Source organism: Chrysemys picta, chromosome 6 (assembly GCF_011386835.1).
Source record: "Chrysemys picta bellii isolate R12L10 chromosome 6, ASM1138683v2, whole genome shotgun sequence".
Taxonomy (NCBI): domain Eukaryota; kingdom Metazoa; phylum Chordata; order Testudines; family Emydidae; genus Chrysemys; species Chrysemys picta.
Window position 1 is genome coordinate 99,436,889 of NC_088796.1, and position 72,089 is coordinate 99,508,977.

Below are 72,089 nucleotides of genomic sequence, written 5' to 3' on the forward strand. Positions count from 1 at the left end.
GTAATTTTTCATTTCAGTTGGAAGAGCAGGTATTAAAAAAAAAAAAAAGAGAGCGAGAGAAAGAGAGATTTCCCCAGTGTCTTATTCACTCCCAGGTCTACAACCTAACAAGAGTGTAGAGAACTAGGTAGTTTCTTCTCATTCCATTAAGTGAGATCTAATTGTGTCTGTTCTGTCTGTTGGCAGATGCGGTTTCTACATAACAACAGCCCAGAGACAGAGCTGCTTGATTAATGCCTCCAGCTGTCATATGCCCCATTATCTGTGCATTTGCATAACTTAATGGTTTAGGACAGGGGAGAGAGGATGCTTAATTTAATGTTTAGCAAGCCCTTGATAGCTGAATAATTTAAGAACTGTCAAGGGAGGTCAGTCCTACAGCGATTCAGCAAGACAGCTATGATTTCTGCATATCGTTAAAATTCTTACATAGGATATATATATATATATATATTTTAAAAGAACAACAGTGCCTGAAAGGAAACATTGCTTTTCTGTTAACCATTCCTTCCCTGAGGACTACCAGAGAGGCTTTGGGAGAGTATCTAAACATATGTAACAGGCCAAGAGGGAAAGAGTTAATCATTCTTTCTCTTTCCCTTCTCTCCCACCCCCTTCACATAGCTGAAGGGGGCAAAGGCAGAATTTACTTAAATTCAACTAACAGCCCAACATGCTTTGAACAGGAAACAATCTCAGTTTCATTAGATACTAATGAATATTATTAAGCTAATCTGCCATTTGTTTTCTAATTATGAGTCACAAGGCACCACAGTGGCAGCTGAGGCAACTGCCAGGGTGCATTTATTTATCAATCCTGTGTTTACTGAGTGAGTATGGCAGGGAGTGATTAGGATGAGTTGGAAAGGGGTAAAACTATTCTCTCGATAGATATTTTCTTTCAGGTTGGTTAACATTTTCTAGTAGCAACAACTTTGGAATTACATTTGGCTATAAAATGGAAATAACAATACAGCCTCACAGGGAGGCTTTAATGTGTGTAAAATGCAGTGGCTCTTTACTCATGTACAGTGCTGACCCTGGTTAACTTTATATCCAAAGCAAGGTCTCATGCTGTTTTTCTTAAGATCATGAAAGAGTCACAATACCATGATCCATTATTTCCATTGCACTTATTGTAGTCCACCAGCCCTGGAAGCACCATAATCATTAAAGCAGGACTGATGTGCTTCCTGAAATCTGGGATTTTGGAGACAGAGTGGTTACTATTTCAGCAGTTTCAAAAATGCACCTGGCTGATGTTTGGCATGCACAGTGAAAATGCTGTTAGCTCAGATGTCTCTTGTGTGTGTACGTGCATGGATGCACACACACACATGCACACATGTGTCCATCTTGGCCTGAGCAGTTGAGCCTGGTGGGTTGTTTCCATTAGGGGAAGAAATTGATGCTATGGGTCAGGTATTTCTTTGGTGCAATCCTGTTTATTTACAAAGGATGTACACAATGTCCTCTGTCCCTGAACACAGTGGAAACAAACATGAGTAGGCAGTTTCCTTACTTGTAGTTTCCAAGCCTGCCTTTCCAGTCAGCATTTTGCTCAAATGATTCTTGCTGTCATGGCATCTTCTCAGAGCCAGACTACTTGTCCTTCTCTGGTTTTCTCCTGGCTTTTCTGACTGCTTTCCTCTTCTGACACACACAGCTGCAATCCAATCAGTTGCCAGAGAAAACCCTCTTAGTCTCTCTGAGTTGGTTCTTTGCTCATGTATATAACTATATATTTATGTGCTTGTGTGTGTCTCTAAAGGTTGAAACTGATGTTTTTTTCTGGATGTTCTGCACCTGCAGATTGAAACAGCACCTGGCACTAGGGCATCAAGGTTTCATCAAAGGTAAGGGTCTGGGGAGACTCCAGGATCAGACTGGAGTAGTAGGCTAGGGTGGGAGAAAAGAGAGGATCAGGCTAAAGGACAGTAAACTGTAATTTCAAAAAAGGATCTGGTCTAAATAGCGAGGAAGGGTAGCAACATGAAAAAGACAGGAGAGGGATTAGTTGGAGGATGGAGAAGAGGTTTTCCATGCATGAATACCAAGGCATGGGTAGGTTGAAAAAGCCATTTACAATATATTTAATTTCTTATCTAAATGGACTAAAGCCTTTACAAAGTGTTTCCAATAGATAGGAAGGCTGTGGTTTGGGTAAACTCATGGTTTTTTCCTAGTTTGTGCCTCCGTGATAATTACTGAATTTGGTACACATGCACGTATGTAAAATGATGCACAATTCAAACTGATAAGATATTTGTTTTTCAATTTATTTTTTGCAGTATAGTCAATGTTTCTTAAGAAGAGCAGAAACAGGCACTATTGGTGTAGCATTAAACTGTAAATAATAGGGTTGAAATCCTGCCCCATTGAAGTCAATGAGAATTTTGCCCTTTATTTCAATGGGATCAGGATTTTACTCTAGATATTTTCACTAGTTTGCAGTAGCATTACATTAGATATATAAACAAAAAGACAGACCAAATTAATAATGCCTTCAGTTTTGGATGGAGAACCCATGTAGAGAATTATTCTGACTAACTCACTGGCCACTGCATATGGCATAGAAAGAAGGTAGTCTTAATTATCATAATAGAAAAAAATTCTGTTTGTATGTGTTATTAACGTAGGGCCAAATTCTCAGAAAGGTGTATGCTAAAATCTGATCTGTGATTGGCCAGCTCCCAATTTAGACAACGTAAATATACATGTGCATTTTTGTATACACGCTTCTGAAAAGCCCAGATTGGGCCCACACTCTTATGTCTGCAAACTCTGGGAAAATCACACATGGGTGTTAGTGTCCATGTCCTACTGATTTTTCAATGGGAGGTGCCATATTGCTTATGGGCCTTAGAAAATCTCCCTCTATGTCAGGTCTTGCTTCAAATTTTATACATACAGAAATGTGGTAATTGTCACTGGAACCAGTCATTCAAATGTGATAGTCTGTAAATAATGGCAAGGAGCCCTGATCTTGCAATCAGGGCCGGCTTTAGCAAGAGCGGGGCCCGATTCCTGGGGGCGGGGCTTGCTGCAAGCCCCGCCCCCAGGAATCGAGCCGGGCTCCGGCCGGGGTTGCCGGGCTTGGGTCCGACCCGAGCCGCGCCGCGGGGGCCGTGCCGGAGGTGCGGGGGGGACACGAGCCGCGCCGTGGGGGCCGAGCCGAGCCGGAGCCGGGCCCCGCCGCGGGGGCCGGGCTGGAGCCAAGCCGGGCCGGTGTATCAGCACACAAGGTAAGCTGGGGCCTGCGGGAAGGGGCCGCGCCTCCCCGAGCCCTTCTCGCGCCCTCGCCACCCCAGCTTACCTTGTGTGCTGATACACCGGCCCGCCCCTGCTTCTTTTCAGACTTCCCGCGAATCTCTGATTCGCGGGAAGCAGGGGAGGGGGCGGAGCGTTCAGGGGAGGGGCCGGGGAAGTGAGCTGGGGGCGGGGTGGAGAGCTGCAGTGCGGAGCCCTCTTGGCGCGGGGCCCAATTCAGCTGAATCAGCTGAATCGGCCTAAAGCCGGCCCTGCTTGCAATTCTTACACTTCAGTGGGAGTTTGGCCTGTACAAGGACTCCAAGGGTAGATCCTGCAAAAATATTTTATTAATTTTGTAAATTTTTAAAAGGAAAATATCTGCAGCTCTTTTCATCCATTTCATCTTGTATCCCTTTTTATCACCTTCCTCCAAAGCAAATTTTTACCAGGATAGGATGCTGGATTAGATGGAACATTATATTCAGAACCAACCCATGCTAACAAATTCTTGGATAACACTAGCTCATATTTTCAAGGAATGGAAAGGTGACACCATTCACATCAGTGGGCTTTTCTGTTGTCATGCTTCATAGATATTTCATAGTTATAGATTTCTTGTTTTCAGTTTCTGACAGAAGTTAAGTGTGTTTTTGGGGATTTATTTATTTTTTTAGAAAAGGGGAAAAGAGAGAGACAAATGTGCTGTGGTAAAGCCCAGTTCTGAGAACTAGATTTACAACATGCCCGTTCTTGGCCATCAGCCTTTTGCTGCTTCCTGGTGTGAAATTGATTAGGATTGGTGTGGAGCTCACGTGAAGCCAAAGTAGAAAATGGACTCTGTAATTTGGCAGTAAACAAATATTTCCAAGTTGTAGACCTCCCTTTCATTTTGCCAGGTGCTTACTAGTGACTATTACTTTAAGTTAAAAATAGGAAACCCGTAAAGACAGGATTTTCTCTCTTTATGTTTCTGCTAACACAACAAAGATAGGCAACAAAAAAGGAAGGGAAAAGCCCAAAACTTTATACAGTCTAACATAAATCAGTCCAATTGTTCCAATCAGCACATATGGTACGGTAATGTTGCCCACTGCTTTGAGACCCTCTAATGGAAGACCATATGTGCTGCTGCAATATCAAGACACAGTGGGCCTGTGTTTAGGACTCCACAGCGGCCTTTGTTTTAGAACTTCCTCGCTTTTATTGGTTTGTGTGTCTGTGTCAACATTATTTCTTCCAACATGGTGTTTTTTCTTTCATTTCTTTGTATTAGTGGGAATTTCTTGTACACAGATAATTAAAAACATTTGCCTGAGCTTTTTGCATTTTATGCTGTTGTCTTGCAGACATTTTAGACATTTCAAGGTGCCAGAAAATGGTAAGAGTGCATTATTAACTGAGTCACCAGGTCAGAGTCAGTTTGTAAAGAGAGAAAAAAATTCTTTCTTTGACACGTTTTTGAAACACATCAGTTATTACGGAATCACAGAAATTAAGGCCCCATTTTGAGAATACTGAGTACCCACAGATCCAGCTGGAGTTACCTTGGGCACCTCACAGAAGGCACTCCATACCCATAGAACTGGGTTCTTTTTATGGAATTGACTATGCATTCTACATATTTTAAAAGGTGTCTTTAAATGCTTGTATTGCAAAATGTTAATATAACTGGGACACTGGATTATTATTTTTGGTAATAGAAATAGAGGTATGACCACTGCTGGCACAGTGGAAGTGCCTTGTACTTAGAGATTGTCTCAAAGAAACTCTCTGGATCTAAACACTCCCTTGTGCAGGTGAATATTTTAACAACTAATGCAACTCTCCCTGGATAGATATTCTTCTTTCTCCCTGCCTCCCTTTGCTTCCCCCCCTCTTCTCCTCAAAAAAAATCTACTAATTTACCATATTTTCCATTCTCTCACATTCCTCAGTCTCGCATTGTGTCAGTCAGCACTGCAGGTGACCTGTGTGGTCAATGACTGTGCAATATGTAGTTGGGCAGGGAGAAAATCCCATTATTATTGTGCCTAAGGGTCCCAGTCAGGGATCAAGGCACCATGGTGCTTGGCACTCTACACACACATAACAAAAAGATGGTCTCTGCCCTGAAGAGCTTACAGTCTGTGTATAAGATTGGAGACAACAGGTGCATACAGAAAACAGATGGGGAGAAGCGCATGATATCAATAAGATGATTATGAACAGGGTGAGAGAGAGTGGTCACTCTGTAGCAGTGTGCTGGGTGGTCTTTTGGGGAATGTTCTTGAAGTTTCCTCTGACTACTGGATGTCTTCCCTAGTTGGCATGAGTGTGTGTGGGGAAAGTGAGAGTACATGTTCTCAGGCTGGTGAGTGGGAAACAGAGCTCCAGGCTCCCCCAGGTGCTAGCACTTCAGAACTCAGATGGTGGTTGGGCCCATCTTTACTTGCATATTACACTGGTTTGAGAGGGTACCCAGGGGACTGCAGCTTCACATGGCAATGGATGTAGCCAGAAGAACAGAGAGTCTGGTTGTTTATATGGATCTTAAAGACAGCATACAGTACGAATAACAGATGTCATTTGATATTGTCTAACTTCACATAAATGATTGCCGTGAAGCAGAAACACTGAACTTTATTTTTCAACTTCCATTGTGCAAAGAATTATGCTGGGAAGGCAAACTCTTAGTACAGTGGTTTCAAACTTTTTTTATTTGCTGACCCCTAAACATTTTTGAATGGAGGTGCGGACCCCTTTGGAAATCTTAGACATAGTCCGTGGACTCCCCCGGGGTCCAAGTACCACAGATTGAAAACCATGGTCGTAGTATGACCTTATTCTTTTCAGTCCTTGTGAACAGTACACTTACACAAGTTTAGCATTAAAACACACCATAATTTCTACACTCTGTAACTATTACATAACAACATGTATTTTTAATGTGTCTATTTGTGCTATCAGTAATTTATCATAAGTGGGGGTTTATCATGTTGCATGAGTGTGAGGTGCCTTGTATTATTTGGTACTATTGTTCAACAATACAACAGGAAGCAAGTGAGTATTGTACAGGGCCCTGGGGCCTCTTAATTACTTTTTTAAGTGAGAAAAGGGCAGGAAGGGGTATTTTTGCTACATTCTCTTGATGACCCCAAAACTTTACTATTCACAAGAATGTCATGCTCTTTTCTTCCGACTAGAACTGCTGCCTCCAAATCCATGTTACCTCTGTCAGTTTAACCAAACACAAAGATGTATTTTCACATTTGGGTTTTAAGGTTTGATTCAGATCAGATAAACACTGAAGCTATTTGAAGTTCTTGGTTCTGAAAATCCAGGCAGAAATTCTGTGAGAACTGGTTTTCTTGCAAATTGTTTAGTATTTCCTACTTTAGGCCAGGCTTCTTCTAGAAGAACATGTATACGTTGCCACTTCTGCCAACACTGACAGAATGAGAAAATGGAAGGATGCAGGGAAATGATTCCCCCCACGCTCCTTAATATATTTAGATCTATATAGATATAAAAGCTGAAGCTTTTCAAATCTCAACAGTGTTTTGGTTTGGTTTTGGGGAAAGAGTCTAGTCAGTTTTTGTTCTTCCAAATCAGTTTGTGCATCCCTAATTCCTATAAAAAACTGACCGCATATATACATACTCATATAGTCAGAAACACTTCTCTGTTTCTGTCTCTCTCACATACACAGAAAACATAGATAAGTTATTCAGTCTCGATTCGCACACTCTCTCCCACTCAGACACTTGGTGAGAAACAATATAAATGCTCTTTTGCTGCACTAGATGTCACCTCATTGGAAATTAAGAATAAAATATCTTCTTCCCTCTGTTTCTAGAGGCGATTAGGATGACAAGTTAATCAAGACTTCATCATAGCCCTGCATATTTCCATTCATCATATCACAGCACTTCTAATGTAGCTGTCCAGTTCATTCAAAGCAGGATTTTAAAAAGTGCTGGGTATATTACAGCCTTATGTTATTGAAAAGTCTTTATGTTACTGAAAAGTCCTTTAGTGTCCTTACTTTTTCCTTAACTAGTCACATGTGAATAAATACAGATATACTACCTTCAAAAAATAGATGTTTACAGTGATATACTAGTAGGGTAGGAAAGTCTAGCAGAAAGAGCACTGGATTGGGACTGAGGAGTGCTGAGTTTAGTCACTGGCTAAGCCACAGACTTCCTGTGTGACCTTGGGCAACCCACTGAATCTTCCCTGTGCCTAAATTCCCTATTGGTAAACAGGGAAATACTTCTGTACCTCACATGAGCTTTGTGCAGATAAAATCCATTAATGATAGCTTGGTGCTCAGATTTTAAAATTTTATTAAGATGATGTTAAAAAAAATTGTGAACAGAGTTTGAGCATAGAAGTTTCTGGTTATCAGGGAATAACATACAGATTATCGAGGGTGCAAAGTTTGGCTTAAGATCAGGTGGCATGAGGAATACATAATCTGCAATATCCCAGATTGGGGGTAAAAGGTTGATGGGTCAAAGTACAGACATTGAGATATGAGGGTATGAAGTTCATAGAGTGATTGTGTTCGGGTGTGGAGTATAATGAGTGGATATGATGATGAGGATGGATTGACCCTCATTTGGTGAGATTTAATGTTTAGGGAGTTTATGGTTCCAGTTCATATGATCCAACGGAGAAGGTCACTTGGTCCCTTTCTCGTAGTGGGAAAATGATGTCACTCTGGCTCATGCCTCCTGGTACTGTCAGTGGCCGGTGATGTGCTCAATGTAGATGTCCCTGGACCATCGGATGGCATCTGAGACCATGAGGCGCTGCATGAGACGTGCGTAGCGTCGACCGATCCCGCAGGTCCGCAGCACACGCTCATTGCAGGGGTCCCAGGCGCCCAGGGCTCCGACAATCAAGTGTTGAAAGTCAAATAAATACCTAGCTAGATAGTGTGGTAGTCTATTATCACCTTCTTAGCTTCTTGAGGTTGGCATGTGTAGGGGATAATATTTTCCTATAGTATCTACCCTATTGCATATCACTTCAATGGAGTTTATTCAATGTTTAAATACATGCCCAAAGAGCCATACAGGTACATTTCAGGCCAGACATCCACTTCACATCCATATCCTGATGTGGTTAAGGATAATCTGCAAGAAATATGCATAACCATTTTCAAAGCCCTAGAAATTTGAAAGCTACCCATGAGTTTGGAGGGGAGGATGGTTTAGCACCCTCCAGGTACCTCTTAGCCATGTCCTTGAAAGCTCATAATTTGAGTGCAAAGACATGGGTGTTATTAAGTATATTGTTTCTGTCCTTCCGTGGTCATGATTAGGTAGCTGTATGTGAAAGGGGCATCCATTTAAAAGTGCAAGGTTCCTCTTCTATAATGTTCATGAGAAACACATTGAATATGATGAATTTCAGCTGTTTGCTCTGTGAAGTTTCAGCTTTTAAATGGATGAGAGTGAGGACTGTAATATCTGACCCTGTTTTACACTCCCCTCCCCACACCCCAGCATTAGTGTTATGATGGAGCATGTCTCCTTTCTCAGACATCAAAATAAGGAAAACCTGTCTACAGACATTTTCTAAGATGCTCTATCTAGAGTCTTTCTCTTAGAAATGATAAATTAAAGGGACACTGTCAAGGCTATTAGGCTAAAATGAAAGCTACTACTCAAGCTTGATCTGAACTGCAGGTACCTGTGTGGAAGTCACAGTTTCTCCACATTCAGATTTGTGGGTAAAGGCCAGGCAGGAGTGTAATTATACCTTAAATATTGTGGCAACCATTGCGAATGATAGCTTTTCAGTGCTCAAGAGGACAGAATAACTGAAAATATTCTTCTTTTAATGCAAGTATGATTTTGGGTCTATTAAAGTCTTCCTTCAAGGGACATTTGCAGGGAACCTAGGAAAAATAAAACTGGAGTCCAGGAAAATCAGTGTTCAAAATCAGGGGCAGATCTGTGAAAGGACCTGACATCTATGTGTCAATCAACAATAGTCTGGTTCAAGGGTTATCAGGAATGGAATTGTTTGGTCTTTTGCTCTCTGTGCAGCATATGGAATTTGAAAGAACCAGATAGGTACAGTGGGATCCAAATAACTGTGTTACTAACCAGCAAGTCCTACAGTGTTGCTCTGGCAAGGTGCTGATGGGTTTTAAAAAGGTGCAAATTATTTCCTTATGAGTATCCATGTAGGCTTGAACACTATTTAATTTAATGGTCCATGTGACATGAGCTGATGGTCTCAGAGCAGTTGCAATCAGATATACATTCATATCACAAAAGTAGCACTATCAGAGTTGGGAAAAATCAGCAATATTGTTGGTAGTCTGATCAGAGCAGCCAAGGTTTGAATGAACATAGACAATGAAGTTTCCTTTTGTTCCTAGAGTTACTCCTTCTGGGTCCAGTTGGTGTAGCTGGCACACTGACGAAGTGTAGGAAGGGTTGAACTTTTGCTATCTGTATAGTGTCTGTTCAGTGAATAAAGAGAACAGTGTCTTGGGTGATGTCAAGCCAGCACCTTTCACAAGCACTAAATTCAGAAGGAACTGGAAGTTAAAGAGAAGCCAGTACTAAATGGCTTCTGTGATATTTCACTTGTCTCTTAAGAAGAACGTGTTACATGTTAATTATTCTGGAAACCTGGGGATCCTGTTTTTCAGTTGTGGATGTTTGTTTATCATGTGTGCTTTTACTGAATTTTAGAGACATAGCACAATAAAGAATGAAATAGTCACCCTGTCACCTCTAGCAATAGAGCATTCTGTCAGCTGTTCAAGTTCTGGCTCTAAAGACTCAAAGAAGTATTATTGGAGGCAGCAGAGCTCTTCTTGCTGAGTGAAGCAAAATGTTCCTCCATTTACCTGCCATTGAAATTAGGACTGTGAAAGTACATTTGGTAAAAGGTGGAAAAATGCTTGGTTTATGCGAACTAATTAGAATTGTTTGAAAAGTTCTGGTACTCAATTGTCCAGCCTGGTGCAGCAGCGAAGGATTACTAAATAATTTAATGTTACCAAATAAAGAGCAAAATCTTGAACTGGTATGACACTCTCCAGCACCCCTTCACACACTCACAACCCAAGCACATGGGAATAAGGAGCACTGCACCCCCTGCTTCTGTCTGCAGAAAAAGGAAGTTGTCAGCATTGTAAATGTAGCTAATATTCCAAAAAAGAGCATACCTGGTGTCATCTCCCTGAAAATGCCCACAGCAAGGCAGAGTGCATCACTTTAACTAATTAGGCTGTTGTCAATATTGGGGCTTTGTTGTGCTAGGAGATGAAATGAGAAAAGTACAGGCTAGGAGACAATCTCTCCTCCAAAGAGCTTACAGACTCATTTAAGACAAGATGCAACAAGTGAGAGTACAAAGAAGGGAGAGTGGTGGACAATGGTCGGAGTGGTAGGAATACTTGATCTCACAGTTGTTCAATGGAGATACTCCTGGCAGTTCACATTGCAGAAAAATGTGTGCCTAGTTAGGAGGTTTTAAGTTAATATTTTTCTTTTAATATAAAGGTAAACAGGAATAGTAATGAAATCAGTAGTCTTTGGTGGTCACAGACCTGGCTGTTAGTAGCTTGCAATTTATCATAGGCATCATAATGATATGAAAGAGGACCAGGCAGTATTTTTTACTGACTAGTTCTAGGAGGAACACCACATGCAAAAGGTGACATGGAAGAAAGCACAAAGATGATTGTGGGAGTAGCAGAAAAACATATGATGGAGGCTGGCATGGTTGGAAGAGGTCATTATAAGTTCCACTCATTTCATAAAGGTCCATGAAAGAGGCAGATCAGAACTCAGTAAGTGGGTGGAAGAAAAAAGGAGGATGCAGCAACCAGCTGCCTGGGATCCTGTTCCTGTTTTCTGACTTTATGAGAATAGGGTGTGTGTTTGTGTGTGTGTGTGTATGTGCACACGTGCTGGGCCTGCACAATGTTTCAGTGGGGATATTCCTGGCAGTTAACACTGCAGACAAATGCTCTGTCAGCCTGTTTCCAACGCGCCATGGTGTGCCTGCCACCTCTGTCCCCCTGGTGTATGTGGTGTTTTTAAGGAAAGGAAGGGAAAAGCCACCCTGTTTGTGCCCCAAAACAAATGAAAAATCTCCATCTCACTCTTGTGAAAAGAAATGTAAATGCTTTTATTTATGTTATTTATCTTCTAAAATGGTCAAATGTTTATAATTTAGGGACTGATCCAAAATCCATTAAAATCAATGGAAAAACACGCATGTACTTCAATGGGCTTTAGATCAGGTTCTTAGTCCGAGTAACACTTCAATAGATCTCAGGCTTGTAGCCTCCTTGGCAGGCTGGATCCCTTGGTGATTATCTTTGGCTTGCTTACTTTAGGGATTCCCTTGTCTTGATTTTTAAGACTTGAACAGAAGCTACCCTGACATATGTGCGTACAGCCCCATTGAATACAATGGCCTTTCACAGGTTGTGAATCAATGCTGAATCTGACCCTCTGATGCTAGTCTCTCTCTCTCCTTTTCTGATCTTAGGTTCGCTCTCATGCTGGCTTGCCTTTTTTTCCCCTTCTTCCAATGTCCTTCCTCTTTTTATTTCCCTGTGTCCAGAGAACTGTCTGTGTCTCTATTGCTCAGCTGCTAAATCTCTTCCTCTCTCTCTGTTTTGGGCTGCCTTTTCCCTTTCAGCTGCCAGGTCTTTCTCTGCTCCATGCAATCTTCTCTCTCTCCTCAAGCACCATAGTATCCACATCAAGTATCAGGGGGTAGCCATGTTAGTCTGTATCTACAAAAACAACAAGGAGTCTGGTGGCACCTTAAAGACTAACAGATTTATTTGGGCATAAGCTTTCGTGAGTAAAAACCATCTGAAGAAGTGAGGTTTTTACCCACGAAAGCTTATGCCCAAATAAATCTGTTAGCCTTTAAGGTGCCACCAGACTCCTTGTTGTTTTTATAGTATCCACACTGCTATTTAATTACATATATGCAGGATGGGTGCACTAACACTCACACGCTGTCTCCCAATCATCCTTAAATAGATAGCATGATAAATGCAACCCAAATATGAGCACTTTCCTCTGAGAAATCTGAAACTCATAACAGAGTGTCTTACAATTCTCCAAAATAGCTAGGGCCAGATGCTCAGCTGATACAAACTGGCAAAACTCAGTTGATGTCAATGAATTTACTCTGACTTACACTATCTGCGTTATAACCCATAGTACAAATGGAGACTGTGATTCACATATATTGTAAGAGCGTAAGTTGGTGTATGGCAAATTAAATAGCTGATGTCAAATTACTGTAAGCATTGGAATTAGTGCTGCTTAATATCAAATCTTAAATTTGTACCTGATGTCAAATTAAAATTACTATTATTGCTAAAGGAAATAGCTCTGTGGTATATCTTTGGTGACAAGCCACTAATGTCTCCATTGTGCTGTGTAAGTCCAGCTAAAAGTACATATCTCTGGCAGCAAAAACTCACATTCTAAAGAAGACTATTTGAGTACTGCTATGTATGGGACAGATCTCTCAGATGAGAGACTCCTACCAGCTATACTTTAAATGTACAAAAGTCACATATACAGTACAAGTCAATGTATGCTTTTTAAATTTAAACTTTATTTGCATTTACTGATTTTCATGGGCTGTTCCATACAGCTATTTGTAACGAAATATAACTTATAAATTGAATGTCACTTATTTAAAAAAAACAAATAGCAAAAATGAATTTAAAATGATTTTAAATTTTACAGTGTTCTTTCTAGGAGCACCCACATAGAAATCTGTTCCATTGACAGGTGATGGCAGAAACACTCTCTTGGGAAGACTAAAATGTTAATTTAATAACAAAATGGCTACACTGAGACTGGGGCAATTTAGAACAGGAAGGGTAAAACCACAAAGAAAGGAAAGGGGTGAAACATATATTACATGGGCTGCGTATTTATATGGGCGGAGGTGTGAGGATGACTCTTCAGATATATTCCAGATGGATTTAATCACCATGACTACAAATGATTAATTCTGGCTGTCCCTTAAAGCTGTTTTTCCAGTGAGAAGAATTGAAGGGTTTGTAAGGTTTATGTGAGGCAGGCCTGTCTTGGTAGTGAGACTGGCTGGCAGTAATGTATCCAGGTATGTAATCAAGTATTATACAAGTTTCCTCCTTATAATGAATCACTGAATACATCAAAGCTTATGCTTGATAATGAAATAGAAAATGAAAGAACAAAATGAGCAATAATAATATGAACATTTCCAAGCTTTATCATAAAACTACTGAACCATCAAAGTGGCTAAGAACATAAGAATGGCCATATTGGATCAGACCAATGGTCCATTTAGTCCAGTATCCTATCTTCTGACAGTGTGCAGTTGTAAGTCATCATTTTTGTGGATGGGTTTTGCTTGATCACAGTCCATCATGCTATATCTTCTCTGCATGAACAAGAATCAGGCTATGAAAACTTGATGCCTGGTTTGAGAACTGTAAATTTTGGCTCAGCCCAGTGTTTCTACATCCCTGTGCCTGTAGTGACAATTCACTGGCACCTCTAATATTACTGTGGTATAGATGGGAAGCAGGTGCATGCTGGTGAGGAGGTGGGGATACGGCAGTAATGAAGAATGATTGTGAAAGGCTGTCAAGGTGGGAAATTAGAAAGTATCATCAAATGTTCACAGGTGATCCTAATCTGGTTGGAAAGAATCATGTGTTTACATCAGAATCACTGGGTCAGATTCTGTCATCTTTGATTATAGTGAGTACTACCTTACCTAGTGAGTGAGTAGTCTCAGTGAACTTGTTATCAGTATAAACCCTAATTCCAGAGAACCCTTGAGATGGACAAAGCTGATGGGTGTAATGAAACCTGTTTGTCTTCACCTCACTCCAGGATTTTGGTCTGTGTGGGGATGGGAGGGGGTTGGGGGTGGGGGCGGAGCAACTGAGTTTTAAAAGAATGTTTCTCTTCTTCTGGATCTGAAAGAAATTCTTCAAAGATAGAAAAATTTACATGTATTGTCTTGCAAAGCTCCAGGGAACCTGAGAAGCCACAAAGTAGATAAATCATCATCTTTTATGCAAATAAACTCTTTCACCCTTTCACCTCCTCAGTACCATGAATCTTGCAAGACAAAAACAATACTTTGAATTTACATAGCACCTTTTACCCAAAGATGACAAAGCATGTTTACAAAGGTTAATAAATTAAGCTTCACATTCTCCCATGAATATTTGATATTTAATTTATTATAGAAGAGTAGATTGAAGCAAAAAAGGAAAAGTGACTTCCCCAAAGTCATAGAGGAAGTACGTGGCATAGAGGAACAGAATCCAGCTGTCAGGGCCCGGCCATAGGCAGCAGGTGTGCACTGGTCAGTTATCAAGTTGAGGTCAGGAGATATGTAGCAAAGTCAGGGTTGAGCTGAGTCAGCATACTAGGGAGTCAGGGTCTGGCACTGAGTTACAGGCAGGAGACAGTAGCAGAGTTGGGATTGAGCTGGGTCAGAATACCAGGAAGTCAGGGTCAGGCACCAGGTTACAGAGCGGAGGCAAGTAGCAGAGCTGGGGACAAACTGGGGTCAGGAGATGGAGTCCAAGGTTCACAGGAAGGCAAAATCTGGATCAGAAGCAAGCAGGTAGTCTACATCATTGCTCAGACAGCTCCCTGTAATGGCTTTCTGGTTTATGTACTGGCATTTGCCAATCAGTGAGCTGCAGGGGGCTGTCACGCAGGGCCTGCCTGGTGATACTTCCTGCAGTGTCTAGCTTCACAGGTCTCCAGTAGAAACCTGGCTTGGGCTCCTAGTGGTGATGTGGAAGCATCAGGATCCCATTACTTCCATTGTCACAGGTTCTAGTCTACCAGGTACTTACTCTAACCGCAAGACCCATTTCCTTTAAGCCAGGTAAAGCAGAATTAAAATAGTGTATGGGCCTGATCCAATTGCAATTGAAGTAAATGAAAAGACTCCTATTGGCTGCAACTGGAATTGGATCCAGCTGAGAACCAGAATCAGTATCTTTCATTTGGGAGAATCCTATTAATCTCCAAGCTGTGGGACAAATTTCAGATGACTATGCAGAACATGTGCAGGGCTGGTAGGGGTTTCCACAGGTATTTTTAATTAAATTAAACTGGTAGAGTAAGGAATAATCGCTAAATACAGTACGTAGGTTTATACTGTAGATATTAGAAATGGTGATTTAGTCCATCCTTCCACCTATGCACAGTGTTCTGCTAATATATATTTACTAATGCGTTGTCCTATCTGACTTTAGTTGTCCCAAGTGATAAGGTTTGCATTGTTTCCTTTGGGAGACTATTTCACAGCCTAATCAATTTCATGTTCAGAATGTTTTTCCTAGTATTCAATCTAAATTCGTTCTCGGTTCTATCTCAGTACTCCCAGTTATACCTTGTGCACTACTCTGATAATTTCTTCTTCCTCTTTTTTACATCCTTCAGATATTTGCAGTCTGTTATTATGTCTCCCCACCACACACTTAATCATCACAGCCAAAGCTATTCATGGAGTATTTAGCTCTTTTAATCTTGCCTCATTATCCACCTCTGGACCCCTAACCTTTTCTTGTTGTTGTTGCTCTTCTCTAAACTCCCTCCAATTTCTCAGTATCTTTCTAGTATTGATGTACCCAGAACTGAAAACAATATGCCAGGTGTGGTCACAGCAGAGTTGCACAAAGAAAGACTATTATATCCTAGCTCTTTTACATGATACCTTAACCCAAAATGCTTTCCTTATTTAGCGGCTCTATCAAACTGCAAACTCATATCTAGTATGTCCATCATCACCTCTAGGTTTCCTTCAGCATTGCTGCTTGCCATGCTTTCTCCCTCTGATTGAATGTATTTCTGAACATTTCCCCCCAAATATATTATTCCAAGTCGAATCATATTTTACTTTTTCTGTCCGTGTTTCCAATCTCTCTTGGTGCCTTTGTATTGTTTCTTTCTCTGTGCTAGTGTTCACATTGCCTAATTTACTACCATCAGCACATTTCATTAACAAATGCTCTCTCCCACCACACTCTTTCACTGTTGCACTGCAGTACAATTTGACTGTTTCAGAACTATTTTATACATATCACGCCATCCCTCCACCATTTCTTCCTTTCTGTCTGTCCTATATAGATTGTAATCATCTGTACTGACATTCCAATTATAGGAAGTATCTCACCAGGTTACATTTATGCCCACTAAATCACAATCTCCATTAGGAACAACCAATTTTTCTTGGAGAAATCCACTCGCAATCTGCATGGCACTCCATATGTTGTGGGAAGATTTGCTCCCATTTTCGTAGGACTTTGGCTATGAATCCAGTGTGTGTGTGTGAGGTGGGACTCCCTGTTGGTTCTTTCAAATACACTGTTCAGTTTTCCCTTAAGACCATTCTATTTTCTGTACCGTGAAACTGCACCGTGTAGCAGGGGAAAAAAACCCATGAAGTGTCAGCCAAAATCCAACATTGTCATCTAGTTAATTATGGAGTGAATGGAGGGAGCTCTGTATCACAGAGTGAAAGTCTCTTGTTTACATCAGGATTGAAGAGTGCCTCGACTTAGATCTATCATAGACCTGAATGATCACAGGAACCTGCTCTGAGTCAAATTCAGCTAATTATCTCACTAGAATTTTTTAAAAAAGGGAAAGAAAAAAGAGTTGGGGATGAGAAGGGCGGCTACATAGGGACCACATTTTCCATAACTCTTAGAGAGGCATTTAACGGTCTACTTCATGGCCTCATTAAATGAACAATGTCAGAGCTTTAAAAAAAGCCCTTTGCGATTCTTGCATTTGTCTGATATTATATGTCACAACAAGTATATATAAAAAAACCAAAAGAGCATAGAAAATATACTATGTGATTGAACCCCAAAGGAAAGAACTAGAACATTTCTTCTTTCACCCTTTACTCTGAAGCCTTGCAATAATTAGCCAAAGTAAAATGAATATTAGCTTATGCTTAACTGCCTTTCCAGCATGTTACCCTGCATTGACCCAGTAGTGCTAAACCAATTATTTTTTGAACTTTATGGCTTTAAATAATCTTCTGCTCTAAAACTCCCTCTACCCCTCAGCTACTTAACCGCAGGCCCGACTGCCCTAAATCCTTTTCTTATATTTTGTAGCTTTTTAAGCAAGCCCCCTCTTTAAGTAGACATAATCCCTTCTCTGTAGAAAACATGAAAGACCTTGAACAAATCAAGATTTCTCCATGGAGAATTCAGTTAATCCTGTGCTTAGCTCCTAACAAGGAAATCCATCTCTCCACCAAGCACCCCATTACTAGAACTAATGCCTGACTTGAATAACAAGCAAATTATTGTGCTTTAATTGTAGCGCTCCTCTGTCACATGGAGAACTTGAGAGAGGAATGTGACTAGGCTCTTCCAGGAAAGACAGGTCACGCCTTTTCGTTGTTGTTAAGGTTGTTATGATTTAAAAACAGACTAACTATGAATATGGACTGTGCATGCTTCAGATTAGATGAAGCAGCAACAGTACGTCTCTGCAGTTCATGTTATTTTAGGATGATTATTATAAGGCATTACCTTTCTTTTACATTGCCTTTTGTATATTGCCAAATTTATATTCTGGGCATTGGGGAAGAGGCATAGTCACACACTTAAAATTAGTGGGGCTGTCATCCATTTGGGCACAGAAAAACATGTAAGTGTAAACATGGTTCACAGAGTAGCCCACAAAGGCAAGTACACGAATGGTGCTATATCATTCCCCAGAAAAATGCTCAAAACAGCATGCATTGTTTAATGCTAGGATGGACTCAGCAGGACCAAACAGACTCAGGGAGACGGTCCAAGTGCTGTCATAAAAACTGGCCAAAACATGGTAGAAAGGGAAAAGAGGGTTATAAAGAAGCCACCAGTTGATATGTGGCTGTACCACAGAGAACCAACACATGAGGTTCTGACCTTTAGGTAGTGGCAATAGCATACTGGATAGATGAGTCTGGGTGGATCTGTTAGCCATGCACTGAACACACTTGACACGGGCATTGGGATAGATATGTTAGATGACATTACACTTCTTCCTTCTTGTTGTTGCACATACTCCCCAGGGTCCTGCCAGTCTGACATTCAGCTGAAAGTTGCATGTGCATGGCAGTATGGGAAATATTGATGTGAGCATTATTCTGTGCAACTTACTAGCATTTTTAATGGATGGTGCATGGTTTACACTTTTCCCAGCTTGCACTGGTTGGGTCACTGGTGTGCATCAAATTCCAACATCAGAAGTAGATGTAGAAATATTGAGAAGAGTAGCTGTGTGAATAATGGGTGGACTCCGACATGAAAATACCTCTCTTGATTGATTTGTTCAAGCAAAGTCATACTGTCTCTGATCTAGTCCCTTGATCAACTGCATCTGGCTGATCAAAATACTGTATGGTCATTCTGCTGATTCATTAGTCAGCTTCTGAAGTGCCATTGGATGACCCAATATGTTGTGATACTACAGCTGGTTCCCCCAGCTCATTTGGATTAAGAAGAGAAAGTTTATTAGGAGAGGTGTGGATGGAGGGGTTGGAATAATTGAAGGGAGTATATTTGAGAGAGGGAGTTTGGCAGCATAGTTAATCATCTGTGGGGGTAATAGCCTGAAACTGGCAGTGTGACACAATAATATTTCCATGCATGGTGAAGGCATGCAGGTGTTCTAACTGTAGGGAGTTGGGGAGAGAATGCAAGGGGCAACGGTGTCTCTCATACTATGATGAAAAATAAGGATGAAATCCCTTTTATTCAGGCTTTATTTATTGTCCAGGGTGGAGTACCTAGGATACATTTCTATTCCCTTGTCCACCCTTTGCTTTGCTAACCAATAATTTCCTCTGCTTATAACACAGGTTAGCTGCTGCTGCTGTAGTCATGTTTCTAGATCCTGAAAAATAATATTAGGAGGTGGGAGCAGGGAGACAAGCAGCAGCATTACATAGATTTAATGTGACATTAGGCAAATATTGAACAAGATTTTAATTACAGAGGTTATGGCAAATTCTCCTGCTCTGGTAGATGTCAAAAATCCTCCTATTTTTAGTAATCTGAATACAAGGACCTCATTGCCTATTCTTTCCATCTCTGGCTGCATGCAAAGAGCATATTAGTTGAGAGAATTAATGGGTTGTAGTTTTACGAGAGTTCCACTAGATGATGGTATAAATCTTCATAATGAGCAAGCCCAAAATGGGCAGCTTAAACAGGAGTCCAGGAGAAGCAAAAGGCCACATAACCTTAGGCACGGACATCCCAAGCCTAAAACTTCCCTCATGTCATTAGAATGACACTACAGAGAATTATACTGGTCGTGCATATGTAAGCAACATTCAGTAACATTATAAACTATTACAGAATTACTCTGGGAAAATGAACCAAGCAGCTGATTTACTTGATTTAAAATCAAGTAACAATTTGCTTAATTTATTTTGCAAATTAGAATGGGCTAACATCAATTCATTTTTTTAACTGATACTATAAATGAGAGTAATTGTGTAATTAGTAGTGAATTAATTACAGGGTAACACATCCATTTACATGAAACTGAATTGAAAAATTTAAACTGGGTCTTACATTCCCCAGGCTGGCAGGTGCTGTGAATGCAGAAGTCTCAGCTTTCCCTGCAGGAAGGGACAACGAAGTGCATCCTGTATCACTGTGTAGCAACTTCTATGGCTGATTCAAGGACGGTACCGAAGAGCTACAAAGGGAGTCCCATGGAGACCTTCTCAGCCAGCAGGGAAGTTGTTCTGGGATATCAGTTAGGAGGTAAGGGCCTGTGGCGGGAATGATCTCCTGTAGAAAACCCCTGGGGGAGGAAAAAAAAAACCCTTAGAATGTATCATTAATTTAGAGTTTTCTTGTCTTCCTAACTCCCACAGAATACATTAAAGGATATGTCACATTTTGCTATTTATTTATTTGTATTATGGTAGCCTCTAGAGGCCCAGCCCATTGTGCTAGGCCCTGGACAAACCTATAACAGAGATGATCCCTGCCCTAAAGAGCTTACAGTCTCAATATCTCTTCGTGTTATTTATTGGGTTTTACACTTTTACACCCATTCTCTAAATAATCCTGCAAATGAGGCAGCAGGTGGCTGGGGTGTTAGCACATCACAAACCTTGGGAAAATGTGTATAATGGCACTATGGGTAAATGATGAATGTTTATAAAGATTGGAGGGATGTAAGAATGAGGAATAGTAATTTATGCATTCAAAGCCAAATCCTAGGCCCATTGAATTACAAAATTCACATTGACTTTTATGGGATGAGACTTTAGCCCTCCTACAGTAGCATGTTATTCAAATTTGACTTTTCCTCAGATCAATTTCTCGTTCAATTTTGATTTATTGCATTAAGAAGGTGCTAATGCTCTATACGACTGAGAAGCTTTGAAAACATAAATTAGGCCTCACAAAACAGCCAGGCAACTATTATTATATAAATTTTGTAAAGAAGTAAATAAGGCAGAAAGGGATTATATGACTTGCTCATCATCACAGAACAGGTGAGTGATGGAACTGGCAACAGAACTCATGAGTCCTGATTTACAAGTTCCTGGTCTAACCACTAGAAAGAAAATTCACTGTGCTCAAAACCCCCTCTAAATCCCATAGAATAGAATAGCAAGTAGTACCTTGTTTCAAAAAGAAAAGGGAAATTCAGTTTCCTACAATGCAAGGTCTGAAATGTCCACCCCAGATAAAGTCCAGGCATGTATTGCTGTCCAAATGTAAGGTTATATTACAGGAGTAATCTGAATGGGAATATATCGGTTATTCCACACATCTATGAAGTAGTAAATATAAGTTTAAACATTTTATTGCAGATTGTTGCAAATCAGAGATGTTTTTTATGCAGACCAGTTCGAGTCAAGAATCCTTTTTGGCAACAGCTGGGAGAAAAGGGCCATGTTTAGCAAAGGTACAAAAACTCTGTATACCACACTTCATCTGCTAAATCTTCCATTTCAGCTGCAAGCATTTGTGATAACAATGTCTTGACTGTTGCTTTTACCAGGAATTGTGCATAGATGCAATGCAATAGTCTCAATCCATCCCCTCATGGGCATGTTCATAAAATCTGTGATTCTGTAAGCCCTTGTGCAATGTGCATAGGGAGCGAAAGTTTGTGTGTGAGCAAAGGCTATGAGGAAGCACAAATAAAATCAAGCATTAGGCTTGGCCCCTTCTTTCTAAGCCCAAGTAAGTCAAACTCATATTGTGCCTGCTCTCTGAGACTCAAGAGAAGCAGAGCAAAAAGGATCAGGCTGGTGAGAACAGGGGTGTCTAAGGAGACATAGATTCAATCCCTGTCACTGCCGCCCTAATGAGGTATTGAGCTGTGCACTGCTGTCTTTGGCCTTATTCTGCTACTAGGCACGAGTAATTTAGTCACCACAACTGCAGTGCTCTCATTAGTGTAGGATCATGTACCTTTGTACTCACTGACCTGCTCAGCACTTTTTATTTTGCACTTCTGTGTTTAGCACTCTGCATCTGTGCCGTGCAGAATCAAGCCCAAAGTTTGTGTGTAAGTGTAGGGGAGAGGATTGTAATTTGACCTCAGTGAATATAAAACCAGAACTGAAAGCTTTTCACACATCTTTCGCTGGCTAATGGACCTTCATTTTCCTCTCCCCCAACACCAATCATCTTTCTAATATTTCCACAATGGGCACATTATGATAATTTCTGTGGTTTTTCCATCCCCCATTTACTGTAGGATAGTAAAATCAGTGCCAGGAGTTTGCTGTGTATGGGGTTTTAATGCTTAGTTCATAGATTTTTTTTTTACAAGCCCTGGCAGCGGCTAAAATAAAGAGAGGAAATCTCACAACTTGACATCTGAAATGTTCCCAGGCTTCAAAGAAGTTTCAGCTGGTCAGGCGGCTTCATTTCAATAACTCAGAAAGAAGGTGTTAGGAAACCAGGGAGTGAATGAGTTCCCATCAGGGACAAAACAGTGCAGAGCATGAAAGAGGAGCAATCCCTTCTGGTAGCCCTGAGGTTGAAGTGTCAAGGATCTGGAGTGCTAGAGGGGACAATGTGAACTTTAGACTGAGCCAACTCTGAAATATTAAAGCAACAGTTGGAGTTGGGAGATAAGAAGGAATAACCTTTTGAAACTGCTGAGGATGTTGCTGATGTTTTTTCTTTTCTTTTCTTTTCTTTTCTTTTCTTTTCTTTTCTTTTCTTTTGGTAGACCCATTTATTACTTACAAATCTGCCAAAAGAAGAGGTTTTCATTGTCTCTACTTGATGAGAAGGACAGCAGCTCCCTTCTGGGTGGAAAGGAATCGTGTTTGAACCTCAGGTCCTTGAAAGAATTTGACAGTTCAGCGCAGGATGGGAGTGAGCCTGGTTTGGCGCACACACTAGTGAGCAGTGCAGCTTGCCCTTCTCCTTGTAGGGATAGCTACTACCTATACTACATGTGTGTCTGAAAGCACAAGCATGACAAAGGATGATACAGAGAGAGGCAAAATGTTGGGTCTCTCATTGTTACCTTTTGCAGGGCAAGATAGGTCTGTTTTCATATATCAGAGAAATATATGTTAGAGTGCTCAGTGTCTAATTCTCATGCTTGTTAATACAAATATTTAATACATTACAGCACAGTATTGTGATGCTGGACAACTATGTGGCTTATTGATTCCAGTATGAGAGAATCTCACAATTACTGTATGAATCCTACAAAATAAACTATATGGAGTTTATTACCATAGGTTAAATACACCGAGTTAAACGTTTTTCCCCTCAAGAGTGAACCTATAGAACACCACATTGGGGGACTCTTCCATAAAAATGAGAAATTTGTTAGGAACAAAAAGGGGAATCATAGAAGAATATGTAGTGGGGGGAAAATAAAAGATGGTTAAACCAATCTTAGAGGAGTGTGAAAATTTCAAGATCAGGAAAATACCGTCAAGGGAATAAGAAGCAAACAGGGACATTCACAACATCACTATGTTATATAGCAAAACATAAATGATAATAACTTTTGAGAGCTTGAGAGCAGTCAATTATGTCAGTTTTGTAATTTTCTCTCATAGTTGGGTTTTCAGTACATGTGCCTTTTACTGGTGCTAATGCAGTTAACCCCTTTATACTAAAACTGATTAGAACTCCAGCTGTATTTTCTCAAATTCATTCAGTAGCTCAAGGTCATCTGAAAATTAGGGATTTGGGATTTATAAATATCTCTGATGAAACTGCACATCTTTACAATAGAAGGTTAAGACATCAAACCCCAGGAGGGATTCAGTCCTTTGGAATGACATGTGGCTCCTAGATCTGCTTGAATTTCTTTCCAGTAACAACTGAGGGATTTAACTACAGTATCTTTTTTATAACATTTTGAACAGGCACAGATTGCTTTATTTCCTTGCATAAATAAGAAAGATCTCCTGTACATTTCTGGTTTCTTCCTTTAAGCTACAAGAATTGCAGCAGATCTGAGATTTGAGTATGTATACTTGATATAAATGTGTATTGTACATTGGGAATAATAAGGACTAACTTTTTATAGACCTCTCGCATTAAAAGTCACCTTCAGAAACACTACTCTTCTCTGCTTATAATCAAATGACACCTCATAACCACCTAACCATTTTTAATATCCCCTAGACTCCATTGTATTATGCCAAGGCTCAGACACTGTCTAGCTAGTCAGGGAAAAGAGTATACCATCATATTTAAAAGCAGTTATTGGGACAGGTTTTACAGGCAGTGGGCTAAGACAATTCAGAAACAATTGCTTATGTGATAGTTTGAGGATTTGTCCCTGTCAAACAGTTAATATTGCTTTAATACATGAAGTAGGCTGTATAAGACGGCAATAATGAAAAATGTCAGGAAAGACAATATCAATTGTTATTCAACATCCACATCAAAGATTACTTTTTTGTCAGTAGCTTTCAGAAAATGTATTTTCCATCAGATCTGATTGCGTTCCTCTTTGAAGTGCTCCATCCTCCCGGTAGATTTAATGTGACATCTAGGCACTTTTTAGTCCCTGGGCCTCCGAGGCGATTCAAAGAGGCACAACAAGCCATCACAGGTTTATCCTCAAAGGCCGACACTGTCTATCTGATTTATTGTAACTTTAAGAATCATCTCCAGCAAAGCATGAGCCTTCCTACCCATCCGCAGCTTCAGACTTTTATCAATTCATTTGTATGCAGCCTGTACTTTCTGGAACTGAGAGCCCTATAGCCACTCATGGAAAATGCATTACCTGCTACTAATCCTTTTTATCTTTAAAGTCTGTATTTTTTATGTATAAGTCATTTTGGGTTATCATAAAATATACATAATTCTTGCCCCAAAAAAGACAAAATGAAAAGAGAATATATAATAAGTTATGAGCTTGTGGTGTCCTTATCACCAAGGATTCTAAATAAACAGCTCTCTTTATGTAAACACAGAGGGATATAGAGCTCTGATTACTTTCAATAGGAAATAGGAATGCTTCCATTTTTTGTTCCTCATTTCAAAGTGAAATAGTGAAATGAATCATTCTAAACATATTTGGGAGCACTTTTGTTTTCCACTTCATTGGTTTGGGTACCTGACAGTTGTAGGGTTAAGTTGCCTGTCAAACTTCTTCTATCATATATTACAAAGCTCCGGAAGCATCTTAAAGTTTCACATTCAGTCAACGTTTTGCTTCCAATCTGTGATCAACTTTAAGTTAATAGCATCTCTTTTTGTGTTCACAGAGGATGTATTCGAAGCATCTGCATGGCAGGTGGTATAATAGAATGATACAACTGGGAAGATGATACACTTCTTCACAAGGTTTCCAGTACCATTACAAGTCTGAAATCTGCTTGCCACAAATATTCTGCATTCTTTGCTTTCAATTTGCTGTTTCTGTGAATATTTCTGTCAGTAACCTCTCTTGATGACTTTTTCAAATATTCGCCATTTTAGATGCAATGTTAATCCTGAGTGGAACCCATTGAAAATGAAACTTTAACTTTATCTGTTCATTTCAGCCTTGTGTCTCCCATGTGTGTCATAAATCTTAGTTCAAGATTTTGAAAAATAGGGAGCCCAAAGTTAGGCACATAAATCTATATTTAGGAACCTATATATAAAAAAGGGTCTGGTTTCCAGTGGTGCTGAGTCAATGCAGCTCCAATTGACTTCAATGGAAATTTTGGGTGCTCAGTGCGTGTCCCTCTATACTCCTGATTCATAGAGGAGCTGAGTCTCTTACAGTTCTTGGGTGAGGTGCCTGTCTCCTTAGCTCAAGCTGTAGATACCTTTGTTCTGATGATCACATGGTTCAATCCCTGCCATCAGTCAGTATCAGGCTACTTTTATTTAGCTGCCTAATTTTGTGTGCCAAATTTGAAAATTTTGATCTTCTGCCTCTTTCTTAGGGTGACCAGACAGCAAGTGTGAAAAATTGGGATGGGGGTAAGGGGTAATAGGAGCCTATATAAAAAAAGACCCCAAAATTGGGACTGTCCCTATAAAATCGGGACATCTGGTCACCCTACTCTTTTTCCTCTCATGTGAATATAAACATGAACATTATATTTAACATACATTATATCCATTGACATTAATAAAATTATACCCAGGTAAAATTGGTATTACTGTGGTGAGGACAAGGCCTCTTTGTTTGAAGGTACATAGAAAGCAAACACAATAGGAGTGTGGACTCAGATCTAATTTGTTTATAACTCTCTGAAAAAATACTCATGGACAACTTTGATCAATATTTATCCAGATATAGTGGGCAGTTTACTAAATTATTAAAGGAATAAGAAAGGACAGCACTTACAAAAGGAAGAGTTACTATAAAAGGAAAGAAATTATTAAAGAATAAGTTGTACAACACTGATAAAACATATTGCTGAAAACAAAATGACAGTGAATATGACTACCTAAGATTTTTGAGACATCTTTTGCCTATTTCTTGTAAAATTACATGCACAACATCTATACATCTCAAGGCACACAATGCTTAATTTTGAAACATCATGAAATGTAAATATTCCTGTTTTGAAGTCATTCCCCGAACCAAGCATAAAACCCAAATCATATATTGGAGAGTAATGTAGCAATTCTTAAAATGGAGTCAAGAGGACTTCCTTTGGGCATGAACAGCTCATACATTATTTTCCGTATATGCCATAATAGCTCCAGTGCCACCGGCATGTATTACTTCACCCAGGTGATGTACAGTTAATAAATGACCTTGCAATCTATTAATATGTAACTAGGATGTCATTCCCAATATTTTATCCACTCCACACTATCATTCCCAGAAACAGCACTTTTAGACATTAATATTTTGGGAATAATAATATTGAGGTAAATCCCAGGCCTGGAGGGAATACAAATATAGTTTGCTTTTCCTAGCAAGCTATACAGTGGCAATATAACTTCAGCACAGTGCAATATAAATTCATCACTAAAAAGTTAACATTTTCAATGATTACCTTAAATGGTATCTGGGATGTTACAATTATCTCCTGTTTTAAGCACATAGCAGTATCTCTAGGCAAAGATGGGCACTTCTATTTGTTTTAAAGCATGCTGTAGAATAACAATAAATGAATAAGAAAAGTATATTACTGAAATTGTTCTGGAAGTGAGGCTTCTTTTTAACATGATAAACACTGTATATTGTCACAGCTCATTTATTTCTGTAAGTCTGGTTTGTCCTCTAAGTTTAAGTAGAACTTAATAAATGAATCACCAATTTTGTCCTGTTCAGACATAGAGGTGTAACTACTGTACAAATTAACCAGTCCCTCTTGTTACAAAAATGAAGATTTATTAATGGTTATTAAGCTAAAATAAGCCTATTAATCACTGAAGACTGGCCTTCTAGAGTGTATCTTAGTTTTCTTAATGGAATTATTTGCTTACCTGTTGTTTCTTTTCTTCAGTCATTCTAATAATGTCCTCAATTCCCAGGTAAGAAATCCTAGTTAAAAATGAGTGTCCAGATCCTCTGGAGGTATATATTGGCATAGCTCCATTGAAGTCAATGGTAGTATATAAAGTTGTACCAGCTGAGGATCTGGCCCACGGTAATTTGTTGTGTCATGAATTCCAGTTAATATAAAAACAGAAACTTATCTTTATTCACTGCGGGCCCCAAATATTTTCTTTTGCAATAGAAAAAAAAACTAAAGTTCTGCTCCAATTACCACTGAAATCAAACTCTTACTGTCTTCATTGAAAATTTGACTGAGGCTTAAGCAGATAAATATTTGCTTGGCTAGAGCATATACATTTAATAAAGTGTTACAGCATGCTACATATCTAATTCTTTACTTGTGCTGAAATTCTTTTTGTTTGTTTGCTTGCGAGTAAAACCTCTAAAATATAGCAGGCCCCCTGATTTCACGCTAATGCCACTCAAATATCTTTTCTAGAAACACTGCTACATCAAGTGAGTGGTACATTTACAACTGCTGATTAGCACAGCCAGGCCAAGTACATTTCCCTAAGCAGGTCAATAGTGAAAGTTGTAGCGAAATGTCTCTAGTAATCAGATACTATGTCAATAGGGACAGTCATGATATAGGAAGATGTAATTATTGGTTGGAGGGACACAAGTCTTCTACTGAAAATATAAACTTTTCTTTTCTTTTACATTGTTTTATTCTCAGTGAATTTTCACATGGAAGATGACAGCCTATTTAAATCCTTGGAGACTGAAATAATTTATTTATTTAAAAACATATAAAAAAAGACAGTGATGGACCAAGTTGCCCACACCATCTGAACCTTCTTCCAAGGAACTACCTATGAGGATGAGAGGATAATTCAGGTTCCATGTGCAGGGGTACTAATTATTGCTAGTAATGAGATGAAATGAATCTTCTTAGTGTGTAATGATTTGGCTAGGATGTGCTTTCCCCAATCATTTTGCAGCAATACACACTTTTTTTTCATGCCATGCAATGATTGCCCTCCTTGTTTGAAACAAAAAATATACAAGAATTTATAAATTGTATAGGCAAAAGTAAAGAAAAGCTTTACGTAACTTGTGGCAGAAACAGCAAATTAAGCAATTAAAATTCTTACATCATCAAACCAAAGATTTAAAAGTGGTATTGTTGCCAAAATGTTGTTTGCCAAAATGTGTTCTTATAACAGTCCAAATCTGCCAATGAAAGAGAGAATTAGCATTTTATAGAGCTTCCTCTGAGTATAATGGGAGATGTTTGGGGTGGATTTATTCCTAATTCTTTTCCTTACTCACACTTGCAGTGTTTTGGATTTTTCTAGTGTTTGTGAAAGGTATCAGATTCCCAGGTGCTGAAGTCTTTTAACCACAGAACAGGTACAGCACAGACATCAACAGTAGAAACTTCTCAGTACTGCTCGACCAATGTGACTCACTCACGTTATGTAGATATCTAGCCCCGTTAAGCTGTGTCAAACGGCTGGAGTGGGTAAACATGTTCTAAAAGCCTGGTTTTGGCTCAGGTAGGATTCCTGGAGCACAGGCACTGTGGCAGATTCCAGGCAGTGTTATAGCCCATGGGGCAGCCCATAAGTTAGAGAGGCTACCAGTAGGGTGACCAGATGTCCCGATTTTATAGGGACAGTCCCGATTTTTGGGTCTTTTTCTTATATAGGCTCCTATTACTCCTCACCCCGTCCCGATTTTTCACATTTGCAGTCTGGTCACCCTAGCTACCAGGGTCATTTAAATTACTTCAAGTTTCAGAGTAGCAGCCGTGTTAGTCTGTATCCGCAAAAAGAACAGAAGTACTTGTGGCACCTTAGAGACTAACAAATTTGTTAGTCTCTAAGGTGCCACAAGTACTCCTGTTTTTAAATTACTTCAGAAGCTGGTCCAGCCCGTAGAGCAGCCCAGGACCAAAAGGGCACAAAGATGTCTTTAAAAACCCTGCAAGTTCTGTGCTGAGTTTCTAAAAGCATATAATCTCATCCATTATTCTCAAATGTTTATTCTGCCCTGACTTCTCTTTTTAGATTGCCAACTAGGTTGACACCTATTGCCATTTATCATGCTATTTGTGTATGTGGACACGTGCCCACTGCAAACTGGACTTAGCTCATTTGACAAGAATTTTTAATTACTGTCGGCCCTGGAACATATTAACAATCTGAATTTTTCAGCTTTTACTGTTAAGTTTTGCATCAAAACCAGAACACGCAGAAAAACAGAATTATTTTGTACTAGCTACACCTAAGTTATATTGATTTTAAGATTATTAAGTGTTTGTGTAACTTCAGTGTAATGGATACATAGAAAACAAATTAACATACTGGTAGGCCTCAGCATTTTTTCAGTGTATGTAACTTTAATGGGATTTCAGGACATACTTGGAATTTAAGGCATACCATTTGTGTGACCAAAGCTGATCTTTGGTGATCTACATTCAGTTCTTATCATGCTGTCTAGTTGCTAAATTGCCACTAAGCAGAGGCCACAGCATTTTGTACAATTTGGACTCTTATCAAAGAGACAGATTGCAGTAGTTCTGTCTGGAAGCAGCATTCATCTGAAAGTAGTCTCTTCTGCTTGAAGTAATGATTCTGTGTTGCTTGTGAATTTTCTATGCCTTCCAGTTCTGGGAGCCACTACAGCACATTCCAGCCAGGGAAGGAGATTCAACCCCTCCCCCCCGCACACAAAGAAAACAGCACTTTGCCAAAATAAATAATAATAATAATTAATAATTTATTACTAATATATAATAAAATAGATTACAAAAATTCCCATAAAGTAGCAGTTAACATAGAAAGTCTTATCACAGTCCTTTTATATGATGCCAAATCCAGTTCAATCAGATCATTTAAAGATAAATTTCTTAAGCATTGGCGAGGTGTTACAGGTCAATAAACTAGACTGCCACCTCTGGAGAGCTGGGTTCAAATGTTGGCATAAGTTTATGAAGAGAAAACATATTTAGTGTTCTTATTGTAGTCTATAATGTACCCATCACCAAACGACCACATTCTTTGGTCCAACTTCCCTTAGATGGAGCAGGGGGAAGAGTTTGGAGGTCGAGATTGCAAGAGTGTTGGCAGAGTTGTATAGGGAAAGATTGAACTGTGTTTATTACACATGGTGTAATAGACAATAATCTCCTGTTATTAAAAAAATAATAAATACTCAGCAATATCATAAAGGAAACATCAGTTATTTAGAAGAAGGAAGTCCATTTAGTCTGATATTATTAAGTAGTTGTTTATTGTGCTGAACTTTTGTTCATGTGCTTTGAACCTGTTGGATATGTGGATTTAATAAGATGAAAAAACCCTCCATATTCGTGTTTTGGTCATATGAGCTCCAATCTCATGTACTGTGATGTTTCCAGCACCTCAGAAAGGAATTATATTATTGCATTATATGTTGCTTAACTATTATATATAGCAGCATATACATTAGGGGCTATATTGTGTATTTGCAATACTGTTGCAACTCTGTGCAAGGGGTGGTGCATAAGCTCATCTTCTCAAGTAGCCTGGGAAGCATTGTGACTCAGATCCCGCCCCTGAGCACAACTGGAAAATGACTGCTTTAAGTGGCGCTGGCTACCTATTGACTATTTCAGCAGGCAGGTGCTGAAGTGCATGGGAGCTTCCCCACACTGGAGGGAGTAGGGTTGTAACTATGATGGCTCTGCACTGCCTTGGGATTTCACCTTCCAGAGGGAATCCTCAGGAGGCTGGTTAAGGTGGCTTTATGGCCACTTTACGCCACTGGAATGGTGCAAAGGGGTCATAGCAGGGCTGAGACTCTGACCCCAATGTAGTCCACATAAACATCTATGTCAGGCTATGAGAATCAAGAGGAAGAGCTTTTTCTGTCATGTGCCCATGGGCTAATGGTTACACATAAACTGAATGGCATGTTCTGGATTCCTATGGTAATATGGATTCTATATTAATAGTCAGAGACAAGAGATTGATTGAAATATCACCATCAGAAATAAAGTACAATCCAAATATAGACCAGAACAAAGGCCAATTCAGAGCTGAAGTCTTCAAGTAAAATTGGTGTTGTGTAGGAGGAAACATCAGAAATATACCACAAATTGACATGGCAGCCCTTGGCTGGGGTTGCATGTATTGTGAATGGAAAACTCTTGTAGATTAAAGGAGCATGGTGTAGTCAGCCTGTGTATTTAATGCTCAATGGCCTTTGCAGAATTGCTGTGAAATGTTTGACCTTAGATGGGTCTTGATGATTTCCCCCTAAGTCTTCTCAACTTCTGTTGTTCCTATTTATGCTTTTACCTTATGGGCTTCTTCAAGAAAAGCATTTTTGAGCTCTAGAAAAGAATTTTCCCCTTGGACACATTCAAAAGTGACAGTTTAGACAAATATAGTGTCTTGTTTTTGTGCATGCAAACTGTTCTTTTCCACGTTGAAATATGTATTTTGTCTGTGAGTGTCTTAGTTTTGCAAACTAGAGTTGAACAGTATGAATTTTTTTTTATTTTTAGAATGAACTGATATTTTGTCTGTACATATACTGAGAAAATGGAAGTTACTGGCTTTTTAAAAGTGTAATTTTACTGAAGATTTTTTTAAAAACTATCATAGGTCAAATTATTCACAAGATGATGAAATAAAGAAATATTCAACCAATAATTAAAAGCTAAGTAAACGGTTATGTTTAATTTCTATTGTATAGAGGGGACTATATTAAGTCAGATCTAAGAGATACTTTAATGGATTTAACATTAGCAATCAGACCTGGACTCGGTATAAATCAAATACATCTGCATTTCAGTCTAATGCACACCCACTCATTCATTAGCACCATTGAATGTAGATTGTAAATATTAGTGAAGAAACCTCCAGTTCTTGAAGAAGCTTTCCACAGATGCAGCAATAATTGAACAATAATGATGACAGTCTTATTTTTATGAATCACTAAGACTTACTATTATTGATTGACACTTGGGGTTTCAGAAAGCTTTCTCAGCTCGTATGCAACAGGAAATGGTTATAACATTATCAGATAAGCTATTTAAAAAAAAGAGAGAGAATGTCATAGAAATAATGTTGGGAATCAGCTAGTTGCTGATGTAAGCACGAGACATTCTCCTTGCCAACCAACAATATGAAATACATGCAACTTAAATTACTTAAATTTCCATATACACTCACCTCTCACCTTAAAAGAAAGAAAAATATTGACATATTCATTTTGCATTTTGTTCTCTTCAACTTCAAAGTAAAGAACAGACTGGAAACAAACGTGGCTACTTTATGCATTGCCTATGAGTGTGGGTGAAAACCCAGGAGGATGTGGACTTTGTCTGCTTCCTTCGATGATATACAGCTACTAAAAAGCAAAAACAATGTAAGGTCCTGAAAATATGTGATCCATTACTATGAAAAAGAGCAGAACTCTTGATGCCTATTCTATCTACTATGTGTACAAGATATACTGGCGTTTGTTAGCAAACCTTTTCCTACCCCATATCTCAAAGTGGCAGTGAATTGAATACTCTGTAATATCAGCGTAAAGGAAATAGTGACATAGATCCTTGTTTTGGGGGAGTATGTGCATATGTGTTTTGTTGTTAGATTTTTTCCTTCCTCATTTTGGTGAGAGATAGCAAAAGTCTGATTTCACAAACACAAACTAAAATGACAAACTGGAGTTGTTCATGCATTTATTTCACTACACTGAGATTGCACCATTACTTGTAGAGCAGTCAAATCTCTGGGAATCCAACAGGAAAACAGAAATTCAGTTCAGTCTAGCATTATAGTCTTTTTATGGAGCAATTTGCCTTTTTTGTAAAGTTGATTTACATAATTCCTGCCAGGAATTCTTTACAGTAACATTTAACAATCTAGCAGATACTTATATAAAAAAAGACCCTCCTTTATTGATCTTAAATTTGCATAATTTTTCTCAGACTGATTTACTGAGATTTATTGAGTCCAGATTCTGAACCAGATTAATCTGTACAAAGGAGGCTTTCACATTCAAAAGTTTATTATAAAGCTTTGGGTTGATAAAAGTCTACAGAAATCATTAATAAGAATAATTAAATTACAGCAGTTTTTTTGGATTCAGATGTACTGCTGGGAACCCTGAAATATTTAAGTATGTAATGTAATCCAGTAAAACGTAGATGTTGTAGGAGTCTTAGCTGTGAGTAAAAATGTCAAAAGTATTATTTTTATAGGGTTGCTAATTGTTTTATAGTGTATGATCATAAAACCAGTTGCTGCAAAACATAATTACAAAATGCACTTGAATGTGAATTACAGGCAGCATTGATTAGGTTAATGTGGATTGTAGCACAGATGCTGTAAATTACAGTATGCACATTATGTACAGTAAATATATTTAAAATGAATGACCATGAAAGTACCTCAGCTGTGGGCCCCCTGCCAGTAGTTTGCAGGTTAACAGAGGGCCTTGTTGGATGAACAGTGAGATAACAAGAAAAATTAACCCTGGGCTACATCGCCCTCTAATGAAATAAAACAGCTGGTGGAAGCAAAGGAGCCAGAAACCTCAGTGAGGATCCTTTTAAAGTGTGCCAGGGAATCATTCCTTCATGTTGGAAGGTTTGGGGACAGGGCATCATTTCAGAAAAATTCTGGAGTGTGTGTGTGTGTGGGGGGAAGTTGTGTCAGCATATAGAACATTATCTGTGATTATATTATATCCTGAAAAGTAGGGAGAGCAGAGGGCAAAAAGTGGAAGACATAATAGACCCATATATAGACCCAATATCACATAGAATCATGAAAAAACTGAAGGAGACAAACCAAAGTCGGGAGGGGGGGTAGAAGCTGCCTCCCTCCCCTATAGCAAATACATGCCCTGTTCAGGGGCAGCTGAAGAGTTGCAGGGACAAAGGAACCCAGGGCCTCACTAGGTAGAAATGTTTCATCAACAGAGGCAGGAACAACTCTTCACCTGCAGGGATGACAGTTCAACTAGCCCCAGTTTCCTGCTTCAGGAACTGTACTTCTATTGGGTGTATCTTTAGACTGCTGTTCAGCAGCAGCTGTGCAGCGGATTCTTTAGGAGCTTATTCTTCAAGCAGCATTAACGCCATTAACGAAATTTCCATCTAAAGATCCCTGAACTAAGTGGAGGACAACTAACAAACCCCAGCTCCTCCTCCTTCTGGAGAACATCTACTCATGTAGACTTCCGTCCATGTGAGCGGATGGTTAGATCTAGGCTCCTGTTATTTAGCGTATCTGTATTCTATCATTTTACAGTAGAGACCCATAACATGGAATTAACAGCAATCCAGGGTCAGTTCAGCAAAGGTCAGATTTTACAGAAATTTGGCAAGCAATTATGTGGCAAATTTGTATATGAAATTATTGTGGTTGGATGTGCAAATCCAGGTAGTCACTGGTGTCAATGGAAAATTATGCCTATTTCCATGTACATTTACCTTGCTTCTGTGTGTAATTACAGTTATTGTGTGCACAGATAAGGCTCACAAATGCACATGCATCTGTATATCTGACTTTTTAAAAAACTCCGGTCCTAGATATCTTATTTGGCATGCAGAGTAAAAGTGAAGAACTAAGAGGGAGGTGGGATTTTAAGGAAGTGACAATAGGCTATAGATTGTTTCAGCTCTGGGTTGCCAGTTCAGAAACAGCTCTGGTGTATAGTATTCAATAGACATTAACTGTCCTATCTGAAATGAATTGATGATCTCCGTCTAGGTCCTAATGGACAAGTATCCAGATCACAAGGCTGTGCTCACAAGTGACATTATTTGGCAACCATGTAGCAGGGTCAGCTGAAAGGCTAAGGAATAGAAACATGGAGAGTGATCCACTTTCTCAGTCCCAGAGGTGATCCCTTCCAGAACAGGATGGAAAAAAAATGGCAGAGATGTATAGTAAAATTTGCACTGCCCATGCTGTATTTGTTTAGTATTTACCGCATACAGAGCATATAACTTTCCAGTGCTGACATCTTTCCTGAGCACCAGAATGCACCACTAATACAACTAATTAGAAAAGAAGTATAAACTGAAAGTATTAAGCAAGAACAAACAAACAAGGCAACCTAAAAGACGCCTTGATGATTCTTACTGATATGTATGTGTTTATGGTCCTACTGTATAAAAAAGAGTATTAGTATAGTGCCATGCTTAATTTGTAATGAAAGAGGTGCCGGATTCAAGCAATTGGGTGCCAGGGCTGAAGCAATTTTTTTACATTCATAACTGATGCAGCAAGCCCAGAGGTGCTTGGGCTATGAACTGCCAAGCCTAGAGGTGCTGGGGCTCAGTCCTGACAAGCCATGGCACAAATTAAGCATTGGTAAGGTGAAAAAGATATATACTGACAATAAAAATGATATTTGATTTGTTCCTGGATTATTACTGTTAGTTGTAGGAATGCCCATTGAAAATAACCCCTATGACTCTTCCTTTCTTTGTTTCTCTTTATTTAGGTTACTACCTCCTTCTTGAAATGGATTTGTAATGCTTTTCTTGAGTCAAATACATTGCACCTTCATGATCAGTCCCTCAGAACTCTCTCTGTTATAAGGCTAACATATAATACTTGAAATCTCAGATAATGCACTATAACCACTACAATTTTCAATTGCTTCATTCAACAATAGTGCCCAAAGTTGCAAATGCAAAAAAGCAAGCAGTATAATTTTGTCTGGAAATCAATGTAGGGGGATAATCACGGTTCAGAGAACATATTATGGAGCTCTATCATAATATCAGCATTATACATGATGGCTGTACAATAATTAAATCTTGTATTGATTACTGGAAGCTAAATTATCATGATTATAATAGGATTGATCATTGCTCACTGGCAGGGATGCTGTTTCACTCAGAAGTTAAAATCAGAAGTCATTTCTGAATCCGAAGGGCAGCAGGGAGCAATTTCTCAAATCCCAGTCAGCAAAAATGTAAAAGATGGATGGATCTGTGAGCTAGTCTCCCTCCTAGAGAGAGACTGCATTTAAAAGCCCCCCCTAAAGACCACTCATATTGTATTAACTTAGTGCTAGAAAAGATCAGAGGTAACGAGTTTACTTGTAATTGTCTTTAAAGCAATAAATTAACAACACCAAAAGTAGTGATTCAACCATACATCAACCATACTGTAGGCCAAATTTTGCTCCAAGTTAGATATGCACATATCCCATTGGCTTTACTTGTATTTGAGGGCAGGTATAGCCCTGTTTTTCCAAACTGATAGGGGAAATTTTAGTATAAAAGGATGCTGATAGCTGACCAAAATGGAGTGTGCTACTGGCAGGTTCTGCTTTCCTTATGTAACAGACCTGATAGAAAAAAGATCATGATGATCACATCACTAAGTCATATAGTTTGCTGGAAATTAAAATTTGTATATATTCCCTTGGGAACATACACATCTCTAATAGGTCCACAAACAGGGTCGGCCACAAATAATGCTGGGCAACTTTTTTTTGTCGGACACATTTCACCCCCCCCCCCCATCAATGCAGATTCATTTTGATGGAAACATTTCACAAATGCATATTGATTTTGGCAAAAAATATATAAGTTTTTTAAAAAAGGAAAAATAAATGTTGATTTTTTTAAATGAAATGTTTTGCTTTTTTGAGCTGGATTCACAATGGGACTGAGGCGCCATTCACAGAACTTAGAGGAGGTTCTGAGTTGGGGTGGGGGTGGCATTGTGTACTTCTTGTCTAATAGGATACTAAGCTAGGATTTTGGAAATTGAGGTTTAAACCCCCTCTTTGGAGCAAGGACTCCAATGCAGCTCTTGTATATCCTAGGTACATGTCTAACCACTAAACTATTGTCTATTCTCACATGGGTCTCTCATTCTCTCCTGTTGAAGCTGTTCCACTTTGTATAAATAATTAAATCTTCATTGAAGCAGGGACTGGAGTCCAGGTGTCCCCCCACCCCTCACAGGTGAATGCCCTAACCACCAGATTCTAGAGTCATTCTCCCTCTCTGGACAATGAATATTTACATTTACAATACAAATTGGAACAGCTTCAACAACAGATCTTGAGAAAACCCCCCTCTCCCCCAATACCCTATAGCCTGGCAGTTAAGTCACTAATATAAAAGACTTATGTTCAAGTCCCTAATCCAGAATGGGGAAGTGATTGGGGAAACTTCTTTGAAGTTTAGGGATGTTTGGATGTAGAGAGTTGGTTTAGGGCCATTTCTACTAAAAAGCAGATTATTATCTTGGAAATGCTTTAGCTTTGTTAGATGACAGTGTAGCAAAAAAATGAAGGTTTGGGTTGCTTATCTTTAAAGTTTAAAAAGGGTACTAGCTAAGAAAAAGATATTTCGCACAGTGATGTGACAGGAATACAAAGTTTCAGATACCAAATCTGTTATCTTCCAAGTCTTAACCCTAGGCAGAAAGAGGTTTTTAGTTTGTTCAGCCACAACTTGCTTTTCTCTTATTGAAAAGGTAAAGCGTTTGAAACATGACCTAATTGAAACTGAAGCCTTCTGTTTCTAGTGTCCACAGAAAAGGTACAGCATGGACAGAAGCAAAGCAACCTTCCCATACTACTCTACCAAAAGTGACTTGACGAGACTATCTTTAACTCATTCAGCCCTTGACTTATTACTTGGCGTTGCCAAAAGGTGTGCCAATTAGTGCCAATTGTACTATGCTGTTTTTGGACTAAGACCAATAATTGATTTCACATGGGAAAAAAAACACAAAAAGCCATTGGATTACAGTGACTTTTGATCACTACTGACCTAGGAGGGATTTGAGCTGGAAACTTTGATATAAAAGGATTAATCTCCCATAACCAGTTCTCTGAGCTATGTAGTCCCTGTCATTTCTATAGTTAAGACATTCACAAAACCACAAGGGAGAGCCCAAGGTTTATCTTGATTAGCCAATACGTGTTAAGATTGCAACTTGCCTTGTTTATAGTAGGATTTTAACATGTGTTAGCTAGCAGGTGTTAAAACACACCTTTTTTTTGTAATGAAAGCAAGGTCTAATATACTTCACCTCCTCTTGAGATACTCTTGAACCACCCCTGCCAAGGGTTACATCGATGATCATGGGAACGAAGAGCCTATCTTACAAGACGAGACTAAGGGCAGGTCTACACGTAAATGCTGCAGTGGTGCAGCTGTGTTGCTGTCACTCTTTATGAAGACAATACTACACTGACGGGAGGGATTCTCCTGTCAGCATCGTTAATCCACCTCCACATGGATCATGGCTATGTCAACGTGAGAAACCGTCCCATCAACATAGTGCTGTTTACACTAGGGTTTAGGTCGGTATAACTGCGTTGCTCAGGGGCGTAAATTTTTCACTACACGAAGTGATGTAGTTATACCGATGTAAGTTTATGGTGTAGATCTGACCTTAAAGAGTGTGGTTTGTTTAGCCTAGCAAAAGGAAGGCTGAGAGGGGACATGATTTCTCTCTATAAATATAAGAACATAAGAATGGCCATACTGGGTCAGACCTAAGGTCCATTTAGCCCAATATCCTGTCTTCCGACAGGTGCCAAGGCCAGGTGTCCCAGGGTGTATATCAGGTTGTAAACACCAGAGAGGGTGAAGAGAAATTTACGCAAAAGGCACAAGAACAAATAGGTATAAATTGGACATAAATAAATTTAGTCTAGAAATTAGAAGAAGGTTTCTAACCACCAGAGACAGGTGAGGTTCTGGAGTAGCCTCCCACTGTGGGGGCAAACAATATAAGTAGTTTTAAGATGGAGCTTGATAAATTTATGAATGGGTTTATATGATGGGGTAGCAAGGGACTGGACCCGATGACAAAGACGTTCCCTTCCAGTCCTATGACTTTTATTCCTAGAGTTCATCAAAATATTTCAGAAAAGCAAACGTTTTTGCCCAGCATCGCAAGTATTTTCTCAAAGATCTTCACCTCCTACCTACTCAAGTCGAACCCCCCCCCCACTATACTATCAATATATTCAGTGGGCCAGATTCACAGGTATAGTGCGGTTGTTTTGCGCTGCTCCAATAACACAGATCAGCAGTAAGCTCAGTTTACCTGGGCAGTTAAGATTCATAGATTCCAAGGCCAGAAGAGATCATCATGACCCCCTGCATAACACAGACCACACGACTTCCCCAAAATAATTCCTAGAGCAGATCTTTTAGAAAAACATCCAATCTGGATGTAAAAATTGTCAGTGATGGAGAATCCACCATGAAACTTGGTAAATTGTTCCAATGGGTAATTACTCTCACTATTAAAAATTTATGCCTTATTTCGAATCTGAATGTGTGTAGCTTCAAATTCCAGCCATTGGATCATGTTATACCTTTCTCTGCTAGACTGAAGAGCCCATTATTAAATATTTGTTCCCTATGTAGGTACTTATAGACTGTAATCAAGTCACTCCTTAACCTTCTTTTTGTTCCTTTGCTCCCTGAGTTTATCACTACAAGGCATTTTCTAATCCTTTAATAATTCTCATGGCTGTTCTCTGAACTCTCCCCAGATTATCAACATTCTTCTTGAATTGTGGACACCACAACTGGACACAGTATTTCAGCTGCAGTCTCACCAGTGCCAAATACTGCTGTAAAAAACCTCTCAACTTTACTCCAGATTACCCTGTTCTTATGAATCCTGGGATCGCATTAGCCCTTTGGCCATAGTGTCACACTGGGAGCTCATTTTCTACACCACAGCCTCCCCCCAATTTTTTTCAGAGTCACTGTTTGCCAGGATAGAGTTTCCCATCCTGTAATTATGGCCTACCTTCTTTGTCCTAGAGGGGTACCTTTACATTTAGCCACATTATAATGCATATTGTTTGCTTGCGTCCAGATTATCAAGTGATTCAGATCACTCTGTCGCAGTGACCTGTCCTCTAAGACTCTCCCAATTTTTGTCTCATCTGAAAACATTATAAGTGATGGTTTTTTGTATTTTCAGGTCTTAAGAAAAAGGTTAAATAGAGCATGGCCAAGCTATTTAAACTGGGTTAAGAGCTGTTTAGTATCACTGGAGCAGTGCAAAGCAGCCAGAGCATATTGAGGAATCTGGGCCAAGTATGTTTTCTAGGAACAAAATATAAACCTTTCCAGCAAGGGCACGTACTATAACCTTGATTGCCAAGTTATATTGCCTCCATCCTTAGCTATGACAGATATTTCTGTTGAAATAGGAAAATAGATTAATCCAAACCAAGCTCTCAGTATGGCATTCATTGCCAGCTAAGGGGGAAAATTTTGTGGGAGCGTCTGTGAAAATATTGGCAGCACATCATGGCATTCAGGCACCATCACTAACAACAGGGCGACAGGTTTTGATCAAGACTTGTGTGACTGTCTGAAGGAGAACAAAAACAGTTACATTCAACATTTGTCTTACTTGGGTTTGACAGGAACCCAGCCAGTGCCATGAATGACGGTGTCTGGTAGGATTGGGGCTGGTTGAACTCCAGCAAGTGGGAATGGCAATGGAACATCTGTCTGTAGAAACCTATGTGAATCAGCCTAATTTCGGTGCAGAACCAGAATGCAGCTCTCTTTTTACAGTGAGGACATATTTCTTGTCAGATATTTGCAGGGGGGTATTGGAAGGTTTATTTTCTTGGTCTCTTTATTGGGAAAATGTTGATAGTGAGCTCCTGACAGCCTTTCTGCTTTTGTTCTTGCACCTGTGTCTCTCTATCTCTCTCCCACCCATCTCTCTCTCTCTATGTATGTGTGTGCGTGTGTCTTCCTGACTACATCCAGTTCTCCTGTCAGTGGATACTGTCCTTGAACTGAACAAAATCCTCACAAGCTGTGCTATGAGTTGAGTCACTTACCTTTCTCTCTAGAGGAGTTTATCTCCCTTGACAAGGTTTTGTCTGGCTTTAGTGGCACAGTTAGTGACAGTCCATGCATGCAGCAGCATGTGACCCAGGCTACTTGCATCAGAGTGTGTAGTCATCAGAACTGTCACACAGTCAGAACAAGTTAATTCAACATGAGGAGAGGTGCAGGTTGTAATAATATCAGGCCTCTAGAGAGGGTGCTGTCATACAATGTGTACGAGCAGCTGCCCCAGCTGCTCCCTCCCATGTACAAGAATGCAAGCTGACAGGCAGCAGGTTTCTTCACATAAGGTTGGCGAGTGTGCATGTTAATTTCCTGTCCGTTCAACAGAGCTGGTAATGCCGCTTGCCATAATGTTTGGGAAAGACACTTTTTGCCTTTCACCTTAGTAAATTATCTGGCAAACCAGAATGTGTTTGTCAGAATGGGTCAATGTTCAAAGGACTGTAACAGGTCATTGGCCTCATACTACTCTGCTGCTGCTGGTATTGAGCTGTTTTGTTTTTAATTTTCAGACAGTGCTGTTCATGACTAATGAAGATTACTACTTTTTGTATGTATGAGTTCTTTTTTCTTCTGCAGGAGGTAATTGCCTCTAAGCTACAAGTGCCATTAAAGAACATTTTAAGAGTATTGACCTTAGAAAATTCTGATTCTTTGATACCAGGAAACCAATTTCTTGGAGACAGAGGGTTTCCAATTCTAGAAGATAGGGAATGGCTGTTCTCTCTCTGTCTCTCTCTCTCTGTCTCTCTCTCTCTCTGTGTCTCTCTCTCTCTCTCTCTCTCTCTCTCTCTCTCTCTCTCTCTCTCTCTGTGTGTATGCAGTTTCCCCATAATAAACAGAAAACCAATTATCAGTTTCAGGCAGATGAAGTCTTTTAAACTCTGGATTCAAAGACGGGAGGCCATGAGTAAAGAATGGGTAGTTTCAGACCTGAATAGTCAAGGGCTTTCCAAGTGCAACCATTCAGGTATGATTAAACAAAACAGCAAAACTCAGGATTTGGGCCTATATCTTTAGAAAACTAGAATATGAACATAAGAACATAAGAATGGCCGTACCGGGTCAGACCAAAGGTCCATCCAGTCCAGTATCCTGTCTACCGACAGTGGCCAGTGCCAGGTGTCCCAGAGGGAGTGAACCTAACAGGTAATGATCAAGTGATCTCTCTTTTGCCGTCCATCACCATCTTCTGACAAACAGAAATAGAAAATTATATGTTATCATTTCCATGTAGGCCAGTTTTCTATATATAGAAAACAGTGATTATTATTACTAGAGCTCTTCATTAAAATTCAAAACATAGTTCATGAACAGGATATTTTGTTTAACAAAAGAAAGGAATCTACCCATTTACCCTTTTCGTTCAAATCTAGGCACAAATTCTCTGCTGCATCCAGCTGCTGGATACAGATCCTTGAGGGCTTGTCTACATGGGAAAGTTTTAACAATTATACTAGTAAACTGATACAGTTATGCTGTATAGCTCCCTGTGTGAACGCACTTACTCCAGTATCAGAGGACCTTTTTCAGTTTAGCTTAAACCTCTTCCAAAGAAACATAGTAAACTAAAAAAAAGACCCTTATATAGGAGAATTAAGTCTTGTCTACACAGGGAAATTGACCAGTATAGCTATTGCAGAATAAGTAATTCCGTGATTGCTATTCTGTGTCCACACAGAGGGTTATACCATTATCATTATATCAGTTTAAATTTACACCTTGTCTTATGCTGGTATAACATCCTAGGTAGACACTTCACACTCCTAAAAGGCAGCACAGCAGACGCATGCCCTCTGTGTGTCAGGGAGTTCCATAAGGCACAATGGCAGCAGGCACAGTGTCTCCTGGAGTTAGGGTGACAAGACATCCTGATTTGGGGCTTTGTCTTATATAGATGCCTATTAGCCCCACTTCCTGTCCTGATTTTTCATACTTGCTGTCTGCTCACCCTAATTGGAGCCCTGGTCATGGTGGTGAGGCGCACTGGTGCCAATGTTGGACAGTACTTGTAAGTCCCCAAATATGTTTATATACTCTAATTGGAAGTCATGAAAAGTGTACGGCTCAAGCAGGGCTATTATTGGAGATGAATGGTGTGAGGATATGTGAACTGGTTCTTAAAATCTGAAGCAGGAATGGGGCTGAGCGAGTTTTTATGCAGAGGCTTAACAGAGAAGCTGATACTGAGTGAAAGCAGCATTAGGGATAATATTGTTTTATAAATATAGTTTATTCTTTTAAAATTTCTTGTTCACTGTTAGAAGAAAGTAGCATTCTGTGATTCCTAACTATTCTTGCGTAGCAAAAGGCAAGTGCATTAACCCACTGTGAAGGCAGCTCAGGACAGACTTTCCCTCTTGCAACAGAATGCTCAGTTTTGGAGGGAAACCTGGATGGGAACACTAATGAGTCAGTTAGTTTTCCTCAGCTATCAAATCTTTTCCACCAGCCATGTAAGTAAACAGCTCATTTTTTCAAATAATATCAATTTTGCCACTGAAATTGCTTGAACTTGTAGTGGATGGTTTCGTTTTATGGGGCTCTTCCTGACTGTAAAATATTTCCCATTCATCAAGGCCTTCCTCCTAAAATGTGGTTCCTGGGTTGTTTGGTATAAAATCAGAGCATTTATTTTTCATTTCCCCTGCTGTTTGATCAGGACATGTTCACCCGAATCAGAGATGAGCTGATCAAATCTGGACAGATGGCAGGTCTCATCTCAGTCCCCAGAGCAGCTGCCTCTGCTGACAAAGATACTCTGTGTCTCCTTAGCTGAAAGAACAGGAAAGGGCTGGGAAAACCATTGAATATTTCATCCAACATGAAGTGATGAAGTGATTTTACAACATACTTATGGTGATTAAATTAAATGGATTCCCTTCATCTATATTTTATTCATTGCTTGACTCTTTCTTTTTTCTTAAGAGGAGTGGCAGCGATTAGTGTAGTCTGACTCATACACACAGTGGCTTTTAGCCTTTCTTTTATCTTTTTCGGTGGGGAGAGAACACATAATTTTGAGTAATATAACAGTATATCCAGGTGTTTGGTATGAAGCTGGGTGAGAAATCAGAATAAAACATTTTATATTGTGTGTTGTTTCCCCCCCGTGCCCCCTAGACATGTAGGAAGCACTCCTAAGGTGTGGTGTAGTTCTGATAAAAAATGCTCTGACATTTGCTCACTACTGCCTTGTCAGTGTAGATCAAGTTCTGGCTGATCAAAACAACCCTGCAGGCGAGAGTCAGATAGCTCTTCACTTCACCCTGATGCTGAAAGGCTGTAACAGACTGGGAGCCAGTAAATTAGCACTGACTATTACCAGGGTATACGTGTGTGGGGATGGGTTGTGTAACAATTAGCAGTTTTTGCAGTCGTTTAGTTTGGACTTTGTACTGAAAGGGTGGTGAAATGTTCCATGTGATTATCCATTGGGCCATCTATAAACATGTGTGCCTGGTGTGCTGAGGGTAGCAGAGGGGTACTGAGCACGAGAAGTGCTGCTGTGTCCTTCACAGCAACATTTCCTTTGTGACTCAGGGTGACCCCCCCCCCCACTGTTACGATGTTTGCCAGAGGCTGATCAGTTGTGCAATAGAAGCGGGTGTAACATCTGCTCATGCAGTACAGACAGGGAGTGCTTAGGTGGCATGTATGTAGCTGCTAAGTCATTTTAAGATTCCTTCCTCCTCCATACTGTTGTGGTGGGGAAAGAAGATAATTGGCATCATTGCAGTTCTCATTACCTACCCAAATCCCACAAAGGTTCGGGGTGGGAGGAAAGGAAGAGAGAAAGAAAAATGAGAGTCACTGACTGCCTCCCTTCATGGGGAGGGAGAATTTAAAATGTGTCACATCACCTCCACTCCCACATGCACAGGCGGATTATGGAAGAAGAGAGACTCTTATCCATGATGGCCCTGGCCCTTATTTGTGATAGGTCCAAGCAGCTGAAGGGCTTGGTGAGGTGGGAGGGGTTCTGAGAGAAAGTGAGGGGAAAGGAAGTTTTCTAGGGGAATAGTGAGGAGAAAAGAGGGGTTGTGGAAGACAGATTGAGTGGAGAAGAGGAGATTTTGGGAGAGATCAAGGAACGCAGAGGAAGGTCCTTTTGAAGAGTTACTGAGTGGTAGGGAATACCATTGGATGTCAAAGTATGAGCAGATTTAAAGTAATATATACTGGGATGGTGGGAGGAAGCCTCACAGGATAGCATTCAGGAGAAAATGAGGCTATGTTGCTGGCTGGGGAGCCTAGTGGGATAGCAGGCTTTATCCCAGCCAAGAAACTGGCACACCTAAATTCATTTCCTCTGGAAATTTGTGAGACCAACTCTGTTTGTCCCAAAATGCTTAGCCAAGTGGTGGTTTAGATCCCACTAGTGTAGCAATTCTGTAGCAAATGGAGCATCCATTATGTGCTCAGCAGTTGCTCATACACAACCACTGTCAGTGGTTACCGTTTTTTCTTGAGAAAATTTATAGGCTCACTGCGGGAAATACAGCAGTGGCTGAGGATTGAAGGGGCCAACATGAATATAGAAAAAACCCCATTCTCAAGGCATGCCTTTCATCCTTTGGGGGAATGTGTGAGGTTTTCATGTACATGCACACACAAGAGGAATGAGGGAGATTAGGCACACAGAGGGTTAAAGGGAAATACCTGAGAAGATATAGTACAAATAGCCTGGGTACAAAGCATCTTTTCCAGTTTGCTGTACGTTTTTGAAAGTATTTGAGGCAAGTGGTAAATACCTCATTGAGCCTATGTGGACTGGGCTACTCTCCACTAAAGTGAATGGAGGTTATCTCAGCAACTGGAGGTATCTACACACTAACAGCCAATTTTGTATCCTTAAATGATCTATAAGTGTGTAACTCCCACTAATCTCAATGGGAGTTGTCTGAGTGTACAAAAGGACAGAATATGGTACTTGTGACTCACTGTACCCCAGAGAAGCACCCTGTAACCCCCATATTCATCATTCATATACAGTTGTGATATTTCATACAAAGCATGCCATATAAGATATAATATGAAAGGTCATTATCAGCTAAAATCTATGGTTCTATCAAAATATGTATGTTGTTAATGTGTATGGAGTTAGGAGATTTTGCAGTATGGTTGTTATTGGAATATGTTGTAAGTCTGGGAGTTGTTCACTGCTAGTTCTCCAGTGACAACAAACAAGGTGATCCACATCCTGGTGGGCATTACACAGCCATTAAGCAGCATGGGTGTTGTAAACAAGGGATTTAGAATTATTGCTCAAACCTGTGACTCAGCAAGGCCCACCAGGCATGCCTGGGGTAGTTTCTTTCCAGTGACCTGGACATAAAATATAAAATAAGGGACAGTGGCATCATGAGGCCACCTTTTTTCTCCCCCTCCTATGTTGAAAGCAACAAGAATGCTGGGAAGCCAAAGACCTGAACTGAGGAGACTGGTCCCAGGCTTAAAGGGAAAGCCTGTATATTAAGTACTGTAACTTACCTGCAACATCCTGCTTGATCCAAATATTGCATAGTCTAATAAATTTAAGATTTAGACTGTGTGCCTACCTTTTATTTTCTTTGGTAATGATCTCTCGCTTCTTGTGCCTACCACTTATAATCACTTAAAATCTCTCTTTCTGTAGTTAATAAATCTGTTTTATATTTTACCTAAAACAGCATGCTTGGTTGAAGTGCTTGGGAAATCTCAACTCAGCTCAGTTTACAAAGTCTAGTGGGTGTGCATGGACTGGGTAATGACCTTATACTCATGGGTGGCACGTCGCACAGGCTGGGGGAGGCTGTGCCTACCCAAACGGCCTGGTGTTGCCCCGCCCACGCTTCTCCCTGAAACCCTGCTTGCCCTTCCCTACTTGGCCCCAGCCCAGGCAGGCTTCTGCCTGCTCCTCTTCTGGGAAGCAGCATGTTGGGGCTGGGGCAAGGACTGCCGGGACTTGGGGGTGGCTGGGGACACTCAGTGCTGGGGGGCCCTGGGTGCTAGGGTTGCACTGCCCAGCACTGGTGGGAGATGGAGGCACTAGAGCTACTCACCCTATATCAGGGACTGCAGGGGAACGCACACTGCCTGCCTGCCCTGTGCTCGGGGGCTGGTGGGAGGGGCTGCGCGCTGCCCACCTTGCACTCTGGAGCTGGGCGGGGGATTGGCAGCCATGGGGAAAGGGGAATCCTGGGGGTGGCTGGAGCCGGCTGGGGGCTAGCTTCCCCCAGCCTATGCTTACACTGGTCAGGTTTCTGACCAGGGCAAGATGGTACAGTTCTGGGATGCAAGGCTGGGGGCTTGGGAGTTTTGCTGGTGTCCTTCTCTGTGTGATTTGTGAGTGGCTCAGGGAGCATTCATGCAATTTAGCTGGGTATGGGAGTCCACATGCTGTTGTACTAACAGGGCCTGGAGGAGTTTGCTGCTTGTCACTAGCAAAGCATTGTGAGATACAGCCCAGCCTGGAGAGTTAAGGGGGTACAGGGATATCCCAGTGCCAGGTTGTACCTCGGGGATCCCATCACAGCACTCAGTTTAGGGTTCCTGAAAGCTTGTTGGGTAAACTGTAGGAGCTAGCTGGAAAATAATAAACCTTCATGTGGAAAGATTTATCAAGATATATTCCATTTTATTCAACAATGCACAAGGTTACATAGATCACAGGCTTCCTGCGTGGCCTCAGACAAGCCACTCAACCTCTGTACCTCAGTTTCCCCAGTTGTAAAGCAGGACTAATAATAGCTATCTCACACATTAAAGTCATCAAAGTTAGCAGAGTGCTTTGGAGTGTTTGGTTGGAAAGAACTACAGAAGAAGAAAGTATTATTATTAGCTTCCAAACATGAGGTTAGATTCTGGCCATGTAAATACAGAGTTCAAAATTAAAAACAAAACAAAACAAAAAACTCCACAGCAAATAAATTATCTTAGGGCACTGGAATGAGCATGACCCTGAGATGAACATATTACTCCGGGAGAATTGTGCTGAAAAGAGCAATGATAGACCTCTCAGTTTACTGTAAGGCAATAAGTGGAAATAGACACCAGAAGGGCAATAAAGGAATTCGTAATGCATTCCTGATGAGACTTGTCTCTTATAAAAGATGCAAGTTTGTAGTAAGTAAATTAAAGAAGATTTCCAATATTGAACAAATACGTCAAGTGCCCTTTTTCTCATAAAAGTTTTGCTGATGAACCAGTTTTATGCTGATGTGTTTTTTTTTTCCTTAGACACCTACTGGTCTTGTTTCCTGTCCATGTAACCTTCCTTTTTGTCTCAATTTTTCATGAATTAAAAAAAAAGATATTGCTTTGATGGTTGCTTGGAAAAGTAAAATGGAACTAATGATCTTTTCAGTGTTTTTTCATATTTGCTATATGACTTAAAAAAAAAGGGGGAATAGAGGGAAGGAAGGAGGGAGAGAGAGAAAACATTTTCTACAGAATTTCTCAGCGACCTTGATTGTCTTGGGTTCTCCAGGCTAGATCCTCCATTCCAGGCAAGATACATTCAGTGCAGGACTGGAGGAGTGGAGGGAGGGTAAAGTAGCACTCTGGAGCTGGCTGGGCATCTGGTGAAACTTACAGAAGTGTCCGGGCTGCTTTAAATTTTGTGTGGCTGCTTGTAGCTCCACAGGGCTGTTCAGAGATCACTAGAACACAGAGGAGATCTGGCTATGGTCCTTCTTTCCTTGGCCATGAATCCCACTAAAGATGGTGAAATGTGGAGTGGCAAAGTGCCACTACTCCAGCTTTGTGCTAATAGAGGATTGTTTCCACGCTGAGAGAATCCCCAGATAACCTTTCAAGCCAGTTTCATGGTCTCTTTACGGATCTAAAGCAGCACAAAGGGGTTGTAGCGGTCCTCCTCAGGATCTGGCCTTTCCAATTGGTTGCTAAATAGCTATTAGTTATATGATATAAGTCCAGGTCTTGAGAGATTCTGAGCAGCTGCAATTCCCATTAGGTAAGTATTAGGTAAATATTAAAGTTACTAGTGGTATTTCCCTTTTTAACTATATGGATTGCCTCCAGATTCTGGGAGCAATATACAAAATGCACAAAGGACACTTTGGAATCAATATTGCATTGAAAGTCTATAAAAGTTGGGGTCTAACTTCAATGTACATATTTGAAAATCTTCCCCTCTGCTAATTCTTCACCTAGTGTTAGAAAGGTAAATAATTTTTTTAAAAGTGCTTATTGACTGGAGGCAGGAAGTTCCAGAAATCTTATGAGAATGCAAGGATTCTAGACCAATTTAGATTATTTTAGTTGCTTATCTTTGAATATCTTTTGTCCAGTCACTTATTTAAAGAACTGAGTTAAAGGGGAAACAGATGTGCTATTTCCACAGAAAAAGGGTGTATTTATTTGACTACCTAAGAAGCAGAAAAAATGGTTTTGGAAGGTTACATATAACATAAAATTGTTCTCAGTGGTTTCCTGCTACTGTTACCCAGAGGAGCAAGTTATTGAAAAAAAGAACAGACCCAGATCTGTATATTTGTCAGTCCTTTCTCTTATAGATGTTTGCTTCATGACATTTAATTATATAATTATTACCAGTTTTGTAGAATTAGCAGGCATTTGAGACATCATATGCGCAGACTGTAAAACATAAACTAAACTGTGTTTTTATAATGGTTAAAAAATTAGTACTGGTGGAAACTCTGCCAGACTGATAACACTACAAATCAACATTTGTTTTCAGCCACTGAACAGGTAGACCAGAGTTAGTGGCAGAATTCCACATTCTGCCCCATCAGTGTGTCTCAGCATTTTAATATTTTTAAGATGTAAGAGGACAGTTCAGTTTATATTCCCATGCAGTTTACAGCTTCTCTGCTGAGATTGCTGACAAAGGGCCCACATGTAATAGTGGGTTTATTTACTTGCTTTATTTTGTTTTGTGGATACCTGCTCTCTAGGAACTGGACCAAGATCTTCAACTTAATATAGGATATAATATATCCAGCACATACTAATGATCTTTTCAGTGACTAAGAGGAAAAAAGAGCTGATTCTTGTTTTAACTTTGTCCCTTTTGTGCTCCTCCAGTAGTATAAAAGGGCTTATTAGGCTAGTGTAACTGGGCCATAGGGAACTCTCCTATGTGTAAGGGGGTTCCTGGGTGTTACAGAGCAGCCCATCGCAAATTTGGTGTGGTCTTCTGGGGGGATAGGGAATGGAAGGAGTGCTGCTATGTTCCATCTATTTTCAACTGCCACAGTGACCTCTTGGCCACCCTAAATCTGCTCTATTTTCTGTGGGAAAGTCAGGCAACTCATGGTCGAGCACAAAGGTGGCTAAAAGCTACTTTGGCCATGCTTTTTGATCTTGCACCACAGAGAACTGGGTAGAATGGAGAATGTCTTTTAAACAATTATATATTTTGTCTGGTGCATTAAGTTCAAAAGCTGTATTAGTAGCTTGGACACAGATCCTGGAAAACTAAAATACCTAGATGAAACGGAGGTGAAACAAGAGCATTTTACTCACTATAGTTCATTGTTTGAAATATGATTCTGGTTGAAAACAATAACATCATAAAAAACTTACTAAGAATAGGAAGTTGCTACAGGAATGAAACTCCCTTTCTGGCTAACAGGGCTATGTTTTCCTATGCAAATGTAGCAAAGCCCAGAAATTAGCAATGACTGCTAAATTAACACACTTGAAGAGCTTGGCTGGTTCTAATAGGCAGTCAAATGGTCTTGTTACATTGTAATGGTGCCAAGCTAATTGAAGTGATTACTGTTGCTCATGAGCAGCCCTTTTGAAGTAGAAGTCTTTTAAATTATCCATAGACGTTAAATGTCAGACACTATTGTGTAATTATACTTTGTAAACGCTGAATGTCATAAGGCATCACAGGTAATTGAGGTTTACAGAGAAGAGCTTTATCTAAACCTAATTGGGCATCAACTCTTTGTCACTTTTTCTAAATCTAATTGGGCATCAACTTTTTGTGCCAAGGGACACTTTAACACCTCACAGCAGCTCACCCCCTACCCCATTACCCTCAGCTGGGAGCCATACATGACAGAGACTCTGACCCATCAAGCCCAAAATGCCTCACAGTCCAATACAGAGTCTATCACAAGGAGAAGCAGGAGAATTGATGGGTAAGAGCCCTCTTTGATGAGTGGCACAAAGATAACATAATTTAATGGAGACCACAAAGGGTCTGATTCTACATTCCCTTGCATTCTACATGCAAAGCTCCCACTGTAGTCATTGGGAGTTTGGAGTGCGAAAGGAAGGCAATGTTGTGTTTAGAATGTCTTGTGTGATTTTCTGCATGCCACACGTGAACACCTGGAAGTATTTCAGTCATAATATCATGATTTCTTTTATTTGAGACAGAGTGCCAGTTTTAATTTTCAGCACAGAAAAAAATTCCAGCAGAACCTGTATCTTTGTTTCTGTTACCCTAATAGCAGACAATATTGTTAGATGACCCCAGCTACCAAGTACAGAGCTGTGCACACACTATGATCCTAGCAGGAAAGGCACAGAAGGGTTAGATATGGGACTTTGATGTACATTGGCCTGTCCTGCAGATGTCTGTGACTCTTCAGTCTGCCTCTCTGAGTATGTGTTATTTCTGATTTTTCTTAAAACAAAGTACGGCAGATATGTAGGCATTTTCTGTTATGCTTGGTGCTGGTATTTAGAAGCTTTAGCGCTATATGAGAGCTAGGTATTCTTATTATTTTTTATTATTATTCCGCTTCCTAGCTGTGTGCTTGATTCCACAACCTTTATTCATATAAGATCTGATCCAAAGTCTAGTGAAGTCATTAGGAGATTTTCTATTGACTTCAATGGGACTATTCATGTAAGGGGTAAAGGTCCACAGATTGTTTAGCAGCCATTTATTTCCATGTACTGTAACTTAGAGGCAGTTTCCCTGTTGTATGAGTTCATCAGATGACAATGACTATTTAAAATGCTGGCTTATTGTTATTTTTATCTCTGATTTTTTATTAATACTTTTATTAATTCTAATGTTACATTATGCTTGGGGGGGGGGGAAAGTTCTGCAGATCTATATGGAGAAACTGTATGAGAAAAGGGCACATAGATTTTCTGAGCCAGATCAAATCCAAGAGTGTTTGAACTGAGAATTATCTTCAGAATCTCAACACATGCATAGCTCTAGCTAGTTAATCTAAATGATTGCACTGCAGTTTATGATTTTACTAGAAAAGCTTGCATTCTGATTAAAAAAAACCAAATGTTTACATATTTGGAAAAAAATATTGTAATATAACTTTCTTGTTTGGTCAACTCACAACCCTTTAATATAGTCTCACTGTTTTAGTAGGATGTGTATTTCTCTCCAGCCTGCACAAAGCACAAAATGCAATTAGTTTCTCAGATGGAAGGAGAAAAGGGAAAAATATAATTTTGTTACAGAGTTGGAATGAGACGTAGGCAGTTCTTTCATTTACACTGCACTAGAAGCTCAGATGTGTAGGTGGACTTGTAAGACACTTAATTGACATGGGAATGTGGTCCTTAAGATGCAAAAGATTCTTTTTCACCTGAGGTGATAGAATTCCCTTCAGCTTCATTATACATTTGCATTTTAGAAAGATAAAGAAATATTGACTTCACTTCTAGCGACCTGTACTGAATTAAATTGTGCCACAGAATTTAGTCAAAATGGAAAATAACCAAGGGAAACACTATGAAGTATAGCAGTTGTATATCCAGTTACATTTGAGATTCATCACTTTGATGTCTGATTTAGTCACATCATCCAGGTGTACGATAGGCTTGGACACTGTCTCATAAAACTGTATATGTGTCCTTGCCTGGGACATGCTGAGACTTGTCAAAAAGGCATTTCATTCTCACTTGTCTAAGGAAGTCTATGCATGATTGCTAAAATATCAGGATATGAAATTAAATCTGATGGCTGTGCTATCCCCATAGGGCAGAAAATCTGATTTTACCAAAGACAGAATGCACTATTCCACTGCATTAGCAATTTACCAAAGTAAGAAGATGAGATGCACATTGGTGTAATGAGAAGGACAGACTTCAGCATAAAAAAATTAGTGCTAAATTGAAGTTGCTAACAATAGTCCACATATTGTAAGAGCTGAAAACAATTGGAAGAAATAAAGCAATGGGAAAACGTTATTTGTTAAATTGATTGTTGGGATTTTACTTTCTTTCGAGATTTCCAGTTAATATGAAACTAAACGTTGTCTGATGGGTGAATACTGAAAAAATGCCAGTAAATTTTTTTTTTGAATTTTTAAACAAATTCAGTTAGACTGTGATCACTATCTTTATTTGTATTCCCCTTTCATGAATATTCTAGTGAACATGTTTGCTGGAAGGAATGTTCACAGAAAATGTATTTCATACAAATATGACAGGATAGCCTCAAAATTAATTTTGAATTTATAATCCCAAGTATTCACACAGGAAACCTAATTCTACATTATGAGAATAAGGTACTATTTATTCTACATTTTGTCAAAATGTCCCCAAATTGCAATTTTTTTGGCTTATAAATGGCTGTATCTGCAAAGCTTTTCTCATGGGACTAATCCATATTTATCCATGTAGATATTGATATGAGTTCAAGATATCTGAAAGTACCAGGGATATATTCTCAAGGTCACTGATTCATTTTTTGCTATTCATTTTTGGTAAAATTAATTTAATTAGTATAAACTCTTAGTATTAAAATTCTAAGGGTGGGTGGGGAGTTGAAATCCACCCCAATCCAGCTGTGGGTGCTTAACATGCCAAAGGAAGTGCGCTGTACCTTGTAGGTTCTGGTGCTGATGTAGATGAGACAATGGTAGAGATAATTTTTCATCAGTAAAAATGTCATGAATTCATATTATAGCAAATAGAGTCTGCACAGCCAATCACATTATTATTCACTTATAAAAATTCATCCATAAAATGAAAACAACCCCGCCCCCCCAAGTAATAAATTCATAAAAATAAAGAATTGTTTCTTCCAAAAACTATCAGTAAACCACTACAAGCACAGAAAATTTTACACTTATATGAAAATGCCTCTCTCTGATGGTCTGAGGTAATGAAAAGAATCTTGATGATCCAGTCAGTGATCAGCTGCCCCCCTACAGGGGGGAGGGATAGCTCAGTGGTTTGAGCATTGGCCTGCTAAACCCAGGGTTGTGAGCTCAATCCTTGAGGGGGCCACTTAGGGGTCTGGGGCAAAATCAGTACTTGGTCCAGGCAGGGGGCTGGACTCAATGACCTTTCAAGGTCCCTTCCAGTTCTAGGAGATAGGATGTCTCCATATATTTATATTTATTTTTATATATACTGCAAACTACATTAGTATCTGTTACACATTAATGTCCGCATATCAATTGAAATTACTTTTATTTACCTTAGCTATTTCCTCTGTTTCATATTGACCAATGTAATACATTTCTCATCAGATGCCAAAGTTCTGAAGGTGACAGTGTAGCTGATTGGAGGCTCCTGGTGGAGCTTGTAGACTTTGGGGGCATCTCCATGACTGTAAAATATTTAGGCAGAGAATTTCACATTTTAGAAAAGTTATTTCTCTTTCTCACACATTCATGAAAAATATTTATTTTGAATAATTTGCCCAGCTTTACTAATTACAAACGAACATTGGTCAAAAAAAAAAAAAGAAGGTCTAACAGATGCTTGTAGTGACATTTATCAGAATTTGTACTGAAGTACCAGCTTTGTTCACTGTTCCACTTATTAGTTGAATTTAAGTAAGTGTGCACTTGACTTTGGGACTTTAACAGTTCAATTGCTAGGTCACGCACATGGCTCATAGTGAATGAGGTGAGTTATATACTGTATAATTATTCTGGCATGGCTTGTTCTTGCTTCTGAACCAGAAGGTCACGAGTTCAAATCATAGAGCAGGTTTTAAACTCATCCATGTTCATTAATAACACTTCAGATTCATATAGAAAGTTAAATAGAAATTTTATTTTAGGCATTTACATGAGCATCCTGGGTTGTCTGGTGTTGGCTTTGCTGTGAGTAACAGAGCAACTTTTCACTCACACAATTCCATTTTCTTTTTCAAAATCCACACTGCATCATAAAACATGCATAAACCAAACACCTGTACCAAACAACATTTTAAAATAGGCTAGATAAAAGCTGAACCCTGACTGGCTCAAGAAGCTTTCCACTAAATTTGGATGAAACTCATGGAGTTAATAATTTTGGGAATCTCTCCCACCATTCACAGGGTATACAAGATTTGTAACATTAGAGCTATGCAAGTATTTACTACCAGCCATACTGTTTATTATCCTGAGTATTATCCACTGACTTTAACATGACTCCTCATGCTGTAACAATTACACCTGCTTGTATCGAACAATCAGTATTGTTGTTCATCAGCATTGTTCTCCAGTAATTAAACCCATTTAATTGAAAATATCTTTCTAGCTAAAAGAAGCCTGTGCTACAGTGTATATTAGGTATAGGAGAATCTCCCACAAAAGTGAGGCTGCCACGAGCTGAGAGTCTGTATATATTATATAGCCTGTACCTGTTTATTTTCATTAGAATTTCTCTCTCCTGATCTCTGTTCCATTTTTCTCCATCTCTCTGCACCTGTTTTTCTTACTGATCCCTGCTCCAGTTTCCATCCAACTTTTCCATAGGATTTGTTCAGTTTCTTTTTCTCTGATCATTTATTCACAGCTGGAATGTGAACCCAGTAATGTACAAATATAATTCTAAATATCCAACATTTGGTATTTGAGTGGGTTTGAAATTAGACAGAATGAGTTCACCCATCCTTTACTTTCAGACCTTGCAATTATCTTCCAATGCATATGCAGGACTATACAGCTTTTTCAACAGTCAGATTCCTCCTCTCTCTCTTCTTTTGCACTCTGTCTCCTTCCTCGCTTCTCAGAAGCAATGGCGTAAATGGGCTTCACCAGGTCTTACTCCCCTTGGTTAAGCTTCAAGAGGAACTTCAAAGAAGTAGCTCCCATTAATTAGCTGAGGGAAGTGGGACCAGAAAGAGGCAGAGAGGAAGGGAGAGAGGGGTCTTAAAAATGGGAATTTAAACACTTTCAGGCACAAGTGTCCATTCCATCTATATTTTTCCATATATACCTACACAGGGCTGGACTGTGACAATCAAAGCAATTGCTATAGTGGGGTTAGGTTCAGAGGTGCACACTCCACTCACAGTGACTGGAAGCATTCTCACTGCACAGTTCTGAGGCACACGGAGGGACTCCAGGTTAGTGCTAAAAGAAGCATCCGAAGAAGTGGGCTGTAGCCCATGAAAGCTTATGCTCAAATAAATTTGTTAGTCTCCAAGGTGCCACAAGTACTCCTGTTCTTTTTGCGGACACAGACTAACACGGCTGCTACTCTGAAACATGTCTAGGAGTGGTTCCCACACCTCCTTTTTCAAAATGCTCCTTACCCAGTGCTGGGCTGAGACTGCACAAGGGTGGAGTAATGACTACAAATAACGTGTCCTGCCCAGCAACAGTCTCTTGTGGATATGTAGCACTGTCATGCTCAAGAAGCACAACCACTCGGATTTTGGTTTCCTCTTCGTGCAGATGTGTATCAAGATACAAGTGTGGTAGGGAATAACCTCATGTGCTCTTCTCCCTCCCCCATGCAATTATGCAGAGACAACCAGAACTTGTCCTGTGTATGCATCCCTTTTCTCTTTATCATTTGCTACTTTATTTGAATTTAATAATTTGTTTTTATTTTATTTTATTTACTATTTTATAATGGAATTTTTTAGACAGATGAATATTTCATAAATGAATTACATTTAAATATTTAAAAATGTTTGGTTTGCTGTTTCAGTAAACAATTTAATCAGCACAATAACACAGTCCAGAGCATGTGTTTGTGGACCAGTACACACACACCTAGGGTATATTAATACAGGGATTCTCAGACATTTCAGACAGTGGACCACCCTCTAACAGAAAGCATGTCTTGTGGATCATTTCCTGTCTCTTTTACAATTCTGTGGGCCACCTGTGGTAATACCCAGCATCCCCATTGTACCATCCCAGTGGCAACCACAGCAGTTGCTTGTATAGAAAAAAATACTGGTCTCTGGTCCCTGAGGGCAGCTTCTGTTTCCTCTCCTCCTCTTGATAAGTACCATTGGACCCTGTAAGATGCAACTAGGCTAGCTTCTCCTCCTTATTTCCAGCTGCTTCTACAGGTATCCAGGGTTCGGCAGCTGGATGCTTTTTGAAGCAGCTGAAAACATGGGGTGAAGACAGAGTCATGTGAACTGCTAGCTGTCTTACACATCACCAGCAAGTGCTCCACAGACCAGCAATGACCCAGGCACCACCATTTTATATCTATGGCCATGCTGTAGTTCCCCCAGGCACTGATTCTCCATGCACACAAAACAAATAACTTGTATTGACATCAAGTATAAGAGGGGTAGCCGTGTTAGTCTGAATCTGTAAAAAGCAACAGAGGGTCCTGTGGCACCTTTGAGACTAACAGAAGTATTGGGAGCATAAGCTTTCATGGGTAAGAACCTCACTTGCATCTGAAGAAGTGAGGTTCTTACCCACGAAAGCTTATGCTCCCAATACTTCTGTTAGTCTCAAAGGTGCCACAGGACCCTCTGTTGCTTTTTGTATTGACATCAACTCTTAACCTGCAGAGGAAGAGTAGGGCTCAAAGAGTACATACATTTACTGATGGATGCACACCGTGTCAGGTATCATTTCTTATATAACATTACAACTAGCGTGAGGATCCAGACGATTCCAGTCCAGTAATAAGGTGTGGTATATTGTTAGAGTTGCTGTCACTTGGGTCAGGTGTTAAACTGAGAATGTCCAGGTGGAAGTTATAGAACTTGTGACATTTTTCAAAGAAGGGCAGAGTCCTCTTGAGTCCTGAAGATGCCCAATCACAGTAACAGCTGCTGTGGTTTCTAACATAGCTAATTGCTTTGTGAAGTGCTGTGATAGACATGGAGTAGGAAAGGTGCTATATCAAACCAAACTCTTTTCTTTTCTGTTTGAATGGGTGGGCTGGATTTCGCTGGTACACATTAAAACTTCTTTATGAAGACTGAGTGTTATAATAAAATCAGCAACTGCTTGTCCTGAACATGGGTAAAATTATAGTACATTCCAGTATTATTAATTAGTAAATATTTTAAATTATTAAAATTGGTCTCCAGTTATCATTTGGTTGCTAATTTAGAAAGCTCATGGGAATTACTAGGATTTGATAGGAATTTGGGTTTTTAACTTGACTTAATACCATAAACAAAGAGGGAGAGAACAGATGGTTTATATCTGACCCGACTGGAATCAGTTTCCTGTTAAAATGAAAAGAAAATAAGGTGAGGTATTAGCAGGGTAAACCACAGCCATCTGGGTCAATTCTTGTGGCAGCTATAAAGCAGCCACACTATACATCCTTGGTTTATCCTTCCTGTTTCCTCACTTATCAAATATTTATTGTCAACAATGGGCAGTTCTGTTTGCACACAATGAAATTGGATAATGAGATAGTTAGGTTTACTTCTGTTATTGAGGTTGAGTGCTGATGGCATGAATAATTTCCTGTTTTTATAAGTGGGAATTTAATTATTGATACTTCATTTAGGTAGTGATAAAGGTGTTAGCAATGTAGTGCTACAGCTGTAGGGCTATAGTGTCAGTCAGGATGATAGTTGTAGTTGATGGGCCAATTCTACTCTCTGCTACAGAGGTGTATATTGGAAATAACTCCACTGGCTTCACTGAGTTATTCTTTGTCTACACTAGAGACTTATGTCAGTATAACTACGTCATTAGGGCTGTGGAAAATCCACACCGCTGGGCAATGCAGTAATACCTACTGAAATCCTGGTGTAGACAGAGCTTTGTTGACGGGAGGGCTTCTCCTTTTGACATAGCTACCACCTCTCGGGGAGGTGGAGTACTTACGCCAACCAGAGAAGCTCTCCCATTGGTGTAGGTAGCATCTTCACTAAGCTCTACAGCGGCACAGCTGCCTCAGTGCAGCTGTGCCAGTGTAGTGCTGTAAGTGTAGACAAGCCCTTGGTTTACACTTGTGTAATAGTACAGAATTTGACCTGATGACTTCGTGATTTAAACTCAGTTGATGGTGTGCAAGAGGCAGTGCTTTTTAGCAGCCTACAGTGGTCATATTTTGCTCATCCAAGAAAAAAAATAATTTCAAAAAAGAGAGAGAGAGAGAGAGAAAATCACTGTGAATAAATGGAAGCCTCACTTTACCCCCGCTTCCCAGCCTCTGAATACTTAATTCCACTTTTGACATAAATCTTTTCTATTATTGTTTCAGGATATGCTGTAAATAGATCACGGGCTGATCTACCTGATAAAATTACCCCCTTGGAGAAATAAAAGTCCCTTCAGATGGGTGGTTTTTTTTTGCCTATGTACAAAAGTTTCTAAGTAGGTGTTTCAGACCTTCTGAGTTACTAAAATGTGGAATGATGAATGGAATAATCTGAAAATTATTGACAGTTAGTGACATTGATGCTGGAACTAGGGGTGCTGTGGGTGCTGCTGCACCCCCTGGCTTGAGGTGCTTTCCATTATATACAGGGTTTAATGGCTCTCAGAAACCCCACTATGCAAATTGTTCCAGCCCCCTGGTTAGGTAGCTGCAATTATTTCTAGAGGGACAGTTTTCGTAGCACACCTGTCCCCCGGCCTCAACTCAGCAGTACCATTTCAAGTACCATATCAGAGCCTCAACCTCATGGAGTGCCTCCCTTGGAGTGCTGTGACAGCAGAGATGGAATTTCAACCTGCTTCTGTTCAGGCTGGGGAGATCCGTGCATGGAGGGTTCCCTCTGTGTGCAGGTCTGATAATCCAACCCAAAGTATCCAAGTTACACCCAATCAGATAGAAAAGAGTGCAGGACATACCTCAAATTTTGCAAGTCATTCTGTCATGAGCCTGAAGCATGTGTCCTGAGCTTCCTGTTGTGAAAGTAAGCCTTTTGGGAGAGAGATTTCCCATTTATATGTCTGTGCACCTAGCACAATGGGGCCTTGACCAATAATTACTTCTAAAAATGAGGTGTCATCAAGGCTGAATCCTTTCTCCCTTAGGAAGCAGCATTTAAAAAGTGAGTTATGCCCATGGCAGCAGTAAAGTACTGGTTTTGCTCTCCATATATGAGACGCATTCAATAGAGGTGGCACTCATACTTCCTGAGGGACACTTAGTACTTGAGGATCTACCAGTTTTGTATTGACAACACAGAATCTAATAACAGCCAGTATGGTTTTAGATTTCAACTGTTTGAAGTTCCATTTTGAGTAGCAACTGTTGGGAACTGTGTCTGTGGTGGATTATTCTCAAAACTGGCAGCATATTTCTTATGGATATTGCATCTAAAACAAGGAATATTAATAAATACACTTATAAAGACAAACTTCAACAACTGACAGAAATGGGTCAGATCTGCTGCAGCTGGTATAAAACAGCACAACACCATGCTACTATATAAACCACTGTTAGAAATATTAATACAACTGCTTTATATATTTAAGTCCACATAAAATAACTATATCATCTGGAAAATTTTAAGAAGCCATGAGTTAATCTTTGTAACTGAATGCAAAACTTTGGTCTCAATATCCCATATTATTTTGTATTTGTATGGTATTGATAGGACCCTACCAATTTCACGGACCGTGAAATCTGGTCTCCCCCTGTGAAATCTGTTTTTTTTTGTACTTTTACCCCATATTATACAGATTTCATAGGGTTTATCAAATTGGGGGCCCTGACCCAAAAGAGAGTTGTGGGGGAGAAGGGGTCGCAAGTTTATTTTAGGGGGGTTGCGGTATTGCCACTCTTACTTCTGTGCTGCCTTCAGAGCTGAGTGGCCAGAGAGCGGTGGCTGTAGGCTGGGCCCCCAGCTCTGACAGCAGTGCCCCACCAGCAGCAGTGCAGAAGTAAGGTTGGCAATACCATACCATGCCACCCTTACTTCTGCGCTGCTGCTGGCGGCGGCGGCTCTGCCTTCAGAGCTGGGCTCCCAGCCAGCAGCCTCTGCTCTCCAGCTGCCCAGCTCTGAAGGCAGCACTGCTGCTAGCAGCAGCACAGAAGTAAGGGTAGCAGTATCACAACCCCTCTACAATAACCTTGCAACCCTACCCCAACTTCTTTTTGGGTCAGGACCCCTACAATTACAATACCGTGAAATTTCAGATTTAAATAGCTGAAATAATGAAATTTACGATTTTAAAAATCCTATGACTGTGAAATTGACCAAAGTGGACTGAATTTGGTAGGATTCTATGGATACATACTGAGCTGATATTTGCTGCACTGTGTTCCCACTTTCTTTAGCATACCACTGACCTCTCATATTAGAGCTAATTGCTGTGGGCTAAGTGTGGTATGCTGCATTTTGGACTACTGGGGAGAAAAACACATCTGCTCTTACTATGAGTACATAAACATTGCTTTTCCCATGTCACTGAAACCGCACCCACTGCTGCAAACTCACTTAGATAGCAGGGGATGGTAGTGTGCATTTTATGTAGCATGTGTAGCTTAAAACATAGACATTGGGATTTACATTCTCAAAATAGATTACCTACATTTTCAAAACTGACTCTCGATTTCAGGTGCCTCACAGTTTACGGTGGAAATCTTGTGGCACCCTAAAGGTGCTCAGCACTTCTGCAAATCGGGCCACTTCAAGGTATCTCAAGTTGGGCACCCAAAAACTTGAGGCATGATTAGTCATTTCTGAAAATATACAAGCTATATTCTAAACACAGAAAAAAATTACTTTCATTTTTCATGTTTCAGTAGAAGACAGTCTACATGACAAGAAGTTAGAATCCAGTTCTAGAATTCAAACACTTGATAGAAAATCTCTCCCACCAAATTTAAGAAGTCAAAGGGGAACCTATTCCACCAACCAACACTTTCTTTATAATCTGCTTGCTCCATGCTCTCTCTCAAAGTGAAGCTAGTCTATCAAATCATCATCAGGCTAAAGAGTCCCTCTTACTTTCCCTCGTCCAAGTCATTCCACCACCAGAGGAAACAGAATGCCTCCTCCGTTGTCCGCTAGTCTCCACATGCAGTGAGCCACTTTCCTTAGGGAGAAGGCAGGAGAGTGTGTTCAGTAAAGGACAAAATGAAAACTTCCCTCCCCAAACCACAGTTAATAAATCCCACACACATCATGCAGATTTAAAACCCTCTTTGCTGTTCTCTGCACATGGAGTTGTGAGCTGGTGAAAAGGGGCTGTCACTAACTGGTATGCACTGTATTCTGGATGATCAAGTACAGAAAAGATCAATAATGTAAAAATAAAAAAAAAGGGAGAAGACCTCAGACCAATTATTTTTCTACAAAATACTTTATGTGACAACAGCAGCAGCCCCCAAAGGGCAGCATGTAACAACAGAACCTAATTAGAATGATTTCAGTGTAATCATTAACTAGCATCTAACACCTACGAGAATATTTCTGTTTAAACTAAAACATGACCTGCATGGTGGAGAGGCCTTGTAAACTGTCTATGAAATAAAAAATGTGACAGTAAAGGTCAGAGCAGTGCTCATTTGAATTTCAAGCAGGAAGCAGACTCCACAGTCGGCATGTATAGCAAGAGTGGTGGCTCTTTTCCTGAGCTTTGCTTGCCAACAGTAGCAGTTGGAGAAATCCTCGAGGACTAATTACTGGGGCTGCAAAACAAGTATTATTCTTTTGTCTCTCTTCCCGATCTGGTGAAATGCTAGGGCCCTAATTATATTGTGTCAAAGACCTGGTTTTGTTTTTTGTTGTCATGTGAGTGAAGGTCATGACTGAAGAAGGCAAAGTGGCACCTTACATCTTGCTCCAGCCACCTGCAGACAGCTTCCTCGGCATTCCTTCTGATCACGTCTCCTTGCCAGTAAAGCAGGGGAGGGTTTGCTAATAAACTTTCCTCTCAGCAAGACTGATACTAACACATTGCTTTTACGTGGCCCAGCAGAAGGCAGCTATCAAATCAGCAAGATTCAACTTGATTTGCAGGTCTCCAGTGAAATTTAAGAAGGCAAAACTGTAAAATGTTCAGGGAAAAAGAAGTGTGAAAACATTTTTAAGGAAAGCGTTTAAAAAGTCAGAGACAAACATAATAAAAAAGTTGGGAGGGATGGTTTTATTTATTCATTTTGAAACATTGCAAAGAGCTCTGTTAGCGGCATTTATCTGGTCTTAAAAAAGTGCAACACAGAAAGCAAGTGCATTGAATTCATTTCCTATTTCCTTTTGTGACTTTGAAAGTGCTATATACACATAGACAGCTTTTTGCACTTTTGGGAATTTATCAAGCTATAGCATTTAATACATAAGCCTTGCTACACTAAATCCATCTATTTTTCGTCTTTCCATCCTCTCCAATTCTTCATTTTTCTTCCACATGCACTCAGATCTGTATTCCTCCTTTCCCCCCCACACTTACTTTTCCATCCCCTTAGTCTCTTTTAAGCTTTCCTCCTCCTCTTTCTTGTCTAACCCCCAGATCTTTTCTATCTTTTCCTTTTGGAACGTTTGAAGTGGATTTAGTGTTCATGGGGGTGATTTGACAGCTCTAGAGCATTAAGTCCTTGGTTTATCTCCAGAAAGAATTAGCACAGCAGAAGCAAAGTCAATGCATGTTTCTTCCACCTCCTTCACCCACCGAGACACAGTGACATCAATGTACCTCAGGCCTGACTTCAAGGAAGTATTTATATGTTGTGTATATGTTAAATGACAGTTTATTTGTCTTTCGAAGAACTAGTCACAGGAAGACACAGAATGTAAACAGGTACGCAGAATATACAGGGAAATTATTATTATATAATTTGATTATGGAAGCACCTAGGGGCCCCAATCATAGATCCAGACCAAAGCACTGTACATACACAGAATAAACATCTGAAGAAGTGGGTTTTTTACCCACAAAAGCTTATGCCCAAATAAATCTGTTAGTCTTTAAGGTGCCACCGGACTCCTTGTTTTTGTGGCTACAGACTAACACGGCTATCCCCTGAAACTTGAGAATAAACAGGCTGTCCCTGCCCTGAGGAATTTACAATCTATTTAAACAGGAAATAACAGAGGGGTATTAACAGGCCATTTTTATACTAGTAGTTGGAAATTACGCTGACTTTTATGCATATATGACCATACATTTTGGATCTGAGGAAATCTACACATGGAAATTATTCTGGAATAATGTAGGGGTGTGAATTTAAAGTGGAATAGCTATTCTGGAATAACTCCATGTGTGGATACTCTTATTCTGGAATAAAAGTGCCTTTTTCTTGTTTAATTTAATCCACTTCCCAAGTGTAGACTAGCCCTCAGAAAATGTGTGTGGTGACTGTGTCTGCAGCCCTTCCAGCAGATTGGGGGGTTTGGATTTATTTTGTTGTTTATAAAAGGCAAATAAAAGAAACCGGTGATTAGTTTCCACTGGAATTCTCAACAAAATGGTGAGGAGATAGCAATATGAGCCATGGGAAATTCTAAATTTAAGGGGAGATTTTTCTTTTAAAATTGGCCTTGTGTGAATGTGACTTTAAGTGCCTGGATTTATATATTTGTGTATGAATGAATAACTATTGTAGTACATATAACACCGACTCTGCTCAAGAATCACTGTTGTTGATAGCAACAGAGGGTCCTGTGGCACCTTTGAGACTAACAGAAGTATTGGGAGCATAAGCTTTCGTGGGTAAGAACCTCACTTCTTCAGATGCAAGTAATGGAAATCTCCAGAGGCAGGTATAAATCAGTATGGAGATAATGAGGTTAGTTCAATCAGGGAGGGTGAGGTGCTCTGCTAGCAGTTGAGGTGTGAACACCAAGGGAGGAGAAACTGTTTCTGTAGTTGGATAGCCATTCACAGTCTTTGTTTAATCCTGATCTGATGGTGTCAAATTTGCAAATGAACTGGAGCTCAGCAGTTTCTCTTTGGAGTCTGGTCCTGAAGTTTTTTTGCTGTAAGATGGCTACCTTTACATCTGCTATAGTGGAGCCAGGGAGATTGAAGTATTCTCCTACAGGTTTTTGTATATTGCCATTCCTGATATCTGACTTGTGTCCATTTATCCTCTTGCGTAGTGACTGTCCAGTTTGGCCAATGTACATAGCAGAGGGGCATTGCTGGCATATGATGGCATATATAACATTGGTGGATGTGCAGGTGAATGAGCCGGTGATGTTGTAGCTGATCTGGTTAGGTCCTGTGATGGTGTTGCTGGTGTAGATATGTGGGCAGAGTTGTCATCGAGGTTTGTTGCATGGGTTGGTTCCTGAGTTAGAGTTGTTATAGTGCGGTGCGTGGTTGCTGGTGAGAATATGCTTAAGGTTGGCAGGTTGTCTGTGGGCGAGGACTGGCCTGCCTCCCAAGGTCTGTGAAAGTGAGGGATCATTGTCCAGGATGGGTTGTAGATCACTGATGATGCGTTGGAGAGGTTTAAGCTGAGGACTGTAGGTGATGGCCAGTGGAGTTCTGTTGGTTTCTCTTCTGGGCCTGTCTTGTAGCAGGAGGCTTCTGGGTACACGTCTGGCTCTGTTGATTTGTTTCTTTATTTCCTTGTGTGGGTATCGTAGTTTTGAGAATGCTTGGTGAAGATCTTGTAGGTGTTGGTCTCTGTCTGAGGGGTTGGAGCAGATGCGAATGTACCTCAGTGCTTGGCTGTAGACGATGGATCGTGTGGTGTGACTGGGGTGGAAGCTGGAGGCATGAAGGTAGGTGTAGCGGTCGGTGGGTTTTCGGTATAGGGTGGTGTTAATGTGGCCATCGCTTATTTGTACGGTGGTGTCTAGGAAGTGGACCTCCTGTGTAGATTGGTCCAGGCTGAGGTTGATGGTGGGGTGGAAGCAGTTGAAATCATGGTGGAATACTGTTGTTGATGTTTAGGAAGGAGTTCCTCCACAGCTGTAGAGAATTTTCTAAAGGTGAAACCAGTGTGGTTCTGTTGCTCAAAGGAAAGTAAGGGTTTATGAAACTTTTTTGATACAGAGGCCTGCTCCTTGGTGGCTCCTTGTCCGGTAGAGTGCAAGGTGGTGTCAGGTGGGGTCAGGATCAGGCAGTGATGGGTGGAGGCTTGTGAATTCACTATTATGTTTAGCCTCCTGTCCTCAATCTCTAGGGAAAGAATTCTTTCTCTTCATGCATCTGCCCATGGATTTATTCCTTAGGATACTTCAAGCAGGTATAAGGTGATACAGCTCCACTGAAGTCACCGGAGTTATACCAATTTACAGCAGTTGAAGAGCTTGCCTTTCTAATTGCAACATTAACTAAGAATCCAGATCTGAGGTGCAGTCGCACAGTATGTGTAATACTGTAAACATCCCCTGCTGCAGTTTCTCAATGGCGGGCTATGATATCCTTAATGATGTATTATAGTTTTGGGTGTAATATCTGCTTTTGATGGATCACAGAGGAGCATGAAAATTCATAAGGAAAAATTAAGTTGTATTTCAAAAGAATCTCTTTTGTGTGTGTCTTGTTTGTAACCCCATTACAGTGTTTCAGCCATATTATATCTTATTGCTCAGAGAAAGCATTAAATTAGTGACATTTGGCAATTCATTTTACTCAATTTATTATTTGCACAAGAATTCATTTTCTTAGCTTACTGATAATTTTTTTCTTGTTTTAACATTTTCTGTCACCACTTTTTTACAATACTTTGATATTATAGAGATACTATATGGGGTCAGATTCTGGTCTGGAGTAAAATTGGAGTAAATTCACATAAATCTATGGAATTACTCCAGATTTTCACCAGAATAATTAAACCTGGTCCACTACATGTTCTCAAATTGCAAAGTCTTGTTCAGTATTTCAAAAGCAAATAGGAGAGGAGCCTGAGGAGTAAAATTCTAGAACAGGATCCAAACTTTTCTAATATTGGTGGATCTTTGTTTCTGGGGTTTTAGTTCTGTCTATTATAGATGTGGGCCCAGCAGCTTAGTTCTGGATCTCAGTTCTCTGAAAGCTTTGGAGAATTTGGATCAGAGTTTTAGATCAAAATTAGTTTTACTATCAAGTGGTTTAAGATGGTTTACAATCTTCATCTATATTTCTCTAATATTGTTCACTTTTATTTATTAATTTGTATGCTTTAAGTGACTGTAGTGCTTCCAAAACATACAGGATTGACATCACTGGAAAAATATTTTGTGTGAAAATTCACTTACATTTGCCAACTTTGAGGATTTTTTGGGAGATTTTTGCACACTGAAATTTCATTTTGGGCTACTGGGACATTTACAAATTGCTGAATAGGCTCTGCACTTGTGGGTTCCTGGGATTTTTTGTGTTTGCCTGAACTTTAAAATAAATTAATAATAACAATAAAGAAATAAAAGCAAGTTCTTGCCTGAGGCTAATTTGAATTCGTCTGAAAGGATTCATGAGGAAAGTCTTCCTGTTTCATCACAATGTTTTATTTGGTTGTCAGGTGAATGCATATGATCTGCTGATACAGCAGCCATTCTAGAGTTCCTGAGCAGAGATGGACAAGCCCTGTGGAGTTTGAGATTGCAATAACCTCCCTAATTATTATCATGCGCCAGTTAAACTGTTTTCACAGCTTTAGTGTGAATGATGAGGAGCTTTAGCCACTGCTTCTGTTTTATAAACAACGTGGGTCCAAATTCCACTCCCCGTAGGCACACAGGTATCTTGTTGTTTTTATTGGAGCTACTCACATGGATATAGCAAGAGAGATTTGGCCATTGTATCTCATATACATGTTTTTCAATCAGTCCATATAAAAAAGTGCTATAAAATGTAAAAGGGATGAAACCAATGGGGTATTCTAAAAGTACCCTAAAAACTAGAATGTAATAAAGAATGATATTTTCTGTGAGATTTTAAAAACCATCCTATAGAATTATATAGAAAAGATTCAATGAATTTTTGATCAGGCCCATAATTCTCTATTAAATTCGATATGATATTTACTTAAGCGGGCCCACCTCCGATACAATAGATACATCTCAATCGGCCTCATGTGGATGTGCTGGGCATGGAACTCTGTAATATGGCCTTCCAGAGTCTGGATCTGATTCTTCTCTTGCAATGGTAAAAATTAATTACACAATGGGCTATGTAAATCAATGTAAAACAATTACTTACAATGGAATAACTCATCTGATGTCAATGGAATTATATCAGTGTGTCAATGTGAAGAGAATCTGGCCTTAGCTGATTAGATAGAGAACAACATTTAGAAGGGTCATATGCTACCTTCATTGTGTGCCTGGAATGCCATTGATATCAATACATATAGCCAATAATTTACAAATTTGGATATCTAAAGCTAAGCTTCTAAATCTTGACCCACTGAAATAAAAGTGGCCTGATTTTCAGAGATATTGAGCTCCCACAAATCCTATTGAAATGAAAGGAAATGGCCAGCACTAGTGTGTGTTAAGAATTTGAGGTGAGGCTGCAGAAGTCAAAGAGGTGACCTCCTTATTGGATAGTGGGGTCCGGACTGCAGGGACAGTGAGTGAGTTGAAGGCTGCAGTGAGAGCATGCTCTGGTTTCTGTGTTCCTCAGTGCTTAAATAGGAACAATACAATTGTTAAATACAACCTCTTACTGATTTAGCGTTAAGAACAACACTGCACCTTTGAAAATTGGACCACTTTTATTCCAGTATCTAAATATGGATTTAGGCACCTAAATTTAGGTACCACATTTGAAAATTTTCACTCTTAGCCTAGATTTTTGCTTGCACCATCACATATACTAGGGCTCACTTTCTGTATTGCAGCAGCACATCAGTATAATTGAGCGTACTACATTTTTGCAAAAATGTACCAGCTACAGTTTATTAATAAAAATCAGTTTAAAATATAGTGATGCCACACTGCTTTTAATAATGCTTTCTAAATTTTAGGCATTTTTGCATTTTTTTTAATCATAGCCTCTTTTAAGCACACAGAATACAGATAATGGCCACAGTCCTTGTCATTAGTCATATCAAAATGTAGACATAAGAAACCACCCAACCAACTCTTTCTTTTCCTCCCTTTCTAACATTCCACATGTCTCCTGGATTAACAGATTCTTGCTGTAAAAGAAATTGATTTTTCACTCCAAAGCAGGCCATTATAACAAAGGTTTTAAATCATTTGGTCCTCCCATTTGTGAAATATAGACTTCACTTTAATCTTCTCTGCATTACTAGCAGTAAAAAAAAGCTCATAATCTGTGGAAAATGAATTTTTTCTTCAATATGTCCTCTGGTATGTAACGTTTCTACTCCTTACTTACCTGCTCCCACACCGGATAACCAGACAAGCTAGTATTCAGTTTACATGGAAGATGCCATATTTGTCTTTGTTACATTACAATGACAAGGTTAAGAAATGTAACAGAGTATGGGCTGTCAATAACCAAACTGGTAACAACTTCCATCTCCAGAGTCACCAGCTACTTGTTAATTTAGCCCTTATCTTTTATCATCCATTGAAGAGAGATTGCGGGTATTAGCTCTAATGTTCATTTTGCCTCACATTAGGATATCAGAGGGATCCCGAGTATTCTCAGCTAAGGCTTTTGACACATAATTCCAAGCTGGATAGAGTCAGATAATCTAATTTTTCTCTTTCTTACGCTTTAGCTGGTGAGAGTGAGTGGACAATTAGGCCTAGAGACTCTTCTTGAAAAAGGTGAAGCATTTCATGGCTATTCAAGGCAGTGGGACACTTTCCTCAGTAGAGGAGGCACATTTTTGCTGGATCAGGCCCAGTGCTTTTCACAACACTGCTGTGAATTTACACTAATAGAAACATCTATTTTTTTTTAAAGTATGTTTGTCATTCTAAACAGGTTTTACAATATCCTGTTTTAGAATTACATTCAGCTCCTGTAATCTTTATTTAAAGCAGTAAGGATGACTAAATTAAATTGCAAATTGGGACTGTTCTTCTATTTTTTGTTTTTATGTTTTATTTAACAATGTAATCAGAGCTGGAGGAATAATGTAAAAGAAGTGATCAAATAATTTATTTGAAAAATATTGATGAATATTATTTTACCACCTCTAATTTTGTGACTTAAACCCAACTGAGTTATAACGATATATTAAAAAACCCAACACTATATATCTAAAGCTACTTGAAGACTTATGAAAAGACAGACTTTTTTTGACTGTTTACTTGAGCTATATAGAACTGCAGAAGTATATTAAATCTAAACAATACTAAAAATATACTGTGTTGTGAAGGGTCTTTCAGTGGGAAAAAAATCTCATTCCATAAAATAACTCCCATAGTACTGTTCTGTATATACATATCTTCATGTCCAGTGATGCAGGCTGATCACAGATCATTTTAGTTTAGTGCCATTCAAACACTGAAAAAAGGCATTATAGTGTGATAGAATCTATGAAAAAATGTAGTATGCAAGACTGACAACAGCAAACTAGTTAAAGCTGATGCTGGGAGGTGGAGTGGAATTCATAAATGATCTTCCAAAAGAAGCATTTGTCAAGAATTGAATTCTAATCCTGTCCTCTAAAGTACTAACAACCCCTTCTAGTTTGGTGTCATCTGCAAATTTTATAAGCTTCCCCTCATCCATTAGGCCAGTAACCCTGTCAAAGAAGGAAATCAGGTGGGTGTGGCCTGGTTTCTCCTTGACGAATCCATTCTAGCTATTCCTTATAATCCTGTTATTCCCTAGATGCTTACAAATTAATTGCTTAATACTTTGTTTCTGTATCTTTCCAGGTATCAAAGTTAGCTGACTAGTCCATAATTACTGGGATCTTCTTTGTTCCCTTTTTTAAAGATAGGTACTATATTTGCCCTTCTCTTATCCTCTGGGATCTCACCCACGCTCCATGTGTTCTCAAAGATAATTGCTAATGGTTTTGATATTGCTTCAGCTAGTTCTTTATGTACCCTAGGATGAATTTCATCAGGCCCTGCTGACTTGAATACATCTAACTTATCTTAATATTCTTTAACCTGGGCTTTTGCTATTTTGGCTTGCATTCCTTCCCCCTTGTTAATATTAATTGTGCTGAGTATCTGGTCACCATTAACCTTTTTAGTAAAGACTGAAGCAAAATAGACATTAAACACCTCAGCCTTCTTGATGTCATCAGTTATTAGCTCTTTTCCCCAATAAAAAGAGGACCTATCCTTTTTTTTGTCTTTCGCTTGCTCCTAATGTATTTAAATAACTTCTTCTTATTTCCTTTTATGTCCATTGCTAGCTGTAACTCATTTTGTGCCTTAACCTTTCTGATTTTGTCCCTACATGTTTGTGCTCTTCATTTTTGTAGGATCCCCTTTTGATTTTCAGGTTATTAAAGAACTCCTGATGGAACTATATTGGCCTCTTATTATTCTTCCTATCTTTCCTTCGCATTAGGCTAGTTTGCAGTTGTGTCTTTAACATTGTCTCCAGCTCTTCTGAACTCCTATTTACATTTGATTTTCGTCCTCTGGGACTTACCTACCAGTTTTCTGAGTTTGTTAAAGTCTGGTTATTGGTTTTTTTGAAGTCCACTGCTCTTATTGTGCTGCTCTCACTCCTTCCTTTCCTTAGACCCATGAAATCTATTATTTCACGATCACTTTCATGATCACTTTTAATGACAGCAACAAAATACAGGCTGAAACAGCTAGGAGCCCCTCTTAAAACTAACAAACACCAGCTTGAGCCTTCACCCAGAATTGTTGGGATCACTAAATACCTTCCCTGTGTGTACTTAATCATAGGACTGGAATGGACTTGAGAAGTCATCTAGTCAATCTGCCATGACTGCAGGGGACTGAAGTATTATCTAGACCATCCCTGACAGGTGTTTGTCTAACCTGCTCTTAAAAATCTCCAATGATGGAGATTCCACAACCTCCCTAGGCAATTTATTCCAGTGCTTAACCACTCTGACAGTTAGGAAGTTTTTTCTAATATCCAGCCTAAACCTCCCTTGCTGCAATTTAAGCCCATTGCTTCTTGTCCTATCTT

General features: G+C 39.7%; 2 long non-coding RNA genes across 2 annotated transcripts; one reads left to right on the forward strand and one right to left on the reverse strand.

Annotated features, from left to right (window-relative positions):
• The first annotated feature begins 1,528 nt into the window (after positions 1-1,528).
• Positions 1,529-26,751, forward strand: LOC135972235 (uncharacterized). The gene is made up of 5 exons (XR_010588642.1): positions 1,529-1,856; positions 19,865-20,050; positions 21,115-21,209; positions 22,491-22,665; positions 25,009-26,751. It is a non-coding gene; the product is annotated as an uncharacterized LOC135972235 (long non-coding RNA).
• Positions 19,956-32,549, reverse strand: LOC122173737 (uncharacterized). The gene is made up of 3 exons (XR_006174474.2): positions 32,417-32,549; positions 26,746-26,842; positions 19,956-20,090 (listed from the first exon to the last, which is right to left on the reverse strand). It is a non-coding gene; the product is annotated as an uncharacterized LOC122173737 (long non-coding RNA).
• Between the last annotated feature and the right edge of the window lie 39,540 nt (positions 32,550-72,089).